Genomic DNA, 72,089 nt, shown 5'->3' on the forward strand with positions numbered 1-72,089 from the left:
AGAAAGGCCTGGCTGTTCATTTGGGTCACATGGCTCAAGAATCTTCATGTTCCTTGACCTGGATTCTTTGTCTTATGCCAAGCTGCCTCCACTAAATCACATCCTCCTAAAAAAACACAAAACAAACAAACAAAAAACTCTTAAAACACATGCAACAGGAGAACTGAGCACCCAAAAATGTCCTCAGTGTTTCCGGTGAAAATGTTAGCTGACTTCTTTAAACATTCCCTCATTGTGAAACATCTTTTTTCCCAAAAGCTCTCTACTTATAATGTGTGTGTGGTCCAGATTAACATTCAGACTTTAAAAGCAAACCCTGCAAATGACATCTCAAGATGTTCTCTGAACCAGTTTTATGGCTCTTTGGAGTCAGCCATCAGTCTCTTAAATCCTTATCTGGTTTCTCATCACCTATCACTTGGTTTATCTGGTGAGTAAAGAATGTAGCAAGGTAGGTGTTCAGAGCAGGTTTTTGGGGGGGGGGTTTTGTTCTTTTTTTTTTTTTTTATCATCAGGAACTAAAAACAATTACTAATCTGCTTTTACTAATGCAGTCCATCTGTGCATGAGAAATTTATGTGGTTTTTCCTAATAAGGACATCATATTCTCCATATATTTAAATGCTTAATATTCGCAATCAAAGAGACAGAAATATCCAACCAGACCCAATTCTTAAAAAACAGAGTTGAAAGCAGATGATTCAGCTGACTTTAGATGACTCAGCCCGCCTTGATAGCCAAAGTTGGTGAGTCATCTGTCTACTGTCTGAGGGAATTCATTTTAGGAAGCCAAATTCCAGCAAACTCCAAAAGCTCATTAAGCTCATTAGTAACTCATTGGTTCTGTTTGAACTATCCTAGCCTTTTCCTTCACCCTGTTTTTATCCCTCCTCCGAGAAATCCAAGCTGAACTTAGCAATATCAAACAGTAGGTCCTACAAGGAACAATCTCACATCAAGGGTGAACATGTACTTTCTTCTGGTTTAATTTCCCTGGTGACCTGGGCTTTCAGGGGAAGCCCAAAGTGTGGAGTGGTTTTGCTGGGGACAGATCCTTAGATTTGCTAAACCTCATGATGAATGAAAAGTAAGTAGAAATAAATGCCTAGTTTAGGGGTACTGCGAGAGGGCTCGATGTAAACTTTAGAACTAATAATAAAATCTTCTGGGAACTGATTTTTTTTAATACTATTTGAGATAAAGAAGTTATGTCTTCTATTTAGATTCTCTTCACTCTTACTGATATATTGGAAAGTCTTTCAGGCCTTGAACCTTATCTTGATTCACTATTGCAAAGTTGCTCAGCTTCTGTCACTATAATAGTAATAGTTACTATTGTTTCTTGAGCATTCACTTTTTACCTAGCATTGCACTAAGTTGAAAATATGGAAGTACTAATTTACTCACAGTGGTCTAAAAAGACAGTGGTCTTTAAGGAATTTTAAAATATTAATTATTTGTTTAAGTGAGGGATTTAGAAAGAGAATCCAGAAAATGTCAATGGTCAGTCTTTCTATGCTAATACTATGCTAACACCAAGGCACCCATTCAGTGAAATACTTTCTGAATATCAGACTCCAAGGTGAAAAAGACCAAAGTTGTTCAAAATATAGGAGCAACACTGACATTCTATCATCCCTAAGATTGTTTCTTACTATGGAAGATTCTGAGGGCTAAGTCAAGTAGAGTATTGGCTCAAATTCCTCCCGGAGCTGATGAACATATGTCTTGGGCCAAATCACAAAGGCAATGTGGAAAACATGAAAAATGTTCTCCTAAAATATCTTCTATTTGCCTCTCAGCATCCAGCAGTGCTAATCTGGGCAAAGGCTTACCTCCTCGTCAACAGAGCCCATGTTCAAAGGGCCATGACTTCCAGACTTGACCAGCACCTGCTCGTGAGCAATACTACTAGAAGCCTAAGTGGCAGTAAATCACATATAACCGTTCTAAAAGATAGTTTAAAGATCTTCCAACACTTTACAGACAGGAAAGCTGAGATCTCAAAAGGTGATTTGTCCAAGATCACAATGTCATTTGTGACCAACTGTAACATGACCTTGGGTCTCCTGTTCTTTCCTCTACATCAAATCTTCTTTTTTTTAAGTGTCATTTTTGGATCTCAATATCATTATTGGAGTCTCTGTTTGCACAGGGTACTAAGATAAAAAAGAAGCAACAACAAAAAAATAACAAATGCACTTAAGCCTCTCCAGTTAAAATGGCAGAATGGAAAATTTATCAGATGGTTCTTTTTGTGAAACCCTCTTTAAAATATTACCCATTCTTTATTCTTATATCCAGAAGCTCTTTCTCTGTTATGCTTTGTCCTTATCATTGAAAGATTATTTTGTGACACATACCCTTAGACCTATAAATTCATCATAAACATACACTCCAAAAAGTATCCTGGGATCTACAGTGTGGCAATGATTGAAACCATCAAAAACAGGATATATCCATCAGTAGGGGACCAATTTTTAAAATCACATTAGAGATATACATAGACTATGTTGCTGTTAAAAAAAAAAAGGAAAGGAAAGAAAAGAGAGGTTCAGGACATATTGTAAAGTGAACTAAGAACAGTATGCATGTATGTAGTCTGGATCCATGTGGGTTTGTTTTTAAGTGTTCATATACATACATATATTTTTGTTTCTGCGTAGAATATTCAGGAAGGATACCTAAGAGCAGTAGTGTTTTCCATTAGTAATACTATTAGCATCATTACTTGATAATAATTTCACAAGTAATAAGAAAGAGCAGGCAGGGGGAAGGCCATTGTGTTTTTCAAAATCTGGGGATGTTGGTCAAAATCAATAGATTTGTTGACCTATTTGTAAAAAGTTAGTCCTCCCAGGCAGGGCTGCTGAAACTGCAACCAGGGAACATAATAGAGACAGTGAAACACTTGACTTTTACCAACAGCTTTGGTTTTCCCCCTTGGCCAAACACATTAAGAGCCATTTAAAAAGGAAACACTATAATTACACCCTACAAGATAAATAAAAACAGCAGCAAAATGATAGGATTAGACTCTTAATCCTTATTACCACCTACTTAGAAGACGGGTGTGACAGCCTCTCATTCGGGAATACACCTAAGGCCACACCTTATTTGTCATATTACATCTTGTTTGTCAGATACCTTATGCTTGGTGTTCCAGCACAAAGGAACATAACCAGAGAAACTCCACCCAGCAAGCTCTCCAGCTTAGCTGAGTATCTGCATAGCCCCAGAAACTTTGCCGGCGCCTCTTCTTCCTTCCTATTTGGCAGCTTGCACTCTGGTGGTGAGTGATGCAGGATTGTGACGCAGGAACATTTCCTGTTCTCTCCAGAGCATTAGCTTTATGGCACATAAAGCTTAAAAGATACGAACTTCACAAGGGTCCATTCCATTCTATTTATATTATATTAGTTATACTATATTATATATCGTAAAATAAGAAGGGCTTTCACCCTTGTTTTCTTGGGAGAATCTCATGGAAATACAATCTTTGAAAACCTTTTTCAAAAGCAATTTCAGGTCTGTAAAACAAGAACCTTAAAACTGTCTTTACTTTTTTATCTAACAATTTTACGTCTATAATTCCGTCTCGATCAAATCATCCAAGAGATAGACAAGATTTAGGTATAAGGATGTTCTTTAACTTTTTATTATCACAGTGAAATCATTCTTATGTTGAATAGTAAGAGTTAAATCAGCTACAGTAATTCATATGACAGAATAATATAGTGTCATTAAGAATATTAATGACAAGATTCATATAAACTATGCACAAACAATATCAGTCTAATTTTTTTATTTATAATGTTAACTGTTGCTCTTTCTGAGATTTGGCATGATTTTATGTTTTCCTGTACTTTGTAAGTTTCCTTCAATGACTCTTTCTTTCATTACCAGAAAAACAAATGTAAAAATGTCACTGATCTTCATAAGAGTTTGCTCAGTTATTACCACCTGCCCTTTGAGAACTGGTGATTGGCTCCAGTCAGCCCTCACCTAGGAGTTGGCCCACACTCACCATAACCTTAGCGTCACCTCATTCTAAGCATGCCGGCAGAACTGAGCTGGAACCTGAGTAAGCCTCTATGGTAAGCAGTGCTAGTGCAAAAACACCGGCACTTTAACTTTTCCCCAGTTCCAGTTATGACTCTTAGTAGTAGGCAAAACATCCAGCTTCAAACTCTCTTAGTTTCTGATAGGCAAAAGAGAGACAACAGCCCCAAACCCATCGATAGGGAAGAAGTTCATTTCTCCCCCGACATTATAAGCCAGCTAGTGAAACTTTCAGAAAGGTTAGAAGAATGGCACATTTGATGTTACCATGTCCCCAATAAATTGAACTGTGGAAAACTAAGATATGGATAACCAGGGAGTCACACACACATAAACACACACACACACACACACACACACACACACACACACACACACACAGTTGAAGAGTAATAAATTGACTCCCAACTTGTCATTTATCTAACCAACAGTTAGATAAATTTGTTCATCTTCTAGTTTATTAAAAAGGTCAAAAGCTAGTTCTACTTGTTGTTTAGAGTAGATCCTCATTTAAGCATTTTGTAAAAGGACATCAGAAGGACTCAGAAATCCCTAAGGAAGTTTATCTTAAACAATTTATTTAAATGGCAAATATGCTTATAAGGTGTTACGGAGAGACCCGAACAAATTTTTTGCCCAACCCAATAATTCGGTTTTCAACACAAGCCACTTTGAGATCCTCAAGGCTAGGTGCTTGAGGATCAGTATTTAATAGCAATCAGTATTTATTTAGTCAACACTAGCAATGTGTGAAACAGTATTTCTCAAGTGGGCCAAGGCTGAGATTGGGGCATACACTATTGGACATGCACAATAGGCAACATGATGACAAGCACTCCCACTTCTCACTCTGTGCATCCACAGGTTTACATGGAGGCTGGGGAGATTCCTGGGAGAACTCAGTGTCCATAACTAGAGCTGACACACAGAGGCATTTCTGATTGGAGACAGAACCAATTTCACAGAGAGACAGAGAATGCAGAAACGTGCTAGAGCCAGTTCCTACCAGTTAAAGAGAGCCCAGTGTGGGCCTCTCTTCCCAGCTCCCCATTCAGTGACTGTGCATTGGTAGTCATGAAATTGGCCATGGTGTGAGCATTTACACCAAGGAAAATGGCAAGTGCTATAAATTGGGGCCTTCCTCACCCCTACCCCCCAAGCCAGTTATAAAACATTTACTAGCACACCACTGGGAGAGCCTCTGAAAGAGAACACATCTAGGGAATGAGATTCTGGAGTGACAAGCCACATTCAGCATTACTCGAATGAGTTTCAGCCCCACCAATCCTGGAGACCACTGTGTGCTCTGGGAGGGCCCCTCTATGGGCCCCTCTAATGTTGGGCTGGAAGGAAAGGGCATGAGACCCAACATCTTTGAGTACATGTCTACATCCCATGGGTCTTTTAAAAATCTAATATTTCCAGTCTGTCAATAGTACTATCAGTGTTCTTACTAAAGAGCTGGGGTAGAAGAGGCCACATAAGGTGAATATCATAGTATCCATGTCTCAACATGTTTCCTGCTAGGTCCTGTCTCTGGAAAGACCAAGGGAATTAATCACATAGGATCAATCACAGAGCAAGCCTGGTGAGGGATAGTGTAAAAACTGGTTCTCTGCCTTAACCTGTGGTGGAAGCTACAGAGTTCCTGTACCACCCTTGATTTACCATCACACTGACCTCTGTGATGTTCAAATAAAGTGAATGCAGAAATTTTTCATAAGTTTAAAATCATGGCTGATTTTTCAGCAACTCTGAAGACTGTTCTGCAAGAGGGAGGCTCTGATCTATAGCACTGGTACCTACCACAGCAACAGAGCCAAGGAGCTGCCTCCTAGCATCTGTAGAGTGTTAGCAGAGAGGGACGGGAGCCATTTCCCTCCTCATTTCATAGACTGAACAGGAGCAAATGCAGGGTGATTAGTGGGGGTCAGCATTCCTCTGGGGTAACACTGTGAAGTGAAATAACGCAGTACACAAATTACCAAGGCAGGATGTAAAAGGAAAATTACAAAGTGTTATGGGAGCACAGCGGGGAAATAGTGTTTCCTGCTGGGAGAAATCAGAAAACTTCCCAGGGGGAACTAATATTTGAACTGGGACTTAAAGGCTAAATACAGTTTCAATAATAGATATGGAAAAAAGGGAATGTTTGGCAAAATGTATTGTAGGTTGTGAAGACAGCATAGACAGAGTACTACTATATTGTTTATATTGTTCATTTTCTATATACTATGATTTTGGACATCTTACAAACCTTTCTGGCTGAGTAGAGACTGCCTCTCCTGGGGCTAACCAGTAGAGATAGCAAAAGACCCAGCTGCGAGCAGGCCTTTGACATGCAAATTTACCAGTCCAGAGCCCTACCTCCTTCTGGCCCCTACACCCGCAGAGGCAAAATTCTTCTGCTTTAATCATCTCAGGGCCAAGTGCCAGGCAACCAGGGACCACCACGAAGGCATAGAGCCTGCCAAAGTTATTCAAACTAGCCAATCCTAAACTATCTCCCCTGGCCGGCCCGGCCTTTCCCAGGGAAACCCCTTAAAGGCTCTAGTTCTGGCTTTCCTCTGGCTCCTGTCATCTGCCGGCTGACCAAAACCTGGTGTTCCTCCCATGGCCCTGCCTGGTGTGGCGTGCCTCTGTCTCTAGGATCAGTCATTATAACACACTTGCTTTTCCTGAGCTTCTCCTGTGCCCCTCTTGTGGCCATACCTGACTGACCACCTCATAAAAGAACAACGAACTACTATAAAGGAAGAAAGTTCTGGGTATGTTCAGGAGACTGGAACTTGGCCTGTGCATGTTTCGGAGGGGAGACTGAAGGGCAGTTGACTAGATCATGGAGGACCTGGACTGCTATGGCGAGGAACAGACCACAGAGGCATCTGAACATGGAAGAGGCAGGTGCAGAGCTATATTTCTGGTTAGTGGGGCACTGGACAAGGCTGGAGATGGGAAACCAAAAACAGCTGGAGTCATCCAGATAAGCATGCATGGAGACACTGAGAGAGAGAAGGTGGGGTCAAGAACTAGACATCAGTGACATCATTAATAAAGAAAGTGAACTACATAATCAGGATTAGAGACAAAGATGAAGACTCTGGTTCTTGAATTACAAGAATAAAACCCCAGTATAGGCTTTAGCATCAAGGGAGGGATTCATATATTTTGATTTTGGCAGGTTACCATTACAAAGTCAAAATGAAAACCTGGTTGTTTTGACTTGCACTTCTTTTATTGTAACAGACTTGAGCATATCTTTATTCATTCATTAATTCAACAAATAATTAATTCCTACTTTGTTCCAGGTACCAGTCTGGTGTGAGGGATATAGCAGTAAGCACCAGAGACAAAGTTCCCTGAGCTTATGAACGTTGCCTTCTAATGGGGAGAAATGAACAATAACCAAATAAATAAGAAAAAAAATAGTATAGCCAATAGTTGTAAGTACCAGAAGAAAAGTAAAGTGGGGAAGGGGAATAGGAAATGCTGGCAGTCAGGGGTGCAATTTTGAATAGGGGATGCCTCATAAGAAAGTGACATATAAGCAGAAGCTTCATAGGTGAAGGTGTGAATGTAAAGGATAGATATCTGGGGAAAGAGTGATTTAGGCAGATGAAACAGTAAGCATAAAGACCTTTGGCGGGACCATATTTAGCTCCCTCTTTTAAAATATAAATTGAGAATTTGTAGTTAGTACTCTGAACTGTCTGTTCATATGTATAGTTTCTCTTAGGTTGCCTGTCATTTTCTTACTGAATTCTAAGAGTTTTTTGCCTGTTAAAGAAATTATCCCTTGCCTCGCATATATATTACAAATATTTTCCTCTTTTATATGGTGAGTATATAGCCATATGTACATGTATGAGCATGTGTCATATTTAGACACAATTGCTGCACAGAAGTATTAAATTTTATGTAATAAATTTATCAACCCTTTCTTTATTGCTTATAGGTTTTTTGTCTTATGTAGGAAGGCCATCTCCACTCCAAAAATTTTTTAAATTATTCTTTTTTTTCTTCATTTAATTTTAAGGATTAAAAAATAAACATTTAGAACTTTGATCCATCTGAAATTTATTTTGTAATAAGTGAGGTAGGGTAAGTTTAAAAAACAAAGGACTCTTGAAATTGAGAAACTTCCAAGACCCAAAAGGATGGATTTCTAAATGTAATATAGCAAGAAGGTTGGGTTGAAATTAGTTGGAAAAGATTCTACTAAAGTCAACCTTCACAGACGCCACCAGCTATTCTCTAGCATCTCACTTCCCAAAGTGCTTCTGTGGCACTCTAGTACCACAAGATGACTACAGGTATCCAGCAAAAAAGTTTTCCATGTTAAAATAAGTTTTACAAACTTGGGATAATTATTTTTTAACTATGAACAGGAGCACTTTGGGCCACAGAACCCTTGTTTCATAAGGCATCTTGGTAACCAATGTTTATATCTGCAGCAGTGGTTCCTAGACTTGGTTACATCAGAAATACCTACAGGAATATTTATAACCTGCTCTTGAATCTATTCCTGATCAACTGAATCAGAATATGTAGGAATTTTTTAAGCTTTCATTGACTGGTATTTTAGAATCGGTAGTCCAGAGCAGCCCCTATCAAACTAGGTTCCACTAGAGAATTAGCCCTAAAGAGTATTATTTGAATGACAATTTCCTCAGTGATTCCAAGGATGGGACATAGCTAGCTGTGTTCTTGATGCTCTTGAGGCATAGGAGGGAAGTTAATTCATTGTGCACAGTGGATTCCTGAGGGCATTACAGTTTAATTCTCTCCCAAAATCCAGGTTGAGAGGAGCTGGTCTACAATATTATGTAATAGGTGCAATAGAGCTAGATATGGTGCTTGCAAAACAAACAAACAAACCCTACCCCCTTATACTTTACTACCTCTTCATCTCGTTTCCCTTACAAACAGAACATTAAATGTTGAATTTGATAGTAAGGATGGGATCAAAATTAAACTTGGATATAGGCAGACTCACTCCTGGGCTTCTCAAATTAATAGAGTTCTCAGAAATTTGGCTTGATCGATCATTTTTTTTGTTGTTCTTTCTACACATAATAATGTTGATATGGTCTATTATGAAAGCTCATTAATAACAAAAAGTCATTTGTAAATAGATCTCATTTTTTTCTTTATCCTAACATGTCCTTATCTTGTTTACAATGCCTTCCACCAGTGTCTCAAAAGAAAGTGTAATATACTGCCGACTCCCTGAACTTCAATGCAAAATTAGGTACATTCAGTTTTGACAGTAAGAATGATTTTAATAATCTGAATAGCCTAATGTGTAATCATAGTGCAAATATCATGCTTATTATCATATTTTTTCTCTTTCTAAATCAGTTGGTTTGGAAGCTCAAAGACTGCATTTCATTATATCCTAATTGGATTCACAGAGCTGTGATCTCCTTATAACCCTAATCCCTATTACAAAATGGAAAAATCATCACTAAACTTGATTTACCTCCTTTTAGGTAATGTCACCTACATTACCCTCATGGCAAGGGTTTTCTATTAAAATTTCTTTCTGAACTACGAAGTCTAGTCCTTTAGAATAACCAGGAAGAGCATATCTTACATTCTAGTCAGTTAGTATAAAAATTTAACACTTTCATTCCTGGCTAGCAAAACTAACATTCTGTCAAAGTCTAAATTATTAAAAATCACAATCTCCACGGTAGATTTTGTAAAGCACTATTCCTGTGAAATGCTCTGCAAAGAAGGGTTCTTAAGGTCAAATAAGTTTAGGAAATGCTGAAATTCAAAATGTATCTTGGTATCTTATCTCCTTGAGAATTCCTGCAGTTTTTTTTTTTTAAGTTTCTATTCAAAAATCTTCAAAATTATTAGACCAGAAATTCTTTTTGAGTATCTTATTTAGTGACATCCTACAGAATATAGTTTGGAAATTGCTGAGCTAGACTAACATTTATGGAACATCTACTATATATGTTAGTTCTCACAAGTTCATTTAACATTGTAATAAGTCTCTTCCGAGCTAACATGTTGTGTGAGACCATCCATGAGCAAGGCCCAGATAACTAGTCATAGGGAACTCCTTCTTCAGTTAGTCATAGGGAACTCTTTAAAAGACCAGAGGTATGAGTTGAGCCAGAGATGACGATGACAGGAACAGGTGCCCTGGGAGCTTGAGCCTGCTGCTCACACAACTTAGTTTAGTCTTCAACATCTGCTGACCATCAGTCTCAGATGGTCTTTCTCTTCCCTGTGATCATGGAGTGCTCTACGAACATCCGGTTTTATGGTTCGATGGATGAGGTAGTACCTAAGTCATGCTGGACTACTTAAGTTGCATGTTCATATGGTGATTTGTTTCAGCATTCAGCCTCTTCTAGGTCCCAGTAGAAAGCTAAGAATTATTTCATAAATGCAGAATGATTATATTCAGAAGAGGGCATGGCTTGGCTCTCAAATCCTAAGGATAGGCACTCTGATTGTCCTAGAGCATATCTCAAAGCTCCCTACAGCATCTCCAGCTGCTGGCTCTGCTGGGTCATAACACTCGAAGCGCACAACAGCTTGCACAGCAGTCTAGACCAGCTGCAGAGCTTCTTTTATTCTAAGCGCATTCAAAGCAGGCAAACTTACAGGTCATCACCTGTACTGGGTCAGAACAGCACATTCAAATGTGGTGTATGCTGCCTTTAAAATCCAAAGAAACCCATCAAGGCTTCCTAGTGATAAGAGTATAAGGTATAGCAATTTGTCTTCCTTTTTTTAGGAGATAACCACGTTTCCCAAGCCACTCAACTAGAAGTTTCACCAAGATGGCATACCTTGAATTTTCATGGGGTGTTTCTCCCACCTCCAGCTTGCAAGTATTTTACCAAGGCACCTAAAGTACCTGTTACTTCCTACTTACCTGGTCCAATCAGCATAAGTCATCCATGTAATGGACTAACACACTGTACTATAGAATGGTGAGGCACCTTTGGTTTCTGTGGACTAGTTTATTGCAAAAACCCAGAATGTTGACATAGCTCCAAATGAAGATGATGGAAGTATAGTGCTACCCCTGACAGATGAAAGCAAACTGCTTCTGGTGTTCTTTTGCTATTCAGAATAGAGGGGGGAAATCATTATCCAGATCAATAGCTAATAGCTAATACCAGCTATTGTTCCCGCAAGGAGTCCACACCTGTAACATCTGCAGTAGTAATTGCAATAATCCACTGTCATTATTCCACATTCATCTGTATTCTGCATGGACCAAACAGATGAGTTAATGTTGATGTGAAATGAATCAATGGCCCTGCAGCTTTCGAGATTTGATAGTGGCAGTGATCTTTGCAATTACCTCAGGGATGTAGTGTTAATTATTGTATACTATTTGGGGGAAGCAAATCTATGGACTTCTACTGGGCCTCTCCTATCACAAAAGCTTTACTGCAAAGGAGAGGATGCCAACGTGGGGATGTTTCCAGTAGCTGATTAAATCTATTTCAATCATACTTTCAAAGATTAGCACAGTATGGCTTTGCAGACCTCCTAGGCCAACTGCCATGTGGATTTAGGTTAAAATTCCATTTTTCACCTCAACTCCAAAGTCCCTACTTTTACTGATAAAAGTCAAGGGCCTTTTGGGTCCTTGGGGTTGTGTATCAGCTCAGAGCTCTGAGAAGTAAAAGAGACTTATTCAGAGAAGTCAGTCCTGAAGAATCTGGGTATTTTACTTTGCCTACTGTGGATTAACTCCGGTAAACAGCCACAGATTCCTGTGGGAAAGGCTAATAACAGATTTACAGTACATAATTGTGCCAGTGTTGCAGGATCCTCGATCAGGTTGACTAGATTCCCTTCCATTCACAGGGCCCTGTGAGCTGGCTCAGGTTGGAAATTGGGATGAGAACATGGTTGTCAATGACTTAGATCTCTGGTACCAAACAAAACGGCTGCCCATCTATTTCAGTCCAAGGGACATCAATAAGGTGCTACCAAAGGTGTCTGTGGGTAAAACCATTCTGATTACAGTAACCACATATACTTTGTCTCTGGAAGTTAAGTCATCACACTCATTACTAAATTGTATTATTTTTGTCATTTGACACTAGTAATAGCAAAAAACTGAAATCAGTCCAAATGCTCATCAATAGTAGAGTGGATTTTTAAAATAGTTGTGGTGCATTCATGTAATAGAGCATCTTACAACCATGAAACTGAGTAAATGCAGCAAGTATGAATCCTAAATAAAGAAATGTTGAGAAAAGATTAATCACAAAAGATACAGTAAAACCTCATTTTTTAAAAATTTCTAAAACAAAACTAAAGAAAGTATTATTTGCAAGGACTTGAAAATTCCTTATAAATGTTCTGTATCTTGAGCTGGGTAGGAGTACCTGAGTGTTCATTTTATTATTTAAAAAAAATTATTCCCATATATTATATATACTCTTTTGTATGTAGTTAACATTTTTAATATAAAATCTATTTATTTTTTAGTTATTTTTACTTGTTGAAGCAGTGTTTCTTTAAATAATTGCTAAAATTTATTGAGCTCTCACTATATACCTGAGACTGTGCTAAATTCTTTACGTGGATTATCTACATTAATCTTCACAGCAAGTCCTTAAGGTAGGAACCATCACTATTTGCACTTTATATATATGCAAATGAAAGCATAGAGAAATTAACTAATTTGCCCAAGGTGACATGAGTAGTAGATAGTGGATCTGAATTTAATCTGCCTATACAGCCCAAATCAGAACTAGTACATACTATCTTTAAGAATGACACAGTCTGAGATTGGCCATGAAACATATATTACACAATTTTTGAGGATAAATAGACTGCATCAAAGCAGAATACATACATTTGCTGCTGGCTTTCCTTTCATTAGAAATATTCATCAGCGTTGAGTCTTTCATCGTTATGTTTGAATATCACCACTGGAAAGTAGACCACTAAAAATCATTCCTAACTGTAATTATGTTGGTTTCTACTTTTCATTCCTTTAGTTGTTTGTGAATTTTTGTCATTACTTTCAGTTTTACATGTTTAAATTGGTTTTTTATTATGCAAAACATTTACATGATTCCAAAATCAAAATCATAAAACAAAGTAATTCAGAGAAGTCTTCATTGTATCCCTCTCTCCTCCTTCCTGTTCTCTCCTTCCCCTAAGAAAGGGAACTAATTTTTTAGTTTTTAGTTTATCTTTCCATTGTTTCCTTTTACAAATATATATTTCCTATTATTTCCTTTTTCTGTTTGCACAAAGGTAGCATACAACACACAATATAAATCGTGAATCTGATTTAGGTATTTTTTTATAGAGAGATGCAGTGTAAGAGAAAAGTAAGTTTCTGAAGAAAAGTAAATTTTTTACTTGCTCTCAAGGAGCTTCAAGTTTAAGAAAATTAAGAGACTCAGATTGTCCTTCTTTCTCTGCTACTCTCTAGGTGATTCTCAGAAAGTCATGATATCAATCCATATCTCAGTTTCCCCAAGTATAAAATAGGAAGGAGACTAAAGATCTCTAAAGTCCTGTCCATCTTTAAGGTAAAAATGCCACAACAATGTCTGAATTGTGGATGATGAAGCACATCTAGCTTAAGTTAGGTAAATAGTGTAGGGGTTCAGAATATGTCACCCCAATCTATATGCCACTTTGATATATTGATTATTTTGAGTAAAAGTACTTGAGAAACAGCTGGTGCAAAAAGGATTCTCCTACCCTTTTGCCCCCCTTAAAGATAAATCTTCCACATCAAAGTTACACTCCCTGGGCTTCCCTGGTGGCGCAGTGGTTGAGAGTCCACCTGCCGATGCAGGGGACGCGGGTTCGTGCCCCAGTCCGGGAAGATCCCACATGCCGCGGAGCGGCTGGGCCCATGAGCCATGGCCGCTGAGCCTGCGGGTCCGGAGCCTGTGCTCCACAGTGGGAGAGGCCACAACAGTGAGAGGCCTGCGTACCGCAAAAAAAAAAAAAAAAAAAAGGAAAAAAAATTCACTCCCTGTACCAGGAGGGTAAGGGGCATCATTGTCACCAGAGTCAGGGAATTTACGGCCAACAAGGCTGTATTAAACAAACCTTGTTACTTCTTCATCATTTTACTACCTCTAGCCCAAAACCCATTGTCTTGTCAGTTCTCCACAAATTTATTGTTTCTTTGTGTGCTTTGGTCACTTCTTTGAGTCGCATATCTTTGTGAGGCTCTCATATCTATACGTAGCTGTATATGTATTTAAAATTGTTTTTCTCTCGTTAATCTGTCTTTTATTACAGGGGAGTCTCAGCCAAGAACCTAGAAGGGTAGAGGGAAAATTATTTTCCTCCCCTGCAGTAGCTCTGAAGAATATTAGCAAACGTCCCAAGGTTTTGATTGACATGAGATGATTTTAATTTTCTCTCACTTTCTATGCCAACCCTTTAAGGTAAAGGCTGCAGGAAATATCTTTACTTGAATGAAACATGGCATTAGCAAAGAAATGAGATGGACATTTTGTTCATGTTTAGAGCAGTTTCTGTTTATGAAAGACTAATGAATGTTTTATCCACTGGAATCATTACTAGTAATTTTTAAATGACTGCTATGGCACAAAGTACTAAAACAATCTACTCCAAGCTCTTCAGACAGGATGCACAGTAATAATCAGCATTAGGCTGATGTATGAATAAACGTTATAATGACGCAAAATGAGGAGAAAGAATAGTATGTTTACCTCAAGTAGATTCAAGGAGTTGATGACCAACGTTGGAAATTTTTTTTTTTTTTTTGCGGTACGCGGGCCTCTCACCGCCGCGGCCTCTCCCGCTGCGGAGCACAGGCTCCGGATGCGCAGGCTCAGCGGCCATGGCTCACGGCAGCAGCCGCTCCACGGCATGTGGGATCTTCCCGGACCGGGGCACGAACCCGCGCCCCCTGCATCGGCAGGCGGACTCTCAACCACTGCGCCACCAGGGAAGCCCCCCAATGTTGGAAATTTTGAGGAACAATTTAAGTGGTCATTTGGTAAACAAAGTAAGTACATTTATTGAGGTTGATTCTCTTGAGTAGAAATACATATTTTAGGGCTTCCCTGGTGGCACAGTGGTTAAGAATCTGCCTGCCAATGCAGGGGACACGGGTTCAAGCCCTGGTCCAGGAAGATCCCTCATGCCATGGAGCAACTAAGCCTGTGCGCCACAACTACTGAGCCTGTGCTCTAGAGCCTGTGAGCCACAACTACTGAGGCTGCACTCTAGAGCCCACTGAGCCACAACTACTGAAGCCCGCGCCTAGAGCCCGTGCTCCGCAACAAGAGAAGCTACCACAATGAGAAGCCTGCGCACCACAACGAAGAGTAGCCCCCTCTGGCCGCAACTAGAGAAAGCCTGCGTGCAGCAATGAAGACCCAACTCAGCCAGAAAAAAAAATAAAAAAGAAATACACATTTTAGTATTATTTCTAATAACTATTCTGCTAATAAAATAGGTCTATTAGATCTCAGATCATCTGAAATTCTCTGGATTACTGAGCTACAGAGGGACCTTGCCTTCAAGGGTTCATATAACTGGTTTGAAGAAGCACATCAGACCAGTAATAACCTCATACTGTGTGATTACTGCACATGTCTGTTCAACTTCCTTTTCTCTCTCTCCCCTTCTCTCTCTTATAAGATTTCAATGTGAATAGGAAAAGTTTATTTTGAGCTGTAAGTTGCCATCTAATATTTCAGGATCCGAGGCCTCTCAAAAATCTTTAATCCATTATTTTTCCTATTTTCTGTCATCAAGGGATTGGAAGTAATAGGCTCTATTTTCAAGATATCAGACGTTTGCTTTTTGGATTCAGTATTAGGAAAACATGGTAATATTTCAGATGAAAAGCATTCTTTAAATAATGAATATCTAGAGGAAATACTTCCTTTTCTTTTGTTAGGTGAACATTACTTATGGATATAAAAATCATTCTTCCACCAAAAGTGATTTCTTACATTTGGCTCACTCTGTGTTCAGCTTATACTGTTTTAATTTCATAATAATGTTTTCCTGGTAATCTTCCATCTGATCAGGTGGTAGCCTAAAACACTTGATCTGTGTTGGGAACCTCCGCTGGGGGAGGGATTGCGAGATAAGCATGGCTCAGAGCTGAGGGTGATCCAAGAAATAGCATCCAGAGTGAAACCAAAATGAAAAGCCAGAGAAATTATGTGATCAAAGTGTCAATCCAAAAGGCAAGATAAGAATATTCAGTTCTGAGGGACTTTCCTGGTGGCACAGCAGTTAAGAATCCACCTGACAATGTAGGGGACATGGGTTCAATCCCTGGTCCGGGAAGATCCCACATGCCACGGAGCATCTAAGCCCATGTACCACAACTACTGAGCCTGCGCTCTAGAGCCCAGAAGCCACAACTACTGAGCCTGCGCTCTAGAGCCCGTGCTCCACAACAAGAGAAGCCACCGCAATGAGAAGCCCGCACACCGCAACGAAGAGTAGCCCTCGCTTGCTGCAACTAGAGAAAGCCCTTGCACAGCAACGAAGACCCAACATAGCCCAAAATTAATTAATTAATTAATTAATTAATGTGTAAGAAAAAAGAATATTCAGTTCTGGGTAGAATGGTATAATTTGAGGTTGACAAATGCTTCCTTCAAGAACAACTAGAAACACTGGATAAGATAAGGTCACCTGTTTAAAGACATCAGACAACTGCTGAATCAAAGACGACAAGAATGGCTAAATTTCTCGGGCTTCCCTGGTGGCACAGTGGTTAAGAATCTGCCTGCCAATGCAGGGGACACGGGTTTGAGCCCTGGTCTGGGAAGATGCCACAGGGCAACTAAGCCCGTGCACCACAGCTACTGAGCCTGCTCTCTAGAGCCTGTGAGCCACAACTACTGAGTCCGTGCCACAACTACTGAAGCCTGCGTGCCTAGAGCCCGTGCTCCACAACAAGAGAAGCCACCGCAATGAGAAGCCCGCACGCCGCAACGAAGCATAGCCCCCGCTCGCCACAACTAGAGAAAGCCAGCGCGCGGCAGTGAAGACCCAACACAGCCAAAAATAAAATAAATAAATTTAATTTTTTTTTAAATGGCTCAATTTCTCAAGAGGAGAGAACTTCAGCTCTCTGGCATCTGCAGTCACTTTTTCCCTTGGGGCATATGCAAATTATAAGAGATTGTCAATCTGAGATTTTTCCAGACTGCTGTGAGGAAGAAAAACCAGCAGAGATTTGAATGGTCTTGTGGGGCTATAGAGGTATAATTAAAGGCTTAAGGGACCTCAAACACAAAACCCTCAATACACCTGACATTTGCAAATTTCTGAAGTTGTGAGGGCAGGTGATTAAAAAGCTAAGCAGAAAACTTCTGAAACACTAACATGTTTTTCATAGACTTATGGTACTGGGGAAACAAAGAGTAGACTTCAGGACTTGCAGGCTATGTCAAGAACTTCTGAAAATCAGAAAGAAATTTTCTGCTGTTTCATAATGCTAAAGAGACACAAACTAGACCTGCCAGGAGAAGGGAGACCAGTGAACACACCAGACATTTACTGATAGTTGAGAAAATCCTGAAGGACAACATCTTAGTAACACAAACAAGTCAGAGGCAGACTGAACCTTACCAAAACTAAAAGTCAGCCTCAACCGCAGTTCATTCCCTGATTGGTTTAAGATGATCAATTTCAATTTCATCTGCCTAGCAGAGGAAAGGATAAACCTACCATGAAGAAATAAAAAGTCATTTGGAACGATATAATTTTTACACACAATGACCAGCATTCAATAAAAAAAATTCTAGACATACTGTGATTCAGGACCATATTACTAAAAACCACAAGAAAAAACATTCAATAGGAATAGAACCACAGGTGACATACACATTGGAGTTAGCAGATAAGGACTTTAACTATGATTAATATGTTCAAGAAAACAGAACTTTAAAATGTCTATGTCTAATATGTTCAAGAAAATTGAGAAAATCAATTTTAAAATGGAGAATTTTTCAGAGAATTATAATCTCTAAATAGAATCAAATGGAGATTTTAGAATTTAAAAATATAATATATGATATTATGGGTTTAATAGAGCTTAGGAACAGAAGACAGGGGACTTCCCTGGTGGTCCAGTGGCGAAGACTCTGCACTCCCAATGCAGGGGCCCAGGTTCGACCCCTGGTCAGGGAACTAGATCCCCCATGCCGTAACTAAGAGTTCATATGCCAAAACTAAAAGATCCCGTGTGCCTCAACTAAGATCCGACACAGTCAAATAAATAAATATGGGAAAAAAAAAAGAAACAGAAGACAGGATTAATGAACAGCAAAAATGATCAATAGAAAATGCCTAAATTGAAGCACAAAGAAAATAGGAATGGAAAACATAGGATAAAGCACAAAAGATATGTAGGACACACTGAAAATGTGTAATACACATGAGCCCCAGAAGGACAGGAGAGGATGATGCAAAAGGAATATTTGAAGATATAATGGCCAAGAATTTTCCAAATGAAGAATGATAGCAACACACAAATTTATGAAACTCTGCTACAGATTCAAGAAGCAACCATCAGCAAAATAGATACAAAGAAAACCACACTGAGGCACATCATGATAATACTGGCTGAAAATCAAAAGGCAAGGCAAAGGAGAGAATCTAGGTTTACAGCAAAAGGCCAGAAATTGGAGAAAGGCCATAGAAACAGAAAAAAAGAAGCTGGATTACTTGGATGATCCACAGAGTGGTACAGTTGACAAAGTATTTCAGAGATAGAGGTGAAAGCTCTCAAGAATAAAGAGACAGACTAACTTTGAGTTTTACTTTTAGTTCACTTGTGCTAAGAAGCCTAAGAACAATAATGAAATCCCACGCAGTTTTTACACTAATTAATTTGAGTCACAACCAAGTTTTTTCTCTCTCTATTATATACAAATAAGTTCATTTATATAGTTTATTGTTTTCTAAACACTTTAAATTTCAGGAAGGGTTTGCTTCTTGCTGGGTTTCCTGAATCTGTGAGGACTGCTGTCCCCGACTCTCTCAGTCAGGAGCCCAGGCTTGGAAAAACGGAGCCAACGAAAGGAAGATCCAAGACAGTATATCAGTACCAAGGGGGACTTTTCCCCCTTCTCTCCTTTTCCAAGAGTGAATCAGAAATTCTGATAGGGGATGATGAGGAAAGGGCCAGTAATTGCATATTGAATGGCTCCCCATGTATTTGTCTGCCTCCTCCCCACCCTTGCCCTCATTAAGAACCACTTCTCTATATTGGTTCAAATGAATCCCCCAGAGATCCTATTAAAATGCAGATTCCAACTCAGTAGCTCTGGTGTGGGGGGAGGGGATCTGGGATTCTGCATTTCCAACAAACTCCCAAGTGATGCAGGAGATTGCTTCACAGACTACTTTGAAAAGCAAGGTTTTAGGTGACCCCCAAATCATCTAAAATTGGCTACTCTGGCTGTTAAATGTGCACTGCCTTAAGATAGATCTGAAGTTCTCCCAAGAAGGTGGCTGGGGGTGGCAGCGGGGAGGCCAGCAGTCAGTGATTGCAATTTTGAAATGTTTACCAAAGTATATTCTGAACACTAACTACAGTAGTTGCAGAAGATGTTAATACATGTTCCTGAGAGGAAATAGTTCCATGGCCAAATAAGTTTAGGAAGCATAGTACACTTTTCCCCCTCTGAGAGATTCACGATGCACGTTTGCATTTTAATGATTCTGAGCCATCTGCAGTAGGGAAACATTTAATCTGATAATTTATTTAATTAACCATTAACACTCTGAGAACTAGTGTTCCATGGAATAAATTTTGGGATATGCAGCCATACAGAGCAGTAGCTATCAAACTTTGGTGTGTATTGGAATTAGCTAGAGAGCTAATAGAGGACACAGATGCTGTTACTGAACCAAACTTTGGTCCACTCACCCACCATGCAGCAAAGCCAATTTACTGACACTGGGTTGTGGTAAAGTATTTATTGCAGGCACCAAGCAAGGAGAACAGGCAGCTCATGTTCAAAAGACCCAAACTCCCTGATGGCCTTCAGGGAATGGTTTTTAAAGGCAACATTTGGGGTGAGGGCTGCAGGGTACATGACTGTCTTCTGATTGGTTGGTAGTGAGGTAACAGGGTGGTGTTTTAAGAGTCTTAATCATCAACCTTCTGGTTCCAACCAGTCTGGGGTCTGTGTGCTTGCAGTCACCCTCCTCTACCAGGGCAGGGGTCTTAGTTTCTGCCGAACAACTCACAAAGATATATATTAGATTGTTATGTATATTCCTTGAGGAGGAACTAGGATTCTGTCTTATCATTGAACTATTATCATTACTTATCTTGCTTAATTGCTTTTCCTTTGTTTCTGCATTCCCTCACTTCCCTAATTAGTAACTGCTTGTGTCTGGCTCTTTGGAACTCAGGGAAGGCCTAGGAAACGAAAGCCTTTTTTCTACAAACAAGAAATGGGGGACACGGGCCCCACAGGGTCCTGCTCAATTTCATTGCTTGGTGAAGTTGGATACATCCTAGACCTTTGTATTTTCACCAAATTCCCCAAGTGATTATTAGTCCCACCAAAGTTTTAGAATGACTTCTATAGTCATCTCAGAGGAGTTTCTGTTACCAGCTGGAGAGGTAGGGTTGCCTGTTAGCCCAGCTTCCCTTTTGCAGAAGCCTATGTTATCCCTGGGAGGACCAGCATTGGCTGCAAACTGCCTTCATCTAAGGAAGAAGAACATTTAGACCAGGTGGGGCACCCCAAAGATTCCTCTCTATGTTCTGTTGAACATACTGCAGGGATTCCTCCAAGTCTTTTCACTGTAACCTCCCAGTCATCAGTGGCTATCCATTAGCCTTGCTCCAAATCAGAGCTCAGGAGAAGGACTTTCTCTCTAGAACCAATTCACTGATTCACTGAACAAATTTTCATCAGTCAGAATTTTGGCAGTATTCAATGAATAAGATGGACAGGCACTCCCACGAGGCAGCGGTAGGGAACAGACAATAAACAAGTAAATGAATAATTTCAGATAGTAATCAATGCTGTGAAGAAAATAATGTCACATGTTGGGAAGCGGAGATATTGAATAATATCATCTGAACTAAGATGGAACTCTGTGACTGAAAAACGAAGCAGGCAACTCCATGAAGTGCAATTATGAAGTTTATTGTGGGTAACTTACATTCAGGCAGGCAGGATCAGGCAGAGAGATGATTCAGAGGCACTCGCAGCTGCACTCCGCACTGCCAAGGGGTACAGGGGGATATAAAGGGGCTAAGGATAAAAATAGAATCTGACTACCAAGTGAGAAGCACGTCCACACCAACTGGAACTGGGGGCTTTTCCTTCCCCCCGGGCAGGGGCAGGTGTCTCATGACCATTAACCATCTGCGTCAGCAAAAAGCACTCTTCAAGTTTTCATATCAGTTGAAGGTAAGGGTAAAAGTTGATAGGGAACTCCTCTGGTTTGGTGCATTCCTTGTGAGCTAGGCTAAAGCTCAGTCACTCAGAAAAAGAGATGGGGTAGGACTGTGGGCCTAAGATGGAGCTGACAAGATGGTGCCAGTGTGGTTCAGCCACATATCATGGGACGGAGAATGACTGAGTCAGGGATTCCATTTAGATACTGTAGTCCTGTAAGACTGCAAAAGTCCTAGGGCCAGTCCGGGTAATGTAGATCCCATTCCAGAAAGGCCAACAGTGACTGGGATTGGCCTTAATGGTTCAGAAAACTTCACCAGCTACCCCAAATATATCTGGTTAGGAGGCAGCCTATATCCCTTGTACCTACTACAGTGACTGACTCATAAAGGGCCCCCAGTGAATACTGGTGAATGGTTGGCTGGCTGGCTGGATGGATGGATGGATAAGTGGATTGTTGGATGTGTAGTTAGTTCCAGTGATTTTGACAAGATCTCTTTGGTGAGAACTTAAAGTGGGACTTGCTGAAGCTATTGGGCCAAACTGGGCATTCACTTTGATGAACAGCTCCCTTCTAAATGATAAGGCAGTGGTGAGATATGCTATACCTGACCCTGAACATATGTGGTGTTCTAAGAGTTATGAGGCTGCCTTGGGGAAGTGACGACTTGAAATCTGAAGGCTGAGTAGAAATTAACCAGGAGGAGAAGAAAGAAGAAGGCATTTCAGGCAGAAGGCATAACCCAGCATAACTGTGGTGCAGCGGGAGAGCAGGATACTGGTGAGGCTCTGGAAGGAAGCTGGTCTGGAGAGGGGTGAGGAGAGGTGTGGGGCTAGAGGAGGTGGGAGAGGTAGGCCAGAGCCAGAGCCTGCAGGCAAGCTCAGGACTTTGTTCTGAGTCTCAGTAACTAACTGTGTGTCCACTCATTTGCCTTTACCCCCCTGTAAGCTCCTTTGTGTTTACGCTAGGGTGTCCCTCACCTAATAAGAAACCCAGTTCCTTCTACCAGCCCTGTGTTTAGGATTATATTAGTATAAGAAACTTCAGCTGTGGTGTCAAGTTACAGGCAGACTTACGTAGGGACAAAAATAAAGCGGTACATTCTTGAGAATAAGGGAAATGGATGCTCCCCCTTGAACAAAGAGGAGGGATTGAGACATATAATCAGCTCTTTCTCTATGATATATCTGACCAAGGTAAATGCAGTGCCCCTCTCATCAGTCAGCAAACTACCAATTTGAAGTATCCAAAAATGTGTGCACTAAACTCTAACACCCTTTAGATCTGAAACTCTGGAATTCTTTGGCAATTTGGGGTGGCTCTGTTATAAAGCAGGGGCTGTGTAGAAATTACGGAGTGGTGATATTTATATCCTCCACAGTGGCTTGCATTAAGTAGGTGCAATAATTGATAATAAATACTAAGCTGAATTTTAGGACATTGAGAGCCATTGTATAATCAACAAATGCATGCATGTAGGACCATTATCTGGGACTCTTGTCAAGGAAGAGGCACAACGTTTTGAAAGAGCCCTGGCCAAGATTCATGGAGACAATATTCTGATTCTTGCTCTGGCTGTGTCATGAAGGAGCTTGTGGCCTCTGGACAACTCTTTCAAACCACCATAAGCCCCACCTTCATTGTAAAATACGGTGAAGTCATAAGTATTGTTACAAGAATGGCAAAAGTTAAGTATCATCAAAATTATCTGAAAAATGTGTGAGGAAGAAAGTGCCTGAGGAAGGCGCAGTCCTGCAACCTGACACACCACACCACCTCTTAGTAAGTCCAGCATTACCAATTTCTCCCCCAGTGTTGGAAACAATTGCTGTTGACGCAACTGAACGCCAGATGAAGTGGTTGGCTTGCATTGAGGAGCCACGTTGTAACAAAAAATGTACCTTCTCTTTAAACACTAAAGCTACATTTCAGTGAGGTGTGATGCTTCCTGGGAAGCACCTGGTTCTGACTGAGGTAACACTGCCCACATGGATCTCTCTCATCTCCCCGGCTGCTGTTTCTGCATCTGTTAAGAGAAGAAAGTGATACCTCCTTGTCCCTACCTACCTCAAATGCATTTTATGAGGATAACTGTGGATACGTGTATAAAGTCCAAGTCAATGGGAAAAATCTCCAAAATCAATTTGTCACATCAACGCTGTTTTATGCAGCCAACATTTACAATAATGCAGTATCACACAGGACAGAATCCCAGGGCTACAAGTGTTCTTCGAAGGATCCTCAGTTTTCAACAAGGTGACCTACTCTGTGTTGCACTTAGACATTTTTCCTTTAATAACTTACCATCTGCTTCTTTAGAAATTTCACTCACTGTCTTAGTAATGTCTTTTGCAGCCATAAAAAATAAGTATTCTTGCCTGTGACAGCACGTCAGATTTTCAAGGAAAGCAGCTGTGTCTCCTCTTCTCACAGGACATGAGTACCAAAGCTTTCATTCACCATCCCAGATATATACAAAAGTTATTTACCAACGTCCCTATTACAGGGCAGACAGGAGAGCCGGGCCTGCCTATGTGTGAGGTTCCTTGAGTGGAAAACACTCATTTCTGGTTTGGAATAATGGCTGCAAACCCAGAGTAAATGTATCATAGGGCAGGTTGAAGGTCTCTTTCTTAAATGAAAATTTCAGATTTGTGCATTTTACTGATACCAAACATGGACAAAAAAAGAAAAAGAAGAAAAAAAGAAAAAAATTCACCACCTTAATTCACCAAAAGGAATCCAATTTCTGAAGTCCGCCATCTTTTAAATATTTGAAATGTTTCCAGGGATTGTGTTTAGGTCATGCATGCATGCCATCTCTGGAATTCATTTTTCAAGGATCCAGGTTGAACAGAATTGAGATATGGGGATTTATTTATGTTTTCTAATGCCCAGAGATAATCAAGAATGCCACAGTTATTTCTCAAGAACAATATGACCTGGTGAACCCATTAACCTTTTTTTTTTTTTTAAATATGGAACGCTTCACAAATTTGCATGTCATCCTTGCACAGGGGCCATGCTAATCTTCTCTGTATCGTTCCAATTTTAGTATATGTGCTGCCGAAGCGAGCACCCCATTAACTTTAACAGGAGTAGGCATAAGAACAGACTGAGGTCATCTCCCTAACAACTCCAACAGCTTCTGAACAAATGGAATCCCATAAATTTTCCTAATTCCGTGGTTCTTAAAAGACCAATGGCTGAGTAATTCTACCAATGATATAATTCTGTTAAGTATCCTGATCACTTTCTGAGCCTTGTAATGACTAGAATGTATAGCACATATAGTCTGGGATATACACTGTGAAATCTGTTCATGGTTTTTGCTAAAAGTTGATAAGTTTAAAAATACAGTGTAGGAAAATTACTTATGGTTGTGGAGGAAGATGGGAGAAAAGTGCCAAATGAGCTTTTAATGAGGACTTCTGAGTGTGAACATATGTAAAAAGAACCTTTAGATAGAAGTATTATGATAAACAAAAAAGATCAAGCTAAGTTCTCAAGAAAATTTATAGGTACAAGATCATAGTGTTTATATGTACAATGAACAACTTATTCATGAAGAACTATTTTGTTCACTGTTAATAGACAAGCACACTTGGTTCCCTGGAAACACTTCAACTAGACAAAACATACCAACATGTTAGTCATAAATATAGCTTTATTTCATAATCTAAAAACTTTTTTTTTTAATCTGGGAACAGAACATTCCTACTTCCATACAACAGAATGACCCTGAAGAATACCGGAAAACAGTGTCTAAGTTATCTGAACTTTGCATTTAAGAATCTGTAACCTAGTTTGGGAAAAGAGAATGAAAGAAGGTTTGAAATAAAGATTTCTTCCTTACAAAGCAAATGATAAAATTAGATCCATTCTTCAGTTTAAACTTGAACGTGTTTTCCCAGAAACTTTGGTGATTTCTTCAAAAAAGCAATTCTAAGGTTGACTGCCTATTAAGAAACAGAAAATATTTAAAAATAAGACCCAAGTTGGACATGGCACAAGACTCAGGCCAAGGCATGTAAGTGGGATATCCCTTAGAATGAGGTGGCTCCCATGTCTCAAAAGCAAATTTATGGTCTCTAAGGAAGCACAATATACATAATGCATCTCCTTATGTAAGAGTCAGAATTTAGTTAGAACTTAAAAAAATTTTTTTAATATAATAAACCTTAAAATCATTTCTCTTGTGTAATGTACATAGAGTAGATATGACATTATGGTGCTTTCTTAAGGTCACTGGGTACCACTGTCAAAGAGAGCCGTCATGCCCTCTAGGCATATTAAATGAAAATTGAAAATGTAAGTTACATTAAATTAAATGGGGAAAAAATCTGGCTTCTATCACCTTTAAAAGCAAACTGTTGTCATTGCACACACACATTATGGGACAAAGAGCATGCAATACAACAAACAAGTCAAGTTTTTAGTATGTAAAAGGCTAAAGTGCAATCATGGTATAAACATCAATAATAAATAACCTTGAAGGAGATTAATTCTCCAAATAAATAATTATTATAACGTTACAGTTTTTAGTGTTAGCCTAAACAGTGATATTCACAGCAATGTATTTTCCCACTTAATAGTTGCCTATACGCCACGTGAAAAGCCCACCCCCATGAGCCAAGAGTCAAGGTGAAGATTCAAAAATTAACATTTTCACTACGATAGGTTCAAAGCATTTGTATAAGTTACACTTTTCAATTTACTGGCATTTTAAGTAATTGCTTTGTTACCTATTTTTAATGCATTGCTAATCTGATGCTTATTGCAATAACAATCATAATTCTACTAATGTTAATTAGGTTACAGCTTTAATTTTTAAAATAAGAGAATTCAATTTACATGAAAATACATAGTTTAAAAACCACCCACCACAAACACACACCTTTTTCATGAGTATTGAAAAATAAATTATTAATATACTTGACATATATATTTTGTATGTGTTATGTGCTGTACATTTATACAAATAAATGTATATATTTGTGGACATAATTGTTCTTATTTCCAAAAGAATGTCAGCACTTGTAAACTCTGCAGGAGACCTGATGATATTGCTAATTTAAAAAAAAAAAAAGTAACACGGAAATTCATTCTTGAAGAAAATTGTAAAGCAGGAGGTTCGTAACAGATGGTTCTTTATGGAAACCAAGGCCATTTTAGGGAGGCAGGGTGGGGAGGACAATCTCAGATTCTGGATCCCACATGCAGTGTTTATTTCAGAAATACTTTAGAAGGCCGTATACAACAAATACATCAGATACTTGGTTGAAAGGTAAGAACATGTATTTTAGTCATAAAAGGGCACAGAAGCAGCAGGAGGTGGAAAAAGTTAGGCCAGCAAGGAGAAAGTCATGCCTACAGCTAACAGAGAGGATGCTGACACCCCCCGGGAAGCAGGTCTTAGGAAAGGGCTGAGTAACATCTGTGGTGTCTCCGGGATGGCTCACAATGCACTAAATGTGCAATCCACTGGCATCCAACCATTCAGACCCTGAACTGGTGATGGGTGCCGATCAAAAGTGTTTTACTATCCTCCCCAACCATAGCAGTAGAAGCAGCTATTAAGATAGAGGCTGGCAGCTTGGTCTTAGGGTACAGAATACTCAGCCAAAGAAGAGAACAGAGGTGCATCAAAATAAGAATAAACACGCATCCAGGGAAACAAGAACCTGCGTGAAACAAACTAGAAAACAGTCTGTCGGAACGACAACTGAAGTCTGACAGAATGAGTCCTTGAAGCAGCCCAAACACTGAAATCTTGATTAATCAGAATACTCAGGGAAACAGCCTTATTTTGGAAGCTCCCAAATTAACTGAGGGTAAGGTTAAAAATGAACAAAAATATGTTTATTTCACTACTATTAACAGGACTTTACATTCCCATTCCTTGCCTCACAATTCAGAGCAGGGGGCACAGGTTGAGTTTTTTTCCAGTGCCTGACATCTTCTTTGGCCTTGGGCCTGAGAATTAACCACTGCACAGAACTCCAGATGTGGAAACGGCTGGAGACGGGCTAACCATCTTAGAAGGTGGAGCTTCATTTTGCTAAAAGTTTGGAATAAGACTGCTTGCATTTTTAAAAAATTCTTTCTGTAATTTGCCTCTTGCTTCCAAAAGGGACTTGTAAAAAATTCTGGTTCACTGAGATTTCCGTTTGTTAAATTCTGGTTAATCCAGGTGCCTGTATGGACATGAAATGTGTTTTATGATGGCTTGTGTCTAAAAGAACATTACTGACCCCTAGAACAACATTCCCAAAGCCCAGTGGTGGTTGTCCAGAGCCATCCACCCTTTTAGATGATGTTCACAATCGCTGTTGGCTTTTTTTTGGCTATTTTCGGCCTTATGTTTCCTTTCCGGGTAAATCCTAGAGGCTCCCCTTTCTTTGCTGGTCTGCAGAGTTCTCTTGCGGACTCGGCCTGTTCGTGCATGGACTTATTAGCAGGCTGCATGCTGGCTCTGTCATCCTTGGCTTTTTTCAGGTAGCTTCTTCCCTTTGGATGGAAATGGGTCTTGAGATCAGGGTGGTTACACACAGAATGTGGGTGCCCTCGGCTTCTACAAATGGTTGGGGGGGAGGAAGGAGATGAGCAGAAAGAAAGATTTCTTTAAATCCTTAAAAGAATAAAAACTACTCATGGAACAATCACTCCTGCATGCTAAGGTGGCAATAATGCTGCCAGTAAAACAAATAATATATATTGATATTTTTCTTCCAAAAATTTCTATGGCCTTCATGAAGTGATCTCATGATACTAAATTCCCAGGGAGATATTACTAGTCTTATTTACCAGTGATAAAAACTGAGGTAGAGAAAACTTAAATGACTATCCAGGGTAATACATACAGTGGTCTATGGAGAAGATGGGACCAGAACCCTCATCTCTTGACTCTTTAAGTGACTTCTAGGGGATTCAAACAAATCTGTAGTACAGCTATCATAAAGTATATGATTCACAGTATAAATTTATATATATAAATTATTGTGCATACTACATTAATAGTGCTATAGAGATACTACGACTACACTACAGCACAATAAGAGAAAGTTATATTATTCAATATTTTAAAAAGACTCCTGCATTACTATCATACTGCCGTATACTCACAGACTATTAGCAGAGTTAAAAGTCACATCCACATTTTAGAAAGTTAGGTACACAAGCAGGTAAATTTTCTCCTGAAACTCTCAAATCCACTTATATTATAGATATCATATAAAGTGCAACAGGAACACATATTATGCAAACAATATCAAATAGCCTAAGTATAAAAAGATATACATACAGGCATTTGGATTTCCTATTTGAGGAGATATCTGTAAGCTGAAGGAAAACAAATAAGACAAAACATTACTTCACTTAAAGGCTGGATTCGGTTTTTTAAATCCTCGTTGCTTATATTTTTAAGAAACTGTATTCCCATTAAAGAAGCCGGTAACTGGTATCGGGATCACTGCCCATGGCACCATCCATCACCGCGGAGAACAAGAACGTTTCATGCTCAGCTCTGCTTACTCAGGAAGCCTCTGTGGCTCCCTGTTCTGAGATTTCCAAGAAGCAAGTATCAGCAGATCTCAAAAATTTCAAAAAGTTAAACAGCCCCTCAAGAGAACAACACTTGAAGAAACATGTTTTTAAAAACTGGAATGATGTGCCATTATTTCTTGATTGATTCAGGCTGTATTTGCAGCTAATTTACTACAGCTATGTCTGGTCACAGTGTATCAACTACGGGGAAAATTGGCATAAAATGTTTATTGCCTAAAATACATCATTTCTAAAATGAGAGCATACGAAGACCAACTCCACAAATGTCCTGAGGCCATCTATCTTTGAGGTTATTTTCCACTCTCAATAAAATATCTGCATGCACTTTTGTGGCTGGGCTCAGAATATCATTTGCAGAATAAATGATAATTATCATTTTGTGTTCCACATGTCACCAGACACTTTATAGGCAAGTGTATTTATAGCATATTCCCAACCTCCCTCATGCAGCCTTTACTGAAAGAAGTGGCGTCACATCTGCAAGCAGACTGACGGAAGAAGAGGACGACAAAGAGAATGTGGAGAAAGGGCCATCCTGGCGCAGCGTGGCCAAGACATGCATCCCTCTATACTCAAATCACCGGAGAAACCAAGCTCAGCATAACAGGATCTTCCTCCAGGTCTTCTGTGTGAAGCTTGAGCTTTAGTCAGGAGCAAATCAGAAAGCAGCTTTCTTCAGCAGACTTCTGAGGGTCACGTGCCTAGGAAGGTAAGATGGGACTCCTGCCTTCTGCCTTGGGACACAACTGAAAGTCAGCATTATTGCTGACCCTGTCCACGCTGGCTGGGTTTGGCATGAGAGTAGTAAACGTGAACAGAAAAAGGCACATTCCTTGCGTGAGGGTCATGAGGTCTTGCAATATACAAAGAAGGGGGAACAGATGGCTCCGGCAAACACCAGACTGGTAGTTTCCAGGAACCCCAAAGGCATCAGCATTTCTACCCTCTTTCTCCCAGTCCGCCTGCCCCCGCTCCCCATCAGCTGGGCTCCTTGAATGGGTTTTAGTGTGTATATAAACTCTGAAAACTTACAGGGTTTTCCTTCCTTTAAATACTTTCCCACTTAAAAAAAAATTATTGAGGCATGACAAAATATGTTCAACTTTATGTATGTATGCAAGCATATAGTGTAATGATGTATTGCATATGGGTACATAATTCCCTTTGGAACTTTATGCAAAAGTTGTGTGTGTGTGTGCTTCTCTCACAGGGAAAAGGCCAACAGTGATCTGCTAGATTATGAGGCTTGGGGTGGAGGTGGGGCCGATATCACAGGCACCAAAGAATTTCATGTGCTCTCCTCCCTGTGAACACAAGAGGCCTCCACAGCCTCAGGCAGATGGAAATGCTCTTCCCACTTAGCCCAACTACCTACCTCCATTTTCTCCTGGTCCAGCTACTTTTGTCTTCTTTTTATTTAGGGAGAGGAGGGTATGAAGATGGGGATCAAGAGAGTCCTTGGTCAAGGTTTCAGGTTGAAAAAATATAAATAACCTTGCACTGAGAGCCAATTTAAGTACTTAAAAGACAAATATGGTGTCTCAGGTTATTATAGGTTTTGGGAAACTGGACACCTAGCCCTCCTCCAACTTCCCCTCTGTATATACTCAATTTTTGAGGCCAAAACCTTGGACTCATTTTTGACTCCTCACTTTCCCTCGCCAGCTAAATCTAATCCTTCAGCAAGGCCAGCTGGTCTTGTCAATTTTCCTCCAAGAACATATCCGATACCCTTCACCTCTCTCTACTCGGTTCTACCCAAGCTGCCATCCCCCCTCATCTGCCACAACAGAAGAGCTTTCTAACTTGTCGCTCATTTTTGCACCCCTCCAGTCAATTCCCCACAGAGCAGCAGAGTGATTTTGCTAAAACACAGATCACCTCCTACTTAAAACCTTCCAATGGCTTCCCCGTGTGCAGTGGAACATATGCAAACTCCTTATATGACCAAGAAGCCCCCGCCTGATATGGATCCTTCCTACCTCTCTGACTTATCACCACCACTCAAACATGCCAAGCTTGTTCCCTCCTGAGGCAGCTGCATTTCCTATTCCTTTGCCTAGAATATTCCACTTCCAAATTCTCACAGAGCTGCGTCCTTGTTATTCAGGTCACAGTGCAAATGTTGCCTCTTCAGCAAGGCTTTTTTTGAAAGCTTTTTGCTAAAGCTAAAGTGGCCATCTCAAACATATCATCTTACTTTTTTCTTTATAGTAGGATCTTCACTATACGAAATTATCTTCATTATCTGTTTGCTTATTGTGTGCCCCTCCTCCCTGAGACCAGGGACCTCATCGATCTCGTTCACAGCAGTTTCCTCAGCACCCAGTAAGCACTGCATCCCCAGTAAATATGTTAAATGAATTACTGCTAGTCCTAATTTAGCAACCTCCAGGAAATAAATGCAATGCTTAAAATAAGATTATCCAAGCTATTTCATGACCTTCCATTTGAGCAGTTCTGTGAGTGATTTTGGCAGATGAGATATTAGGTCACTTTGTGTCTAATTCGACAGCATGTTTCTGAGCATACAGACAAATTACCTGAGTAAGCATATTACATTTTTAGAAATCAGCCAGGTGAAAAAGAACATAAATGCTCAAGAGGATTAAGGGAAAGATACATATGCCGAAACATTATTTCAGAAAAGGCACTAAATATGAGGGGGAAGGAAATTCTTCTAGAGCACAAAAGAATCTTAAAGCTAGAAGACATCTTAGAAAGAAGCAATTTAACACGTCAATCTAGAAATGTCACTACTCTCTGGAGGTGGTAATGAGAAAAAGAGGGAAGAGGAGAGAGGGAGGGAACTGGGGGCTGGAAAAGAAGGGAGATGACAAGGCCACACTGTTTCTGTACAGCAGCCTTGTTGGAGATGGCAAGAGCCAGCCAGGCTCCTGACAGCATTCCCCACTGTTCTGGAGGAGGGAGCGGAGGTGGGGGGAGTCAGTCAGAAAGTTCTGCTCCATCCTGGGGTGCACTGCGGCAAGGAGCTCTCCTGCGCGGGGCTGAGGCTCCAGAAGCCCAGGCTTCTTGGTGCCCTGCACTTTCATTCAGCTGGGCCAAACAGGTTACTAAAGATACGATTCAAAGGTTTTCCTGCTAAAAGAATCCAAGTTCTTCCATAGCCACAGATACCAGAGAGGCCAGACCGAGTAGTCTGATTACATCAAAGACGTGGTGAATGTATTTTATTATGATGAAACAGACTAAGTAAAAAGGTAAAATGGTCTTAGGGTTTGTAGACTGTCTCATAACGTGGTACACTATGGTCCAAAGTAGAGTTTAGAGAACTATACATGAAAACAGGGGAAACGACATCTGCCCATACTTTCAGAAATCAAACATCTCATTCTTGGTGTTCTCAGGGCAGTGTGTTCTCCGTCCAAAAGTCAGCTCACCTCACTACAGCCTGGTCATGCCCTGCTCACAGACAGCTCTCACTTCTAAATTCACTGCTACAATCTTAACTGCACTTTATTTGATCCGAATTAGTCAACTCTTCCTTATGTCGATCAAATCTGAAGAAGGCAGATGATGTCAGGTTTTGGGACACAGAGAACAAAAACAAATATTTATTAATTAAATGTCCTACCGTATTTGTATGTACATGTATATATATGTGTGTGTGTGTGTGTGTGTATGTATATACACATACTTATGTGTGCGTGTGTGTATATATATGTTATGTGTACACATACACACACATAATTTTATATCTATACATCTGACTAAAAGAGCTGAGATGCTGTTCAACTTTTGATTACATGATACAGCAGGATGAGAAGTAAGGACTGGCCATGTCTTTTAAAAGGTGTTCCGTTTCCAAGCTGGAAAAGTAAAGTCAGCAGAAGAAGTGAGCACAGAAATATAAATAAAGGCGAGAACTAATGGGCTTCCTTTCTTTCTCATTGCCTTCCATTATTTTCTCTGAGACCTTCTTAGCTCTGGGTTACTAATAATTTATACATTTCTTAGCTCTGGGTTACTAATAATTTAGACTAAATACTGAAAATATCATGGCTACATTTTAATTTTAGAATTCCTAACCACCAAAGTCAGGTGATGGTCGCAGAACTTAGGAGGCCAAAAGCCCTTATACAGCATCTAGTCCAACTGCTTCATTTTATAGAAGAATGATAGGCCCAGGAAGACAAACTGTCTCATCCAGTCAGAAGCAGGGTGGGAATGATCTAGAAGCCAGGCCCTCTCACCTCACATCTGGGCTCGGTGACCTCATGCCACAACCCTCCCCTGAGAGATGGCAAGGTGGAAGAAGGAGGCAGGAAAGGGCTCAGAGTGTCCCTCCAGCCGAGACTGCACTCTTGCATTTCCCAAAGAGGTGACAGGGGAATCGAGGAGGGGAATAAACGTTCCTTCTCAGGGGACCACAGACACCCACCTGGAAAATAATAAATACGTCAGGTAGCTGAAACTGCTTTGATGACAGTTACTGAAACCTCACAAACATGACACATTTACTTCCTTCCAGTCTACTTTGTTCCTGACTGGGAAGTTCTGGCGCTTGCCCAACTGTGCGGCTCGAAGGCTGAGGGAACGTTACTACAGTAGGCACCGTGTAAGATTCTTCATTTCTTTCCTTCCTCCATGTCTCTGTTCTTTCCTGCTGTCTCTCTCCCTCCGGTCTTCCTTCTTTATCCACATGCCTTTCATTTCATTCCTTCTTCGATTATTTAATCATGTATCCTGTTAATCTTGGCTTCCAGACTGCTCAACCTAAACTTTTCAATCCACCAATAGCAACCTTACTAACCTTTTGGTTAGCATAAATGTTCCCTATTTTTCTTTTCCTCATATATATAGTCCATTTGGGGGTTAGTAAAAGAATCATCTTTAAATCTTCTGGGAAGGTGGTAATAAGCATAAATAAAATTCAATGGATAATGAAAATGTTATAAATAAACCACTTTAGGTTTTCAAAAATCCATTCTTTGGCTTTGTTGTTTATACCACCAAGGAAATTGTATAGAGGGCAAATATGGCCATCCACCTCCGACACCTACAGCATGGTTATTTGTAAACACCCCACCCTCTGAAGAGACCAGGTAATCTGGATCAAGCCACTTATGAGGGCCTTCCCTGGTGGCGCAATGGTTAAGAATCCGCCTGCCAATGCAGGGGCCATGGGTTCAATCCACATCCAGGAAGATCCCACGTGCTGTGGAGCAACTAAGCCTGTGTGTGCCACAACTGCTGAGCCCACGTGCTACAACTACTGAAGCCCGCGCACCTAGAGCCCATGCTCCGCAACAAGAGAAGCCACTGCAATGAGAAGCCCGTGCACTACAACAAAGAGTAGCCCCCGCTCGCCACAACTAGAGAAAGCCCTCACGCAGCACCGAAGACCCAATGCAGCCAAAAAAAAAAGCCACTTATGAGAGTCTGGACCTTCATCCATATTCAGGGTTCTCACTTGGGCTCTAGGCGTTTTTTAAGTCCCTGAAACCATATCTAAAATTGTATGCAAAAATGTATTATTAGCATATCACCTGTGAATTTTTCTTAGTCTTTTTGAAAATCTACTTAAAGAATGTTTCACCTATAGAGACTACCAAATAGTGTTTTCCTTCCTATTAAAGAAAAAATGTGGTTAAATTTTGCTAACTAAGAAGCATGAAAGTTTTCAGAAGATTCCTTGAAGAGCTCCAAAACAGGATAATAACTTCCAATATACTTGACACCAAGGTAGGGACAGATGATTTCTTTGTATACTTCAAACTGTCATTCTACAATATAAAAATATTTCTACCAACTCAGCTTGGTGTGGAGCTGGAGAGTGAAGAAATGGAGACCGTGCATCCAGGAATGTAGCTTACTTCCAAGTGTCTTGAACTCACCTGTATCACTTCCCCGACACAGGCATGGCCAGGGCAGTGCTTTCAAATGATGTCTAGAAAATTCCTGCAAATCATTCCCCAGTTCCCTTTTCTGCTGTCCTTGACCCCACCTGATATACCACAGCCCTCACACCTGGTGCGGGGCCTGCATGACTCACCACGTGCTCACTGGCGTCCCGGCAGAGGCCAGCGGCCTGCTGGCTGTGATAGTACTCCAACTGCTTTTCCGCCAGTTCTACCCGGTGCAGCAGGTTCTCAATAAAGTCCTGGAGCCGAGCTTTCCCCTGAACCTCCTTCTCAGCGGCTGCTTCCAGGAAATGGTTGAATGTAACCACTTCTCTGCAAGGCAAAAACATCAGAACACAAAATGGAGAAGCGAGACAGGAATTCATTCGTTCAATACATATTTACTGAGTGCCTACTATGTGTCAGGTACTGCCCTAGGCAGTATGGCCACAGCATGATAAAAGAGATAAAATTACATTTTAAGTGATACATTTAGAGGCTACATTTTAGTAGAAGAAGATAGTCACTATAAAATATACAAATAAACATATATGTCATATGGTGATAAGTGCTAAGGAGAAACAGGGCAGGGGGACAGCGAATGATGGAGGAAGGGAAGGAGTAAGTGAAACTATAGAAAGCAAAGTCAGGACAACATTTTGGATGGGGCAGCATTTGAACAGACACCAGGAAGCAAGGAACAGCCATGCAGATAGCTGGGAAGAGCAAGCCAGGTGCTCGGTGGGAATGTGCAGAATGGCCTGAGGTACAGCAAGGAGGCCTGCAAGGACAGAGCAGAGTGGGGAGGGGAGGACAGCCAGAGCAGGGAGCCAGGCGGGGCCTCACAGGTCAGTGTGCCAGATGTTATTATGAGATGGGAAACCACTGGCCACTTTTGAGAAAAGTTCTGACTTACATTTGAAAAATCTGGCTATTGGGGAAGAAAATACAGGGAAGGAAGTATGGAAGCAAGAGACCACACTGAGCACCAAAGCATATAAAAGGAGTCACCATGTCCAACAGTGTGTATATATATATGTTTTTTTTTTTTTGCGTTACGCGGGCCTCTCGCTGTTGTGGCCTCTCCCATTGCGGAGCACAGGCTCCAGACGCGCAGGCTCAGCAGCCATGGCTCACGGGCCCAGCCACTCCGCGGCATGTGGGATCTTCCCGGACCGGGGCACGAACCTGCGTCCCCTGCATCGGCAGGTGGACTCTCGACCACTGCGCCACCAGGGAAGCCCCAATAGTATATTTTTGAGCTAAGAATGAAACAGTCCAAGAACTGCCATCTTGAGGTCTGTTGGGGAAGCTACGTTAGCTGACATAGGAGAAGCAATGTTCAGGTTGCCCTTCCCTAAAAAGTTGAGCAAAATACCTTTACCTACATAATTCATTATGATTCAGAAATCCAGAAAAATTTTAATAACTATATTACTATTTTATATCTTTTTATTTCTAATGCAAGTATGAAAATAATACTTTACTGAATTATAACTAAATAAGTTCTTTATAAAAAATTCAAACACATTAAAATATAATGAAGAAAATATCACCTGAAACCCCATTATCCTAAGACCACCACTGTTTACATTTTGGTAACCATCCTCACAAACATCTCTACATATACACATACAAATCAGTACTATCAATAGGTATACAGTATCAAAATTTTCTCACTTGATTTGCCTCACTTAATAAGAAATCAAGATCTTTTTGGCCATCCCCTTTGTATGTTTTGTCACACTCACTGGAGCTACTGATTTCCATAATTTCACTACCTGCTGGATATAGTATTTCCTTTATGTGTCTTTGAACTCGCAACCTTCAGAGAGCGGTCCCTCATGTTTCTGGCCATGTTCTACTCACGCAGAACCAAGATTCTAAGGACTCTGATCATTGTTCCCCTAAACTTCATTCATTTTAGATTAAAAAATCTAAATGTTTTCTTAAATCTAACCTCATGCAGTTGTTCTAGAGAGTTCATTAAATTCATTGCCTTCTCTGAATCTTCTCAACCTCCACTTGATTTTTATTTTCTGCTAAGCTCCATAATTTCTTGAGAGTAGAACTTCAGGGCTGTTCAGCTCAGGAAGTCATAGTTTCAAAGAAGGTCTTTGCAAAACAGTTGGTGGTGGCTTCCAGATCCTTTATTCTGTACAACTGGTCAGGGAGCCACTTTTACAATTAGTCATGACTTTTCTCTCATAAATATATTACATCACACTTGGCCATACTGAAACTTTTCTGACACTTCCTACAGAGTCAAACGTCTCTGTAAAATGTTATTTTATAAAATTATATATTTATAAAAACAGAAAAGAGACTGGTTCTAACAATGATTCACTCCAAAAATTGCTCATCATACCAGTCCCCTTTTTTCTAGTTTCCTATCCAGATCAAACATAAACCCAGAGCCCATAATAATTCCATTATCTTTCAGGAGCTAAGAAGTAGTCACATATAGGAAATAAGAGTCCTTTTGGAAAGTTCTCTTTCATCATTAAGTTTCAAGTTTATTTCCAGATGTTTCCGTATGAGCCCTGCATAGAAGATGTGCACTTTCCAAGCTGTTCAAGCCACGGACACAAGCCAGTTTTCAAGCTCTGCCGTCATTTGGCTCTGACCTGCCTCCTAGGTAAGTCACAAACCCCAACCAGCAGCAAAACAGTGGAGGGTCCATCCAGGTGCCACATCCAGCCCTGTCATGGTTCTTAGTTACAACTGAGAACGCTTGGATGGGATATCTTCACACAGCTCAAAAGCACCACCGAAAACAAAGCCCAGGAAATGGCTGCTCCTTCCTCTTTCCAATATCAAGGCTTCAATTCATTTGGAGTCAAGTGATGTTTAGTGGTGATGTTTGGTGACGTTTAGGATAACTGACTCATAAACCAGTCTCCAAATTGGTACTTACAGGGGAAACAACCAAAAACCCACAACCCTCTCGCCCACCAAAACCAAAAACATAGCAAAAAGAGCCAGTGTATTTTTTCAATTCATTTTGGTTTATAATATTTACTATATTTATCTCATTACAGAAATATTTCATGTTTATTATGGGAAATACAAAAAGTGACCTATGGAAGATCTAACTGAGCAGGGACTGAATCAGCTTTTTGTTCTTTGCTGTAAGCCCATCACTCAGTACAATACCTGACACATAATATCCAATAAATATTTGTTGTAGTCAATGTTTAAAAAGGACAGGGAAGAAACAAAAAATGACCCATAATCCTACCACCCAGAGGTAACTACTGTGAACATTCTGGTGTATTTTTTCCAGTCTTTTTTTTTTCTCTGTGCATATTTACTATTCTTGAGCTCTCAGGCTGTTACAGTTTAGAATATAAGAGCAATATTTGACAGCTTAATCCCACAGAATTAACATCTCAAAAGCAAGAAAACAAATCTGAATGCAATACAGCTTATGATTGTGGCTACATTTTTAAATCATGTGATGTTTTATTACCGGTTCCATATAAAAAATTTTAAAACATTAATGCCACTAGTTGATTGTGGAGTGTTATGTTGTAAAAATGAAGCATCTTTTTCTAACCTCCCTCATTCAATTATCTTGTCCCCTAAAGCTAAGAAGTTAATACCCTTTCTTCCAAACAACCTGGCACCAATGCTAACCTAATTTCAGCTTATGGATGTTTCACATCAACTAAGAAAAAAAAAAAAAAGACATTTAAAACAGTGATGATTTAATTTTAAAAGAGAAGTTAGGGCTTCCCTGGTGGCGCAGTGGTTGGGAGTCCGCCTGCCGATGCAGGGGACGCGGGTTCGTGCCCCGGTCCGGGAAGATCCCACATGCCGCGGAGCGGCTAGGCCCGTGAGCCATGGCCGCTGAGCCTGCGCGTCCGGAGCCTGTGCTCCGCAACGGGAGGGGCCACAACAGTGAGAGGCCCGCGTACCGCAAAAAAAAAAAAAAAAAAGAAAAGAGAAGTTACACGAGACAAGGGCTGGAGATGTTCATACTGAGATTCTGTTTGGGTATCTGTATTAGGTAAAAACAGGAACAGAAACTAGTGATTAATTGTGGAATAGCACATGTACACAACTTCAAATCCCCCTCTCACATCCTGTTCAGTCTGGATTAACAATATCCAGAAACACGTCTTATTTTCCCAAGGAATCTTGTGAATTTCCTGAATGAAAAAGACAGAGATTTAACTACTTTGCATTTGTACTTTCTTTAATCATTATACTCCAAACAGTAAAATATCCATTCAAAGTGCAAGACAGACCAATGGATTTCAATGGAAGGGAGAAGGAAATGTTCGTTCACTGATGTGGTTTCAGATTCCACATTGCAGTTAACCTTTGAGAAGCTACCAACTGTCAAGCTCTGGCATAATATCAAAGCAGAATATCCACTATTCTCTCAAAAGGCTGTTCACATACCTCTCCATTTTCCTACCACATATCTGTGTGAGACTGGATTTCCTTCATCTACTTCAACCAAAACAACAAATTTGCAACACATTAAAGGCAGAACTAAGTTTCAGCTGCCTCCTATTAAATAAGCCAGGCATTAAAAGTATTCGCAAAACTTTGAAAACAATACCACTCTTTTCACTAAATTGTTTTTGGGAAAATTGTTCTTTTTCACAAAAATATGTTAACAGGTAATGGATTTAATATCATTATTTTTATATGCATTAGTGTTTTTACTGTCTAAATTTTAATTTTTAATACAGTAAATATTGATAGATAAAACCCACACAGAGAAAACTTCTTGGGGTCCTCAGATTTTTTTAAGAGTGTAAGGGGAAGCGAGGCCAAAAAGTTTGAGAACTGCTGCCATGCCATGTACAGGGTGATCCTAAACCTCAGAACTCTGGTAAGGGTGGACGACGTGGGCTAGAACTCTAGTACGATGCAGCCACAATCCATACATTTATTTACTCCATTATTCAGGAACTCAACAAACATCTACTGAATGCTACAAGGTACTGGGCTTAGTGCGAGGGCATTCATGAACCGGTGGCTGTCCTCATGAAGCTTACTGTCTAACCAGGGGTCAGCCAACTTTTTCTGTAAAGGGCCAGAGAATAAATATTTTAGGCTCTGCAGTCCATATGGTCTCTGTTGCAACTACTCAAGTCTGCCTAGCACAAAAGAGCCACAGAGGCTGTGTAACAATAAAACTTAATTTATGGACACTGAAATTTGAATTTCATATAATTTTCATATATCATGAATTATTATTTCTCTTTTGAATTTTTTCAAGCATTTAGAAATATAAAAACTATTCTTAGCACGGGGCTCCACAAAAACAGGTGGCAGGCTGGATCTGGCTGTCTTGCACAGACCCCTCACATAGTGGGGGAAGCAGACATTAAAAGAAACAAATACTGAAATAAGTTCAAAATTACAAAGCTGGGCTGAATGTGACTAAGAAAAAGAATAACACATGCTATCAGACAGCAGAGTAAAAGACCTGTGTGGTTTTATTTTAAGTTCTCAACCCTAACTCAGAATACAGTGTAAAGCTGGAAGGCCAGATGAGAAGATAAGGGCAAACGTGAAATTCAGTCCAGGTGTGGGTGCAGACCAGCTCTGGGGAAATTAACTGATTCTAGGCTGCTTCCAGCCCTATCTTTGACTTCTTTTTTTTTTTTTTTAAAGGTTAAAAATGACTGAAATCCAGGTTTTAAGCTTCAGTGGAAAATATGCTTATTTAAAGCAATATCTGATACTAAAGGAAAAGATACCAGAATACCACTATAGTATAAGAAACTGGCCTGAAGTTCGTTATCATGCTGAATGATTTGCAGACCTAGAAATCTTTCAGTATCCTGAGATTCACAGGCATTCAGAAACAAACACAGTAGAAGAAAGCACTGAGTGAAAAAGCCCCTTCAGTACAATCAAAGTTTTATTGAGAAAAAAATATTTGTTCACTCATGCACTCATTTATTTACAGGATGGTTATAAAGGTCTAAAACATAGATAATATTTTATTTTTCACAGATTGAACCCCTTCAATTCCTTCTTCTGAGGTGGGTTAAAGATGGGTTAATTTCAAAAAATAAATCGAAGATATACTATCATGTGAACAACACACTCTAGAAGCAGGTGTAGAGATAGAGGGAAATGCACGTTAATGCACTGTGGTGTTCATTGCGATTTTACATTGGCATTGAACTATGCTTTGCTTTTGTTTGTTTGTTTGTTTTAAATATTTACTTATTTATTTTGGCTGCAAAGGGCTTTATTTGCGGCATGCTGGATCTTCGTTGCAGCATGTGGGATCTTTAGTTGCGTCATGTGGACTTCTTAGTTGTGGCATGCAGACTCCTAGTTGCGGCATGTAGGATCTAGTTCCCCGACCAAGGACGGAACCCGGGCCCCCTGCATTGGGAGCACGGAGTCCTACCCACTGGACCACTACACCAGGGAAGTTCCAAACTATGCATTGTTAATGAGGGAGGACACACTGATCATATCACTCACTGTAATCTACTATCCACAAACCATTTATCATGTCTATCTCCCTACGTTTCCACCTTTCATGGACATCCTTTAGCCTTACAATCCCCTTGGGTCTCATCACTGCACATCACCTCCTTTCTGCTCCAGCATCAGTGAACTCCACTCAGCCTACAAGCCAGATGCTTTCTTCTGCAGATGCTGTTCCCTTCCCCAGGGTCCCTTCCCAAGCCCCGACTCTAATGATCCCTCTAACCTGAGGGCTCCACTCGCCTAAATGTGGGCTGGGTGACCTGCTGTATTCTCCCGCAGACCATGCAGCCTATCACAGCACACACTGCAGGGACTCGTCGTGCCACTGACGCCGTCAATCACAAAATCAGTGAGTTCAGGGCCCTGGCCTGCTCCTACACTGTGATTCCCACAGCACCTAATGTTGAGCCCAGCACACAACAGAGACTCCACAAATTTCTGCTGAATGCATGAGATGTCTAACTACATCTCTAGACAAAAATCTTTAGCTGACTAAAAGATACTTAGGTTTCCTTGTCTCTTTTTCCAGACAAGTATTGGGGCATAAAACCAGTAAGTAACCTACAACACAGGTACCTGCTGCAGAAATGAAGGTGGGATCTAAAATTGATGCCTCTCTCCTGTTCTTTTTTGTTTTTAAACATCCAACGCTTTTTTTTTTTTTTTAAGATGTTGGGGGTAGGAGTCTTAGTAATTTATTTATTTATTTTTGCTGTGTTGGGTCTTCGTTTCAGTGCGAGGGCTTTCTCTAGTTGTGGCAAGCGGGGTCCACTCTTCATCGCGGTGCACGGGCCTCTCACTATCGTGGCCTCTCTTGTTGCAGAGCACAAGCTCCAGACGCGCAGGCTCAGTAGTTGTGGCTCACGGGCCTAGTTGCTCCGTGGCATATGGGATCTTCCCAGACCAGGGCTCAAACCCATGTCCCCTGCATTGGCAGGCAGATTCTCAACCACTGCGCCACCAGGGAAGCCCTCTCTCTCCTGTTCTTAAACAACACCTTTAACAGCTTCTTATCCCAAGGGCAAAGTTCTACCAAGTTATTTAAATTTCATTTTGCATTACTGATTTATGAACCTCTTCAGAAGTATATGAAACAGTAAAAATACCCCTGGCTAAAAATAGCCTAGCTACTGATCACAGAACACCTCAGACCGACTGTAATGTCAGCCACGAGGCAAATCATAAAGCTGGAGCCAACCACCTCCGAGCACTGGAAGCCAGGCTGCACACTCAGAGCTCGGGGTCAGCTCCTGTATCCCTGGCGGGGCCCACAGGGTGGAATCGACACCTGCCCCACATCAGGAGCCATGTCACATTTCTACTCTTGTCAGCCCTTTGCCTCATCTCTCTTTTTTCACTTCCTGGAACACACCAAAAAGTATAATATATGGTTCTAATTAAGAACTTAAAAAATAACTCTAAGGAGAAAGTCAAATTATTCTTATAAATAGATCAAAACCACATTCTAAGCCCCTCAGTCCAGACAGAAAGGGTAGTTTGGGGAGGGAAGGACAGACATGAGAGAGACAAATAGAAATTTTTTTTGGGGGGGGTCTCCAAATTTTACCAGATGCCATCTCTAAGAGGGAATATTTGACATCCAGTTTTTCGTACATTGGTTCGTAAGTCTGCATGGAACACAGCCTGGATAGAGAGGCCCCATTTACATAAATGCAGTAAAATGTGGAGCAAACAGACACCTCCCTGTCCCACTGAACTCTACATCTGACATGATTTTTCTCGGCCTGCTTCCTAGCTACGGATCAGTCTGGAGACCACGCACTGCTTTAGCTGATCAAAACCGGGAAAGACGTAATTAAGTGGCAAGAGGGTTTAGTTGTGCAAAGCAAGTTACCAAGTCAAACTTGTCCTTCAAAGGACAGCATTCTACAGCCAGCTTTGGACAGAAACCTAAATGGACATTCCTGGTTCAAGCCACCCCTCGATGTCTCTTTTAACATACCCCTAATGATGTTTAATGTCTAATTTATCCGCTTGTCTACTCCTGTCGTGAAAGCAGGAACTGGACTCATTTGGTTATCACTGTATGACCAGAACCTAGAATAGTACCTGGCGCTCAGCAAGCACTCAGTAAAGATTTGTCTTCTGGCTGACACCAGGCTGGGAACAAGTCAAATGATGAAGGAAGAAGGGAGAGATTCTATCTGTCATAGCTCGCAAGGGAGCAGGATGGAAATTAGAGATGGAATTACAAAGAGGTCCCTCACTGCCATCAAAGGCTGGTAGTGGCACGTACTCTACCCTGACGGGGAACAGACATCCAGAGGATCAAGTTAAAAGCCGTTGTTGGAAGTTACAAGTCCCAGGTTGGTGTTCCAGAAGCTTAATATCAACTATACTGATGATGCCACCATTTCCCCATTTCCCAACACCTTTGATGCCACCTGACATTTTCTTTAATCTCATCAGAAAAATAAATGATGTCACCATGGCAGCCCTCTCAACACAGCAGAGAAGCAAGCCATTCCAAAATGGGCCAGATATGGTATTACCTAAGTCTTGATACTCTGGGCAAATAGTGTATTTTCAAAAGTCTGGCTGAAGCACAGTGAATTAATGGAAAAAGCACTCAGCAGAGAGATAGGGAACTTGGGTTCCTGTTTCAGCTTTGCTACTAAATTTCTGTCCTTGTCATTCTACTGTTCTGGGCTTTATTTTCCAAATCTGTAAAATGAAGGTGGGTACCTTCCAGAACTAAAATTACACAGTCTCCTCAGGGTTCGTTTACAACAGTCACCTCTCTGATGTCCTTCAATGTCACTGTCCTCCAGCTACCAATGCAAATCCCGCTTTTCCTCCTCACTCCTTCAGTTTGGCCTCACCACATGGGAAAATGTGTTCTCTAATGTTCATCAACTTGAAACTGTGGCTTGTATGTAAGCACTTTTTCAAACTACCCTGAGTTTGAACATGGGTATGTTTTATTCTTCCTGTGTAGCGTGTAAGTTCCTTAGGGAAAAAGACCAAGAATTTCATGTCCCCCAAACACACCTAGCACAGTGCTGGGCACATCACAGGTGCTCAGTCGGGGCCTTCCAACCTTACCAACAGATGAGTGTGCAAGTAAATTTAGGATCACTGCTATTACACTGATGTTCTCCAAAGCCCAGGTCACCAACTCAGCCAGGAATCAGCTACAATCTGTCCTTTCTTGTTAAGGGACACCTTACTGCAAGGTTGGCTGGGACTGATTTACCTGATCATGGGCAGTGCTACCCTACAAGCTCTGAATACTCCTGAACAAGTAAATACAAGTACCTGTTTCCATAGGACTTTTAAAGTTGCACAAACTTTGTGAAGACAATGAGCAGTTTCTTTCTTGGATTTGCACTCCAGAAACATACAGACACCTCTCTGTGGAGGTACAATGAGACTCAGGACAAAAGTACAAAACACTGCCAGTTCAAACAGTCTCCTCTGTTACAGAGCATATATATGACTTCTGTAATCCGAGTTGATTCAACCTATAGATGGCCTCAAGGCAGAATCAGCCCTCAAGTCTTTTTTTTTTTTTCAGTATGAAAGAATTTTAAAGTTATGGGGAAAATCCATAAGCAAGAGAGCCTCATGTGAATGTCAAATACTAGGTGTTTGCTTTTTTTTAAACCAAAGTTACTATCTGTGTCTTAAAGGGTCCCCAGAGTTTAAGTCAATTTCAAATGGGACTGTAACAACATACTTCTTCTCACAAATGGGCCTTGAGAGCTCGTTTGGAGGGGTTTAACAGGAGAGCACAACTCCTGGTATGTTCGTTGGCCAAGCAGGTCTTCCGTATATGAAAGGTCATCTCTTTGGTGGAAGGCTTAGCACTGTGAGGGAGTGGTGGAAGGAAGGATCGTGGCCCAGCCAGGCAGATGTAGTCAAATCACCCTGGTTTCAGTAGTGTGACAGATGGGCAGCTGGCTTGCTCTGCTCCCCATTTTGGGGTGGGGGATTTAGACACTGTAGCCACTGAGGCTGTTGGCCACAGTTGCTCTCTCAGACCAAGAGCTCCACTGTCCTTCCTGGAAAGAAGACTCTTTCAGTTCTATTTTATGTACAGAAAGAGTGATTATTTGAGGCTTGAATACAGAAATTAATGGCACAGGCCAAATGAAGGCTTAACAAAATGAAGACTTTGTTTATTTTATGTTTAAAAGTTTAAGGCAGTTTCACTGAATTTTCATTTAAGGTGTTTTTTTCAATGTCATTGCTTTTTTTCCCCTGGTAGTTCAAAAATGTCATACTAAAAATCAACTCATAATGTACCCTCAGGTATACACCTAAAAACACGAATGAAGATATATGTACAAGGACATTAACTGAGACATTATTTTTAACACCAGGAAAAATGGAACAAAACCATGTATTCATCAATAACAAACTGATTAGAATAGTATGTGTCATGATTCCACTTGGGAAAACACAGTAACTCTGTATGTGCATAAAAAGTATGTATGATTGTATGGACACAGGAAAGGTCTAGAAGGACAGTCACTGAACTAAACAGTGGCTGTCTCCAGAGGATGGGGTGGGGGATGTTTGGTGAGGAGGGAGGACTTTTAACACATACAATTTTACCCCATTAAATTTTTTTTTTTACAAGTATATTTAATTTTTTAACTGGTCCTCAGGTAACAGCACTGGATTAACCATATATAACATATTATCACTATGGATTCATGCATGGCCCACTTTTACTAAAGTTAGTTAACCAGTTATTTTTAATAATAAAGCACCCTTTGGGCTTCCCTCGTGGTGCAGTGGTTGAGACTACGCCTGCCGATGCAGGGGACACGGGTTCGCGCACGCCGCGGAGCGGCTGGGCCCGTGAGCCATGGCCGCTGGGCCTGCGCATCCGGAGCTTGTGCTCCGCAACGGGAGAGGCCACAACAGTGAGGGGCCCGCGTACCGCAAAAAAAAAAAAAAAAATAATAATAAAGCACCCTTGAACACACCACCCAAAATAAAAGGTAGATCCTTGACAATAACCTACATCGAACCATATGCTCCTCCCTACCGTCACATTGTTCTCCCATACTCCAGGCAGCCACCACCCCAAATCCCATGTCTGTTATTACCTGTGTACTTAATAAATAAAACATGACAAACAAGTAAATGCACACAATTAATTTGGTTGCCTTTTAAATTCAGTGCTCGTCAATCACACAGAAATATCACTAATTTAATTCCAGGCTTTTCTCTGCACATAGAGCAACCCCATGTGCCATTTTTTCAGTGGTGCAGTGTTAGTCACCCTGGGTGCTACAGCAGGTCAAGGCACTAGCTTCCCACCAGGGAACATCAAGAACCAAGAGAGAAACATTTTTCGATGGAGATCATCTCCCTAGGAGCAGAGTATCAATAAATCAATGGCTGATTCAAATCCGTCCTCACTACATGATTTTAAAATCATCTAGTTGAGCAGAGCAGGCTTTCCCTCTAGGTAGGCAGTAAGTATTTAGTAATAGCAAGTGATGATCTCTTTAATATATAGAGTTTCTCAGCCTCTTACCAAGTAGAGAAGCTTTAATTTACTACATTTTAAGAGAGAACACAAAATAGAAGAGTGCCACAGGGCAAAGAAAGCATGAAATTAAGACAATCTGTATAATAGAACTCAACTTATTTGAAAACCTGCCTTTTAGGCTGTTTCAGTCAATCAATTTTTACGTCCTTTGGTTCTGTGAATTCTGAGCCTCCATTTAAAATTAAATCCAACATTAAGCATTTGGGAAATAACACTGCATTGTTACATATACTTTTCTAGTTTGAGTTGAATCCATACTCATTGATAAGGAAATGCTTTTCCAAGTGTGATAATTTTTAAAGTAATAGCTTCTCTGATGACCTATAACTTATAAAAACCCGTGTGAACTCTTTGCAAGCAGGCATGACTTAGTCTAGCATTTTACAAAAAGAAAATTCTCAAACTTAAATCAGAAGAGTATGGAAATCTCAGAAGCTTCCTCTGGGTATCCTAATGTCTGCTTCTTCAAAATAAAAAGTATAATTAACAGATTCTCTGCTACTGACATGTAATTAATATAGACAGGTAATCCAAAATGGCAAAGAAGCCAAAATTATTTATATTTAGAGTATACTTGAACAAGACAGCCTCTCATGTTCTTGATTTTATTGCCTGGAGACCGTCAGTGAGACGGAAAGGGTCCCCTAGTACTCCCTTTCTGCCTTCCCTCTCAGCTCCCTCCCACCCCCCCTCCCCACCCCACCCATGACCACGGCCAGGAAAGGGTCCCATGAACAGACTGCACTACTCCTCTCTCTAAAAAAATTATTTGTAGTGGTTTACAGTTTCCAAAGTGAGAAGGAATTCGATTATTTCGACTTTCATGTTGCTGAGCTGGAGACCACAGTGGAGAGGGTAAATAGTATTAAAAGCCTTATGCCTCCTACATTCAACTATATCAATGGGAGATGTAGCCAAGGTACCTGCAAGTGATTAAAACCAAACCTTCCTTAACATTCGAGTGTAACTTGTGAGGGGGTGGGAAGGGCCTAAAGCAACGGGGTTAGCATCCTGTTTCAACGCCACTTACTCTTCTTTCCTGAGAAGCTCCTCTTCGGATTCCGTCAGGCGTTGCCTCAGCGCTGCGATCATCTCCACGGCCACATCCACCTGTCTGTTCAGGGCCCGCTCTCGTCTCTGCACTTCCTGCTTTTTCTGAGTCAGCTGCACAAAAGCTGCCCGAACTTCCAACAGTTCAGCCGTTTTCTGGGCCAGCTCTTTGGTGAGTTTATCGATTCTCTTCTCAATGGTCCTGTCCACAGCCTCGACCATCCGATTGAATTTTTCTCTGACATGTGCCTCGAAAGCTGCTTTGGTGTCTGAGGTGGGAAGGCCAGGACTGGACCTCAGGCCATCCAGCGAGTCTGCACGTAGGTCTACCGTAGTGTAGGTCTGCACATAGGACACAGGCCTCTCTGCCACCACCTCGAATGGCTTCCTGTCCTTGCCGTGTTCATGAGAAATGCTACACAAGTTAACATAGGTCGGTTTCTGCTTCACTATGTTGCCACAGCTCTGCAATTTTCCCTGTTTCAGGGGTTCTGAGGAACTGACTAGGTCTGTGTCTTTGAGGGACGGAAAGAGGCTGCATTTTGTCAAGAGGGTTCTTTCCTGGTAGCTGTGACTGAATTCCAGATGGGCCCTCAATGAGGACAGGCTTCTAAATCTGGTATGGTCCCCACACCTCGGGCAGCGGAATGGCAGGCACACAGCGACATTCTCAAAGGACTCCTGCCAGGGGTATCTGCTTTCCTCAAAAGCCTTCTGTTGCATTACTCTCAAAGTCCTGGGCAGGGGAGAATAAAACAGGTAATTGGCACATCTGTTTAAAAAATGCTACTGAAACGATTGTTGCTGATCATCTCCATGAGGACAGAGGCTTTTAAATTCCAAATGACTTTTGCATTTAATATCTTATTACTAAAATTAAAAACCTACAATCCATGGGCCAAATCCAGCCACATTCCACTCATTTGCATATTGTCTACTGCTGCTTTCGCCCTAAACGATAGAGGTGAGTAGTTGAGACAGAGGCTCTACAGCAGGCTAAGTCAAAACTACTTACTACTTGGCCTTTATAGACAAAGTTTGCCAAACCCTGCTTAGGATAAAAAAGGTGGGTAACATTCCCTTTCCACAGATGAGAAGACTGGAGCAAGGAGGTAAAGTGATTAATCCAAGGTCAAAGGACAGTGTCAGATTCCGACGTGGAATTCAAGTTTCCTGCCCTCCTGAATTTAGTACAGTAACTGCAAAAAAGTGTCCTATTTTACTGATGACACTGATAAGCATGAATACAAAAAAAAAATGAGAAAAACTCACATGAATTGCCAAAACAGGTCCTAAGACAGCAAGCTCAGCAGTCTTTCCTCAAGTATAGGAAAGGTTATCACTCAAACTAGGTGCAGTGGCATTAAGCACACAATCAGCTGAAAAATTTTCAACCTGAGATTTTTGCCTTTAATTTTTTAAAAATTATTGCCATGATGATTTAAATCAAAGTGTTATCATAATAATGATGCCCCCCCAATACTCCAGATTTACTGAAATCTGGAAACCCAATATATCAAATACTATTGGACGTTAAGTGGGGCCACAGACAAGATTTTATTAAAACAGAGTGTCCTGGTTGGATTTGTCCTGTCTGTTTTAACACGAAAACCTCTAGGATGGCAAAAGTTTGAACCAGGTGGGTATCAGCATAACTCTTTTAATAACGGGAAGTTCTTATTTCCTTGCAGACATTTATTATCTTAGCCCTAGCAACAGATGACTGCTAGCAACCCGATTCCACAAGCAGCGCCTATCTATTCCCTCCAGGAAGGGTTTCTTCTTAAATGTAACAAGCGCCGGGCCCCAAAGAGAGGTCTAGACTGAGAAGTGTTGTTCCTAGGCCCCTCAGCCTCTTCAGAAGTAGAGGCACCAACGATCCCCACACAGCTAGGCAAAGCTTCCAGGTTAATAAGCCTCTGGCCCCCAAAGAGGGGACCCTCTTCCTGTGCTACACCAGGCTGTTGGACCACGGGTTTTCTGGAGACAGGATGCCAACCCTGGCCGGAAACTCAGGCCAGAGGTGAAGAAGGGGAACTCGGGATTCTAGGGAGCAAGGGGAAGGGGTGGAACCCCTGCATGGGGAAATGGGTAATCACGCACTCCGGGAGTACGCAAGGTTTCAATGGCCCAGAGGAAGCTCCAGTTCACAGGGTGGGCGGACAAGCCCTAATTTCCTCTGCCTACGCAGGGCAAGCTGGAAATGACTGTGCCTCGGGGGTCCCGGCTCTCCCCGCCCCTGCCCCGCAGCGTGCCAGCCCGTCGGTGCCAGAGTGGATACATGCGCACACGAGTCCCCGCAGGCGGGGGCCGAGAAGCCCAACTCCCCGCCGTGGTACGGGGACGGGACCTACTGCCTAGCCCGGACGGCCCCCTCTGCCGCGCCCCCTGGGCCGGGCCGCGGGCGCAGATGCCCACTTACCCGACTTGTTGCTGCCCCTGCAGCTGCTGCTGCCGCTGCCGCCGCGACGCTTCTACTGCTGCGGGTGCGAAGCGGTTTTCAGCAGAGCCGTAAATCAGGCTGAGCTGGTCCGCTCCCACCCCCCCTCCCGCGCACCCCCGCTCCGGGACGAGCGGCGTCCAGGGCGGAGCATGGCGCGGGCCAGCGGGGGCGGCGTGCGCGGTCGCCGGGGTCCCGCGCGCTGAGAGAGCTTATGCCCTGGGGGTCCCGGACTGCCGTGGTCTCGCAGGGGACACCCCTGCTCTGCTCAGCTGCCGAGAGCACCGTCCGCCCTCCTCCAGCCGTGGAGCGGGATCCGGCTCAGGATTCCACTGACATCACCGGGAGCGGTGCTGGGATCGCTCCCCTGGAGAGGAAGGAGGAAAGCGTGCCAGCCTCGGAAGCGCTGCGCTTTCCGCAGGCCCTGGCAGGGTTTTTTCGCACTTTACAGTTATTGGGGAGCGGGAGAGTGTGCATCAGGATGAAGCACGGCTGGGCATCTTCTTTGAAAATCTGCCAGCAGGAAGATCCGGGTGTATATGTTAGGACCTCTTCATCCTAACATCCCCAAATAACTAACCTAGAGTCTACCCTAACCTTCCTGGCAAGTGTCCTCCTGCTAAGTTAACTGGCAGAACTAAATCTAGAAAAGTACAGGGTTGTGAATAAAGAAACGAGACCCGCAGCATTCGCACCCCCATCTCTGAGGGGCACCCTCCCCCGCCAGCAAAAGTGAAGATTTATCACCCTAAAGGGAGGTTTCTTTCCTTCTAAAGGACACTGATGACTCAGCTTTTTTTTTTTTAAAACCTCTTGGAATATTCCTAGTCTAACTGTTGAAATACGAAACCAGAATAAAAGTTACCATTGGGTTTTCTTGTCAAAAGGAGAGGTTTTGTTCATCTGCGGACACTTACTCTAATGAATCTTCTTGACTCCATAGGGTGTCTCTCTTCTCAGAACTTACTCATTTCAACCTTGATTTTATTTTAACTGTAAATATCTCAGTAATTGTCTTATTTTGTTTGTTTGTTTTTTGGTTTGTTTTGTTTTGCAAATGAATCATCACATCAATGTAATTAAGAGTCCAAACTCTGGAGTTAGGCTTGATTCAAATCCTAGTTCTAGAATTGAAATGTATTTTACAATATATTAAATATGGTGATTACATTAACCAAAAATTGACCTTAGAAGAACTGAACAGGAACCTTCTCAGATGTGAATACGCTCCTGAGAAGGGAACCCAGATCAGTTCCTATACCTTCTCCATGTCTGCAACACTCATGTGTGTGCAGAGTCCCCTGCGTTGCAGAGCCCATAAGTGGCCTGAAGACCAGAGGCAGTCCTTTGGAATCAGACAAATCATTTCACACACCGAGTGTCAGGTAATTATGAAAATCCAGAGGTTATGAATGAACTTGCTCCAGACTGACTGTAAGGATTAAGTAGCATCTGCTGCTACATCTTCATCTCCCTAATGCAACTAATTGCATTCATGTTTTCTGTTTTTCAACCAGTGTAATTGTGTACCTACCATCTACCAGTACTAATCAGTTGCATCATTTAAGCTTCAGAGTCAGAGCTGTAATCTGGCTTTCGAGCCTCCACCAGAATAATCTACTAGGAAACTCTATTTCTGTTCAATTTCGTTGGCATGGCAACCACCACGCAACACCATGCCTTAAATCCCACAGCAGTCTGTTAGCCAGAGTGAGTCTGCAGAGAGCAGGCCGTATACAGAGGCTAAAAATAGACAATTTTACAGCGCGGTTTCCCCTCCCCCACTAGGAGGAGTGTGACTTACTTGCTCCCTTTGGTGGGGTCAAACATGAGCCAGTTGAGAGAATGGGCTAATCTTCCAGTTTACAGATTTCTCCACCCCAGTGCCTGGACTAGGAATGTGGAGACCCAAGGTCTAATACCAACTTCACTCCCTAATTAGCTGTGTGAGATTCAATGCAAGAGGGGCAACATCTCTGGGCTTCAGTGCCATCATTTGTAAAAGGCAGGAGCTGGAATGGACTAAGGATTTTCCAGTGCCACAGTCCTAGCTGCTAGTTCAGTTAATGTGTTTGTCATTTCCCTGCTAGTGTGGATGGGGTGGCTCGCAGAGAGGACATGGCAGGCAGGCGCGGTGCTGGTGAAGTTTGTGGTTTGTCAACAAGTGATTTGGCAAAAATCATTAGGTGTGATCTCTGGTAATTATAGCTGACGTACAGAGTGCTTACTTATCACATGCCAAGGACGGTGCTAAGTGATTTTCACATAATATGCCATTTAACTTTCCTAACAAGGCCAAGAGAGAGAGGTTACTAGTATCCCTATTTCATAAATGAGTAAACTGAGTCATAAAAATAGTAGAATTAATAGATCATTTTTACATAGGTAGTAAATTATATAGCTGAAATTTGAACCCAGGCTACCTAAATTCAGAACCTGCATGCTTGACCATTATTCCATTGTATCTCCAGTGCTCAGATCATTTCCTGCTCCCCTAAGGGCCCTCAAAAACTAATTGTTGAATGAGCAGTGAATGACCACTATGCTAGAAGGTTCTCAGTGCATATTATTCACAAAGCTTCAAAGCCCTTTCCTTTCTTAGTAGTTTATAATGTGAAGAGAAACCTTTGCGACATCCGCCCTAAGCTAAATGGTTGTAGGGGAGGTAGAAAACTCGTTACTCTGGAATAAAATATACAGAAAAAGATACAGTTAAAATATGAGTATTGGTAGGTAATGAGTCTGAATTATGTAATTATGTGAAAAATGAATTGTGGAACTGATGCTCTGTCAAAATAGGGCCTGTTTTCTAGGACCTAGAATACATAGGCAATTTTCTCCTACTATTTTAGGCAAAAGTTATATTTGTTTTTAGAAGCAGAGAGGAAAAAGAGGGCACTTAGGACTATGGGCAAGCGAGAACTGAACTTGCGAATAGCATATAGGCTATAGAAATAAATCTGATTCGGAAGAAGGATTCCCACCACCTCCCCTGTCTCAGCCTCCCACAGCAGGTCCTAGGTTCTGCTAAGACCATAAGATGAGTTGAAAAGATAACTTCTTTGGAACAGTAGTATTATAAGGTGAAAACTAGTAGTGTTCTTCAGTCTCTACCTTCTAGTCTAACGTCTCGCTAAAAATGAGTTGTTAGCGTACTTTAAACTTTTTTATTGGAGACGAATATACCTATACTAGTTTTTCATATCGTAAGGGAAAGCCCTAATGAATTTTCACAGCTGGAAGCATTCGTGTGAGCAGCATCCAGATCAAGAGACAGCAGGTCCCTGCCTCAGAATACTCCTTGGTGTTCCTAGCAAGCACCTGTACCCTCCTCCACGAGGGCAACCATCATCCCGACCTCTAACAGCACGGCACATGCCTGCCTCTGTATGCTTCATGTCAATAAAATCCTGTTAGGGCTTCCCTGGTGGCGCAGTGGTTAAGAGTCCGCCTGCCGGTGCAGGGGACACGGGTTCGCGCCCCGGTCTGGGAGGATCCCACATGCCGCGGAGCGGCTGGGCCCGTGAGCCACGGCTGCTGAGCCTACGCGTCCGGAGCCTGTGCTCCGCAATGGGAGAGGCTACACCAGTGAGAGGCCCGCGTACCACAAAAACAAAAACAAAAAATAGTGTCTGGGTCCATTTTAGGTCATGGTTTCTTCATATAAAGTTTTAAATGGAGAACATCCTATCAATATCTTTGACATCTCCACATTATTGGATCTTCCAATCTTTTAATATAGTGTAAATCTCTAATTTGTCTTTACACCTTTTATTTAGTTTTAGTTTTTTCTCCTTAAAGGAGTTGCTTTTGGGGGGGTTAGTTTTATGCCTAGGAACCTTATATTTTAGAATAACTTTTTTGGTAAATTTTCATACATGTACAGAAAGGGTATGTCATAAATTTGTGGCTTGATGAATTTACACAAAGTGAATATACTCATGTAAATACTAACCAAATCAAGAATAGAACATTACCAGGCCCATCCCTTAAGAAGTTTCCTTTGTATTCCTTCTAAGTCACTACCTCTACCCTCTTCCCAAAAGAAACTACTCATTTAATTTGTCATTTTAATGTAGTTCAGTTTTACAATGTTTCCCTTATAATTAGTGCTTTTTGTTTCCAGTTTAAGAAATCTCCTTCCCAAGTTTATTAAAGTATTCTCCCTTGTTATACTCCAGATGCTTCCACTGTGACATCTTTGGCTCAGAAGTTATGTAACTGTATGTGATTGATCTCCAGCAGTTGGGGTTATTTTCTAATTTTCTTTTTATTATTGATTTCTAGTTTAATACCAACATGATCAAAGAGCATATTCTGTATGTTTTGAGTCTTGTCAAATTTGTAGAGGCTTGCTTTATTGCCCAGCATGGGATTAATTAAGGTTTGTTCCATGTACACCTGGAAGAATGTGAATTCTTTCACAGTTGGGTAGAGTGTTCCGCATATGTCATTTATGTCAAGTCTGTTAATCCTCTTATTCAAATCTTCTTTACCTTTAATGATATTTTCACCTTAAAAAAAAATTTTTTTTTTTTGGTGAGAATGCTGAAGATCTACACTCTTAGCAAATTTCAAGTATATAATACAGTGTTGTTAACTATAGTCACTATGCTGTGTATTAGATCCTCAGAATTTATCTTATAACTGAACATTTGTACCCTTTGATTAACATCTCCTCCCCCACCCCCAGCTCCTGGCGACCACCATTCTACTCTCTGTTTCTGTAAGTTTGATTTTTTTAGATTCCACATATAAAGTGATACCATGTATTATTTGTCTTCCTCTGTCTGGCTTATTTCACTTAGCAAAATGCTGTCCAGACTCATCCAGGTTATCACAAATAGTAGGATTTCCTCCTTTCTCATGGATGAATAATATTCTGTTGTATATATATACATCTTCCTTATCCATTCATTCATTGATGGACACTTAGGTTGTTTTCATATCTTGGCTATTGTGAGTAATGCTGCAATGAACATGGAAGTGCAGGTATCTCTTGTGATTTCATTTCTTTTGAATATATACTCAAGAGTGGAATTGCTGGATCATTTGGGAGTTCTATTATTAATTCTTTGAGGAACTATTTTCCATCATGGCTGTAGCAATTTATATTCCCACCAACATTATCAAGGATGAATTTTTGACTGCTTGTTTTATCACCTAGTGAAAAAGTATGTAAATTCTCCCACTATTCTTGTAGACTTGGATATTCCTATTTTTAGGTCTTAAGTTTTGCTTTATATATTTAAGAGACTTATAGCCAAATATAATATGCAGAACTTGTTTGTAATGTGATTGAAAAATGTATTTTAAGACACCAGGGACATTTGAACATAGGCTGTACATTGGATGATATTTAGGAATCATTGCTAAATTTGTTAGATGTGGTGATATCTACTACAGATAGAGACTAAAAAGTTTATGGGTTAAATTTTACAACATTTTATAGAATTTGCTCACAGAGTAAATTGAACAGATTAAGAAATATATTTCCTTAATATTTTTATACTAAATGCCTCTTCCTACACACAAAGATATTATAGAGAAATGATTGATAAAGATATGATTTATCACATGCTAAATAAATAAAGCTGCCTCGTTTCCCATGGAAATCTGGCTTGGAATTTTGTGAGAGGCCTTGGTCAAACATAGACAAATACTCCATTTTTTTAAACCACTAATAGATGATTCTTCTTTCTTTTTCTAAATGTGAGCAAAAAATATTTTGGGAAAAAAATAATATAGTATATGCAGTTGTGGATGGCTGGGAATATTTTCAGAGTGAAATCAGAAAACTCATGTGATTGTTAATTTTATGTGTCAGCCTGACTGGGCTGAGATGCCCATGTAGCTGGTAAAACATTATCCCTGAGTGTGTCTGTGAAGGTGTTTCTGGAAGAGATTAGCATTCGATTCAGTAGACTGAATACAGAAGATCTACCCTCACCAATTGTGGATGACCATCATCCAATCCATTGAGGGCATGACTAGAACAAAATGGAGGAGGATAAGTGAATTCCCTCTTTCTCTTCTTGAGCTTGGACATCCATCTATCCGGCTCTTGGACATCAGAGCTCCTGGTTCTCTGGCCTTTGGAGTCTGGGACTTACACCAGTGGCCCTCTGGTTTTCAGGCCTCCAGCTTTGGACTGGGAGTTACACCATGGGCTCCCTTGGTTCTCAGGTTTTCTGACCTGGACTGAATTATACCTGCAACTTTTCTGGTTCTCCAGCTTGCAGGTGGCAGATTGTGGGATGTCTTGGCTTCCATAACTGCATAAGCCAATTCCTATTACAAATTTCCTCATATATGTGCATATGTATCCTATTGGCTCTGTTTCTCTAGAGGCTCCTGACTAATAAAACCCATAAGAAAAAATTGTATTTAAAAAAATATTTCTTAAACATGGTCTAAGGGGAGATTTTGAACTAAGATAAGTTCGCTAAGATGTACACTGTCATTAGTACCCAGATATGTGAGCCAGTAGTCTTCAACACAGGAATCGACTCACAAGGCTGTGAGCAACAAAATAAGGGAATACCATTGGGAAGGTATTCAACTAGAATGGTCTTTTGTAGGCTGATTATGAAGTGGATTTAATGGAAACGAATATTTTTTTCCTTTATGAGTTGGAAATCACCTGTAAGTAGCTCTTAGGAAATTTGTGCAGATATTAAAAATGCAATTTGCTCATTGCCTGAGCTCATCTCTCTGTAGCCCATATAATGGGTACTAATTTTTCTTGTTTTCAGATGTAGAAACTGAAGTTGAGACTTAGATCCAGACAGCTTGCATATAGTGTAACAACAGCAGCAACCCTTACTGAGCAAATACTATGGCACAGGCAGTATGCCATGTATTTTATCAACATAATTTTCCTTGTCAGGAAGGTATGATTATATTCATTTGATGAATGTGAAAACTGAGTTTCTAAAAGTGAAAGTGACCTTCCCAAAGCTCTACTCTAAGTGCTGGGTAGCTGGAATTTAATCCTGGATTTGTCTGGCTCCAAACCCTGTATTCTTTCTTGTGTATCGTAAAACTATTGACCGCCATGTGCTTCAGATTAAAATGATCATTTAACTACATTATATGGGATTGTTTTAGAACACGTTACTTAAAATTTTTCTTTTTCCTTTTCCTTGCCAGTTATTTTATTTCTTCACCATTTAATTCGTTTTTAAAAGTTATGAAAGTATGCTCGCTTGTGTTTTTTTTAAAGATCAAATAATAAGAAGGTATAGTTAATTCCCCTGTTTACATCCCATGCCCTTCCTATAGATGACCACTGTTAAATTTCTTACATAGTCCTTTTCAGAAATGTTCTGTCTATTCAAACACATACACACACATTTTTTTACTTAGATGAATGTATATTTTATTTTGCATATTGTTCTGTACCTTTTTTCACTTAACATATCTTGCACATCTTTCCACAGAAATATATAGAGAGAGCTCTACATTTTCATTTTAATGGCTATGTATATTGGCATTCCATTGTATGGATGTACATCATCCAGGTAAGCAGTTCCTATTAGGATTGCTTCCCTTTTTTTAATTGCAAACCATACTGCAATGATCAGTCCTATATGGATATCTTTGCATACTTATGTGAGTATCTGTCAGATTGAATTAGGTGCTTGAAAACCAAGGATTACCTTCTAAGCAAGTTCTAATTTTGGTTCTAATAAGTAATGGGGCATAAATTTCAAGGGACCCAAGAGACCCAGAAGCCAGCTAAAAAGAGTTATTATATAGCACCTTTATTCTCTACTCAAAGCAACTTTATTCAATATTCAGATATTACCACATTGGCTTCCTTCTGCTGCTGGTGAGCAGAATTCTTTCAAATATCTGAGCTGTCTGCACTCTCTGTGTTTTACCAGGATGATCATGGAAGGTTCTGCCTACAGGTGAACGACATCTTCAAAGGGCAAATAAGTTTTGATTCTTTCAATTACCTTCCTTGAGGTAGAAATCCACTGGGACGTGCCAAGTCTCTCATCCTAATTGTTAAAGTAATATTACACAGCATTCTGGATCAGTTTATTGAACAGACATTTTCCATAAACTCTGCAGTCTTTACACATCCAATTTGTGGCAATAATGTGAAGCTGTTTTTACTAAGAAAAGAGCATTCGCATCCTGATACATCTTACTTGTGAACAATTGTTATCTCTCAATTTGATATTTCTTTTTCTTCAAAAGACAAAAAAGTCATTAAATATATGGAGTGTGTTAAGAGAGGGACTTGACTAAGGATTTATTGGAATGAGGATAAATTCCTATAAGTAGAAATGCTGACTTAAATGGCATGGTTTTTAAATTTTCATAAATATCGTTAAAATGCCATTCAAAATTGTTTAAATGTATATTCTTACAAGCTTACAGTACTCTGAACCCCTACCCATCTCCACACACACATTTTCATCTTGGAAATTGCTAATGTTCTAATTATGGAAAATATTATTTGTAAAACATGTTATCTTGTTTTTCAATTGCATCTTTAAATTATGAATGCATTTTAGCATCACATATTTCTTTTACTTATGACTGAACTGCTCAGCTAGAATTTATTTTAAGCATCTCAAAGAAAAGTGGGGAAATCATCTCATGATGGGTAAATATGAAGGGAGACACGTCCAAATTCCCTTGGGAAAACTGCTTGTCTTCCGCAGCCTTGCTGAGATTCTTTAGTACAGTCATGGCCACTGTGATTCTCTAAGAGAAAGGGTGGAAGAGGGGTTTGAAGGAGAATCATTGCACACTCCTCCCCACCCCCAGCCTTTCTTACCACAGCAGTTCTGATGACGCCACCTCTGGCTCCTAAATGCTGTGGAAATTTTATGTACGAGTATATATTTCTGCATGTAAAAACTGTAAAGTAAAAGTTTATTTGTTGTTATTCATTATTCAGTTCTGTTATATACTTATTTTCAAGAATGTCTTATGTAACGATCAAAAAGGGGGTTAGATAGTATAATAGATCATCTGCAAAGATAACTGTGCCTCCCATCAAGCAGTGAAAACTGTTTCCCCTCCCCTTGACTCCAGTTGGTCTTGTGTCTTGCTATGACCTATAGAATGTGATAGAAGCATTTTTGGGCAAGTTCTAGGCCCTGCCCTTCAGAGGTCTGGCAGCTTCTGCTTTCACCTGTTTATAGAGTAAAACAAGAGTTGAACCATAATTCTAAGAGAGAGAATGAGAGACCAGCCAGCTCCCAGCCATTCCAGTCACCCTTGCAGAGATGCCTGGCATGAAGATGAAATCATCTTTGACATTCCAGGTTCATGTGAAGTGTCCAGCTGACTGCAGTCACGCAAGAGATTCTAGTGAAGAGGAATAACCATGTGAAGAGGAAGAACCACCAACTGAGCCTGGCTAACTCTCAGAATCATGAAAATAAAATAAATAACTGAAACACTAAGGTAGGTACTAAAATAGTACCTAGGGAGAAAATCTTGTGAAATATAAAATAAAAACCAGTTGTCAAGACAAAGGAGATCAGTGTAGATGGATAGAGAAGGCCCCAGACAAACAGGAGAGTACAAAATTCTTATCTTGAGTTAGGGTTCAATGACTGGGACAAGTATTCTAGACCTGTGTTTCCAGTATAACTTTTTTCGATGATGGAAATATTCACCTGTGACTATTGAGAACTTGAAATGTGACTAGTGCATGTGTGGAGCTGAGTTTTAATTTTTATTGAATTTTAATTAATTACATTTAAATTTAAATAGCTCCACGAGGCTAGTGACCACCATATTGGACAGTGTAGCCACTATATCACATGTCACACTTCATCCTGATGAAGGGATAAAAATCAACAACCCAACCCCAAATTGTGTCTTTTCACCTGTACTCCTCCTTAGAATTCTGAGAGGAACTTCATTATACTCAGACCTTCATTTGCTTTAGAGTCTCAGCTGAGAATAACCATATCATCTGTCAACTTCTGCATTTGGAAAACCAAGAGTTAGAAGAGGGCTCCCCCTTGTTATGGTCTCTGAGTAAATAGAGAATAAATAGGGGCTGAGAATAACTTTTTTTAAAAAAACCTGTCTTTGCCTTTTATTCTATGTCTATAAATAGTCTTGAAGTAAAAACACTTGTTATAAAGGAAATTGTTAAGAGCTTTAATTAGGGTATTGAATGCAAACCCAAACATATATAGGTATGTGGTATTTCCCAAATTTCCTTCAATATAGAAATATTTTGTGTGTGACCTCTATTAATCTCTTACAGCAGCAATAGGACACATTTGGGGAATGCTCTCCTACAAAACTGCAGAATTTTTATTAAACTGGGTTAAATGTCATAATGAAATATTGAACACTTCAACCATGAATACCACATGGTAACTTTCCAAAATCAATTCCATTTCCTTAATTAGAAAATTAATCATTTGAGATTATTAAACAAATATGAGGCAAGATTAAAATGATGATTTTCATTTCCTTATGGGTTAATTTTTAAATATTTAACAAAAACAGAATAATACTTTTCTCAAAGAGGGCAAGATTATAGCTGAGATTTCATTATATGGTAACTAGACTCCAAAATTTTCAAACACTATTTTTAACATTCCTACCTCCTAAAGGCAATATTGACATTCACATGAATAAAATCATTCCTCTTCTATACCATCTGGCAGTAAACCATGATTTTCCAAAGAGCCAAGGACAAATAATTATTCCAAGGACTCTTTTTTGCTGGAAAGACATTCTTACTTTCTTAGGAGAATGTAATTCGTTCTGCTTCATTGTTGGATTTAACCCCAGCGAAATTGAAAATATATTATTCCTACTGCCTATGAGTCCTCAAAAGACTCTCCTACCCTCCAGAGTTTGTTCCAACCGGTTTGTCAAATTAAGGTAAACAAGCAAATTATTCCAGTCACTTAAAGATCCGGTTAAAATGTGAGAAAATATCTCTTCTCCCCAAAGTCCTATTCATGGAATTTTATGGTTGATAGCAATCCTCAAAGGTCATCTTCCTCCACCTTCTCGTGTTGGCTGCATATTAGGATGAGGTGGGGGTGCTTTTAACAATGCAGATCCCTGGGCCCCACTCCAGACTATCTCAGCAGGGGAACGGGAAGCAGGCACAGACATCCTTAAAGCCACTTTGGAGACTCTAATGCCAGTTACGCCTTTGAGCCAGTCCATCCTGCTCACTTTACGGACGTGTAGACTGAGGATCAGCCGGCTAGGTGCATCACCATTTTGTTTCTTATTTATGAGGCCATCAAAACTAGAACAGTCTGAACAAGTGGTGGTTTTCCAGCTCGTACACAGTCACTAGGATTACAAGTGTGTGTGTGTGTGTGTGGAGGAGGGTGTCTCTAGGACCACCTCAGGGTGAAAGGGGACAGTGAGGAAGGGAGAGACTCTAATCTCCCATCAGAACACCCCACCTAGCTGTTTGTATATCGAGGTACTTCATATTTCATTTGAAGAGAGGGTTCCACTGCTGAAAGTATGCCAAGTCTGAAGAATAACAAGGTGAACATCACGAGTCGATTTCTGAGATGTTTATCAAAGTATCTCAGGAGCCAGACACTGGTTCAACTATTCATGAAATGTAAAAACATTTAAAAGAACAGAGGAGTGTTTATTCTTAAATCACATGTTTTTTTTCCAGGTGTTTGATGAGCTCCAAGGGACTATCTAAGCTCAAATATTTGCACCTATGAAAAGTATGTGTAGCAGGTAAGAATCTCAGGCCACAAGTGTGAGCTTTTAAAATGTATTTCATTTTTCTTCAACTGACTTAATTTCTATTTTTATGTTCTATTACCCTGATATCTGATATACTTTGACTCAGGGTATGTAGGTTATTGCAAGGCATCAGGGTGGGTCTCTGGTCCCTGATCCTGTCTGCCCTCAATGGTATCTTCTGAAATATCCTCTTTCCCACCTGGCCTCAGGTCATGGGTACATATGGATCCTGTTTACTCCTGACCACAAAGTCTCTTAAGTCCTCTCTATTGGAGGCTTGTGCCCATCGCTTGGTCTCTCAGGAAAGCATTCAGCTGCTTCCAGCCCACCTGGGTTTGGGGGACCATGTGAGGGTGTCTCAGGCTCCCCTGGGCAGACAGTCCTCCACCATATCTATTGCTTCCCCACCATGCTGCTGAGGGGAGGCCCATAAAGCTTGCTGTCTCTCCAAGTTCCACTCAGGAAGTGAGGCACAGCTCTTCTTTGTCACTGGAGCACCAAAACTTTTCAAGGGCATGCCCCAGCAGTGGCACCAAGGCAGAGGACCCTCTCCAGAAAACAGTATCTGAGTGTGCTCTGATTCTTCTCTCTTATGGATATCATAGTTGAGAGGATAGGGAAACTGTCTTGAACTGAGAATATTTTCTTCAAAAACCATTATTCTGTTCTAAAGCCTTCAGAATCCAGGCTCTTGCAACTCAGAACACCTTTTATCTCAAGGCAGTTGTTTCTGCTATCATTCCAAAGGCCTATTTTAATACTCAGAGAATTGCCTACTTATCTTCCCAGAAGCCACCCCAGTGGAGGTAAGGAAATTGATAAGAGACAAAGGTGGACGGGGGAAAAATGCATCAGTTAATACATCAGTATCATCTCTTTCTACACAAGCATAAGGGGAAATACCGATCAGGTTCTGATCAATTTCTTGACATCTCTTCAATGCTCATCACTGTTTCATCCCTTTCTCCTTGTTATATATATTCTCTAACCAGGACCATCTACATAATTTGAGGAGCCCAGCACAAAATAAAAATGCAAGGCCCCTTGTTCAGAAATTACTGCTAATTTCAAGACAGCTATAGCAGAACAGTAAACCAAGCACAGGGCCCTTTTGAACACAATGGCCTGGGTCACACCCATGAAGCCAGCCCTGTTTCTAACCCTCAAAGCACCTCTTTCTTTGATTTTTAGTGGAGTGTTGTTTGTATTGTTGAAAGAAAAGTCAGAGAACTTTACTTGATATGAATAATTTATTGAATGAGAAACAAGAACGGGGAGATTTCAAACCCAAAACTTGTGTAAAGTTCAGAGGCATGGCATTACAGGATAGCTTCTAAAGTGAAAAGGAGGATGTTGTGTAGCCTTTACAATGATTAGTTATTACATTGGGGGTTTCCAGACTGCAGGAGGTTGGTGAAAAGTGATTATCTTATACCATTTGGGGAAGATGACTTAAGTTTTATGATTATCAAAGACATTGACAAGAAATAACCTAAATTACATTTCACTTACCTTCATGAAATGAACCACTTAGTTTTGCATAAGTGGCTTAAATGGTTTTTGTCAGCTTGAGGGATTTTTAAACCTGGCTTCATTTCATTTTATTTTAAAAGAATTATCAAAATAGCTTAAGACAATCTAAATGTCCAGTAATAGGAATTCATAATATAAATTACAGAATTTCCATATGATAGATGACTATGAAGTTATTTATAATCACGTGGGGATATTAAACAACATGGAAAAATGTTACCATGATTCTATATATTGGAAATGTTAACATACCTGCCCTGACCACACCCCATTGTGAGGGAAACAGCCCCACCCATTCCTCTTGCAGCCAGGCAGGGGGGCCTTGCTTTACCATGTTTCCTCCTTCCACTATTGTTGATTGGCTCAGGAGAGTAACAGATCCAAGGGTAGCCAATTAGTAGACTTGCCAGCAACCTATTGTCTGTATGCGCTGGATGAAACACAGCAGGGCAAAGTTTGAAATTTGTACTAAAAACCCAGAAATCATGAGGCAATAAGAGTGAGAGCTCAGTTAAAAGGCAATAAGGTAGATTAAAGATTGAGAAACTGCTGTAAGAAGTAGTAAACTGAAACTATGAGGGAACAAAAATTAAGAATAGTAGACAGAGCAATTGAAGGCGGGGCAAACAGGCAGATGGAGGGCAGCCAACGATGCTGTCAACGCAGCTCTGCAGCAGGGACTCCAGCTCCTGCTGTAGGGTTCTTGGCAGATGCCTGGGCTCCAGATCCAGACTCCAGCCCTTTGCACAGGAACCTGCCCTAACCTGGCCCCTGTTCTTAGATTTCCAAGACAATTTCCTTGTCATTCTTTGTAAATCCTTTCAGGACTGGCCTCAGTGGATCTCTGTCTTGCAGCTGTTACAAGGATGTGTAGACAGCCCAATTTTATTTTTAATGTTTGCTTACATGTATCTATGGATATGAGGTAGAGTCGCCAACTTACTAACAAAATTCTTAAATGTACCGAGATTACGTTGCTTCTTTATTTCTCCATTAACTGATCTGATCCCCTAAAAGATACTTCTCACTGGGTGCCTGGGACAATCAGACTTGGCAATGTTCCAATCTTCTGTGGCATAAATGTTTCCATCCACTTAACACATTTATTTAAATTTCAACTCGCTCGGTTTTTGTTAAAGATATATCTGCATGTAGACAAAATAACATATTTTTAAGGCTATTCATTGCAGCATTGCTTATAATAGCAAAATTTTATCTGTGTTCATCAATAAGGAAAGAGTTGAATAAATTATGAAGTATCCTTACACTACTCTCCAAAAAGCAAACAAAAGAATGGGTACACTATATACTGTCCTGATACAGAAATCCCAGTGATACATTTTAAATGGGAAAAAGGGCCAAGAATAGTTATGCTCCCTTTGCTTTAAGAAAATGAAAAAATAAGATTAAAAATATGTATTAACATTTCTAGTAATAGCATAAAGAAACTCTGGAAAGATACACAAGAAGCCAATTAAAATTGTGTTCTTTGAGAGGAATGCTATTGGGGGATTAGGAATGGGGTGGATGGGAAAGCAAGAGTTTTTTCTGTACATTGTATAAATCTATGGACCATGTCAATATTTACTATAAAAATGAAGCATATTTTTTAAAGCAATAACATTCAATCCATAGTTTCAAATAGTATCTTTTGTGTGACTGAGTAAAGTGATCCATCCCTCAGACTTACCCTAATGCTCTACGAATAGCATCTGATTAGGGTAGATTAAGCCATCTAATGGTGGTAGAATGCGGTGGGAGGGACTTGGACCCTTGCTGGCCATCTCTCTTTTTTGCCTGGTCATGCCTTCCCTCTGGCACTGCAGCTGAAGTTGGCAACTGGTGTCCTTTACTGTCTGATCTTAATGTGGTCTGGCCCAGCGGCGCTACCAGGCTGACTTGGTCTTATCTTAGCACTTGATGGTGCTCAGGACCTCCCGGGTCTCTCCCATAGCCCCCAGCTGGCTCTGCTTTGCATCTGATCCCACAGCCTCTACTATAAGATCATCCTTCCCAGGCCTGCTGACTTCCACAGGGTAATCTTCTGATTTGACCCCCAGCCCCCCACCCCATTCCCCACCTCCTCTATCAGGAAACCCTGGACCCAATCAGTGGCATACACAAATTAGAAGAGCACTGGAAAGCTAAACCTTCTTCCTACATATATCTCCCAGAGAGAGAACTTCCCACTTCACACTGATATGGCCAACTTCCATGTTGGTATGTGGGAAACTTACAAGGCTATCTTCCCAAGAGACCCAGGAAGAGATCCTGGGCAAAGGCCTCTGCCCTTAGCATCCTGTCCACTTTTCTTACACACTTGGCTTTGGTCTAGAGGGGGATTTTGTTTTATAAGTTTTACTTTTAAAAGGAGCAAGTCTTTTTTAAATGTTAATTTTCTGTTGTAACTGTTGAGGACATGAGAGTTTGATGTATTGTCCTTTGTACTTTTCTGATTTTTTTTCTCAATTATTATTTTTTTTAATTTAAAGACAAAAATTCAATCAAGCCATTTTTGATTGGGCCATTTTTAGAACTATTTTGGGGGAACTATTTTGGGGGGCCTATTTTGATAGGGCCATTTTTTAGGACTATTTTGGGGGAACAAGCTGGGATTTGATTCAGTATCATGACTGGTTTGTGAGCTGCACAAAAAGTGAGGTGGGGAGGGGTTTAGAAAATTAAAAATGGAAGATACCCCCCCACACACATATACAAACACACAATACCCCAGTTAATGTTTATTTCTCTTCCACTATCCAGATAGTTGTTGCAGATGACTAGTTTATTTGGCTAGTTCAGACTCAGACTAAGAAACAGATAAAGGGAGATAACTTATGTGGTTCTCCCATAACTCTCTTTTCTCAAGTGAGAAAATTTGGTCTTTGATGTCCATCCTATTTGATCAAGAGAATGCTGACCTTCTTCCTTAGTTATAGCAGATTTTATTCAAGGTAAAAATGTACTTAGAAAAATACTACCTCTTTGGAAATCTCTTATGTAAAAAATAATTCTTGTGTTTTTAAGCTACTGTAGTTGGGTTTCTTTTAATATCAACCTGACTTAATTCCTAACTGATGTAATCATGGGTGGTGAATTTATTCATTCATTCAACAGATTATTATTGAAAATCCAGGTCCCAGGCACTGTGCTAAGTGTTGAGGATTCTGGTACTAGATATTGGAATAATGGGGAAAAAATAGTTATAATTATGGTTATGCTGAGTCCCTTTTCCATTTGCCCCTCCAAGGCCACTCTCCATGCACCCTGCTTTGTACCCTTGGGAGGCTGACCCATATGGATGTCATCAGTGAGCTCTCTTACTCTTTGGCTCCAGTTGGATTATTTATTCCCCCGGCTCCCTCCTGTGGGATTGCTACACACTGGCTTCATCCGTCTACTGAAAGTCCCAGCTCCTCTTGGGCATCCCTTTCCAACTATTCTCTGTCTCCAGGTTCTGGTAAATACCCCCTTTTCTTATTTATTCAGGCCTCAGGTGAATAGTACAGTTGTACTAAGCTTGGGGTTTCACCACATCCTTCCCAGGCCTTTATAAAGAGTTCCTTTACAAAATGCTCCTCAAGTTAGTCAGCTGGATGGGCTATCTGTTTCTAACGACACAACTATCATTTTATCAAGAACTCCTTTTGTGTTAAGACGTTGCCAGGTGTGTCATTTCATTGAATCTTTACAATCTTGTTAACACTTTACCCGGTAAGGCTGAAGAATAGAGATTAAGTTAACCATAACCAAGTTGTTAACTAGGTTATTTTATATTCCTAACCAGGAAACTTACAGAGATAGGCACACCCTTATACAAAACAGCACGATCAGCATTTTTCATGGGCGTACCCCTCCACCTTGCTTCTCACCCCAGCTTTCCTTTCTGTGCGTCTGGCTCACAGCATCCCAGTGCTGCCTCCTGAGGTGCGGGGTTCCCTTCCTGATGCCTCTCTCTGGTCAGCCATCCCAGCAGTTCTCCTGGCTCTAGTCACAGTTACTTTCTCTGTGCCTCAAGCTTTCAGAACACTGCCCTCCCTTCCCTTCAGTAATGGCAAGTTATCTAAATAATAATACTGCAGCACCTGCCAATGATTATTATTACCTTTCTGAGGGATAGCAAGAACTCTAGTTGACCCATTACCTTCATTTAAACAAAGGGCTTGACCTGTACTGTTAATTTTAGAGACAACTGTGATGATTAGGAGAGACATTTTGGTATTTATGTCCTTATCGACTGCAGATCCACTTGGTATAAAGCGGTCTTGTGCAAGACACTAAGAAAATCTCTCATATTTCTCGGTTCTTAAAACTAACTCTCACATTAGTTTTGTGAAACAATTCTATGGCAATTTTCCACCAATGTAATTTGATTCCTGAAGTTATTTTCCATTATGTGTCTTTAAACATTTTGAGTTATATATTCCACGTTAGGAGAAGAATTCTCCAGGCAACGTGTAGAGTTAACAGAGGTTAAAAAAAAAGATCATTTTTGATAGTGAAACAGTACTCCCTGTTACCTTTCATTTGTGTAGAAAAAGTCCAGCCAAGTCCTTTTAACAGTACAAAGGAAAATAAGAAATTTAGCCTCCTAAACACTTTCACATTCTCTTTCCACTCTATAAGACATTTTAAAGAAAAGAGTTGTGTCCAAAAGTGCATTCAGTATGTTTCCCCAGACAACATACATTCTATGGCTTCAACTTATTTGTTTCTAATATTACTGGGAGGCAGGAAAAAAATATCCAAATGGTTCTAGCTGCATAACAAAACCTACATGCCAGGAACTCTTAGAATCCCAATTCTAGAAGCAGCCCTCCAAATGTGCATGTGCTGTTTCCATTATCCAAACAATGGTTGAGTGGTTTAGTATGTCCTAACTAGAGAAGCCTTGTTTATAGTGAATGATACCAATGGCAAAGAATTCTGCCAAAACATTCTGTTGCACAGGTCTGAGGCTTGCCTGAAGCATGGAACGCAAGAAACCCAGTAGTCATTTGGCTTGGCGTGGTACATTTAATTCCAACATGGAATTTTCGAAAAAGTGTGGAATCCCTTGTAATATTCTTCTCCTAAGACTGTGGAGAGAAATATATTACTCACACCTACCAATTTTCCTTTACTTCTGCAGCAATAAGACAGAGACTGAAGAGTAGAATAACTCTGGTAGGTTTAAAACATGGCTGCAAACTCTTTGACACTCCTCCCACTGAGAGGTGGGGTCTTAGCCCCTCCCCTAGAATCTGACAAGCTTGTGACAGCTTTCAGACGTACAGTACTGGCACAGGGATGCTATGTGATTTCCAAAGCTGGGTCATAAAAGGCCACATAGCTTATGCCTTGTTTGCTGGCACATTCTTCTTAGAGCCTTGAGCATGTAAAAGTCTGCCTGCCTTGAATCTGCCATGCTGGAAAGGCCTGGAGTAGGCACTCTACTTGACAGTCCCAGCTGAGTCCAGGCTCCCAGCAATCCATTCCTGTCAAGAAAATAGAAATGTGAATGAAACTGACTTGGACCCTCCAGACCAGCCCAAATTTTCCAGCTGAATACCATCAAGCACACTTAATTTGGGGAAGTTTGGTTTGTAGCAATAGGTAACCAGAACAATTACCTCCTAGGTTAACTGGTCATTGATGAGCACACCACTCTTGAGCAGCATAGTCTGCTTGATAGATAAGAAAATGAACCACAAAGTTACACAGTAATGCAGGGCTAGAGCTTGATTTCCGCTATTATTGAGAACTGTGTGTTCTTTGTTCACTATGACATCTTTTCATGCTGGTCATAAAATTTTCAAACTAGAACATTAAAAATAACTAAGTCATTGGTTATTGGTTATTGAAATTCATTGATCAGACTGTATTCTCTGGAGCCTTAGGGTTCCAAAAAAGATGACCCAAGGCTCATCCTGGGAGAGGAAGCAATAGGGGTAGAATGGCCAAGCCGGGGAGGTTCTGGCCCTGTTTCAAACCGAATTTGTTCTGCCTTTAGTAGCTGTATAAAGTGTGTTGATATTCCACTTACGATATGTTTTTTAAAATATGTTTCATTACTAAAACAAAACTAACAAAAAAGTTTTCAGAGTAGTGATGTCGTCCAAAATTCTCATTTTAAAATTAAAAATCCATGTCCTGACAAACAAAGCATTGTTTCTTGCCCAGAGTTATATCTAGTTATTGGCCAATCAAGTTCCATGATTCCTATTACAGTGATTTTATCATGATTATACAATTAGCCTGTGTCATACATATTAGCAACACCCAGGACAGAGCTGAGTTTATTTATCCAATTAGTTTATTTATCCAATTAGTATCTACTGAACATCTATCAGGTACCAGCTCCCATACCAGGTCCTGGAGATGTGGTGTGGAACATGATGGGCAAGGTCATCGCCCTTGTCAGGGTTACCACTCAACAGGAAACCATTATCAACCAGTCATCCATGAGCTTCGTTTCCATAATTGGCTTTGTCTTCTGTCTCCGTCTTATTCATAACAAGAACTATCTATAAAGAAAATGTTAAAAGTCATATCATTTAGTTTCTTGCTGAGGACAAAAGGGGAAAAGGAAGGAAGCAGGGAACTATAATGATCTAAAAACAGGAACAATTAGGTTCCAATTAAGCAGAGTAGGGCCATTATATAAAAAACAAGGCAATCTAGAGTTTTTAAATTCCTATAAAGTTGCCAAAATGAATTTTCAAGAAGTCTTATCCACTTCTTTGTGTTGTTTATTCAGTTTTGTTGAGAACATCTCAATTATTCCAGGAAGGTTTTAAGTGCTCCATGTTTCAGGTAGCATTTATATAGCATATTTTATAAAGATTAAACTAAACACAGGTAGGAATGTGAGATGGTTTTCAAAAAGAAGTAGGCTACTTAAGAGAGAATGTGGACGTGGGCGATTTCTGAGCCTCTTTCTGAGGACGTGGGTATAGAGCTAACAAACAAAGTACCTCATCAGTCCAGTCTTAAAATTCAATCTCTTCAGGTCAACCAGTTGTAGAACCTGCGAACCAAATAACTCTTAATGACTGAGTTAACACCCCGGACTCTTTATTTTTGAAGATTCAAAAGGGATAGTTTACACTTTCTATTTTAATTTAAAATTAAATAGATAAGGCTCTGCTTGAACTGTTGAGAAAGTTTAGCTGTAGGAACAATCTTTCTAACTCATTCTCTTCTGTAAAAGACTGCAGTTTTGGCACAATCATTTTCAATTCATCCACAAATCCTTTACTTTGCACAGTCCGTAATTTCAAGCCAAAAGCCTTTTTCTTTGTTAATAGACAAAGCTCATTTATCTGGCACTGTCATCATGAAGTAGTAGTGTGTTATGGCAAGCTAAAATTCCAGAGAGTGACCATTTTTACTACATATGAATGACTAATTTTCACATCTATAAAAACAAACCAGAATATCACACCCAACTGTGTACTGATGATTTAACTTTTGGTGGTTCAAATGGCACAACAAAGATTGAGCCTCAGCATCACATCTTAAACATTTAGTCCCACTGACTACAATAATAGATATAAATGACGACAAATATTGGGCTGGGTCTCCACTAATATGAGAACAAAACTTTGAAGTCTTTTAAAATGAAACTTTTATATGAGCTTTTACTTCCATTTGTCTAGAAAGCATTCTTAAAAAGAAAAAAATGAACTTCATACACACACACAAATACACACATATAGTTACATATATTTATCTATCTCCCCACATTAGAGATGAAACCTGTGATTACAGCCTGTATCTTGAAGCTTTATATATCAAGCTCCTAGCACAGAAGCACAACCCAAAGATGGCACTCAATGAATGTTTGTTAAGAGAATAGAAAATAAATAATATTTTATCACATTTCACTTACATCGATTAATTTTGTTTTGTTTTGTTTTACAACAATCTTATGACTGAAAATGAGGCTTAGAATATTTATCACTATTACAGCTATAGTATTATTATGTAGTGGGCCCAGAACTGGATTTTTCTGACCAAATCCTGAATGACACACTGGTCTAGAGTCTCATGATTCACCCTTAGGCCCGAAGTAGAAACCTATCTTTCCTAAGACCAGGGATCTCCCCTCTTTAACTGAGCAAGTCTGTCCCCTAGCAAGGTGGAAAAGGCTGCTGAGTAGGTAACAGGGAGTATCTGCCACAATGTTCTTACATAGGAAATTGAAAGCCTTCTGTTGCTTCCACCCAGTTAAAAAAATTTTTAAAAAGTATCTAGAACCCTTCCTGGCCACCAGTATTATTACGTTCCTACCTTTTCATCTTTGTCCCATCCCTTCCACAGGGCTAATGCCTTCAGTCCTCCCCCCTTCTGAGTTGGACAGCCCTTCTGGGTGCACCATCACTTCTTAGCTGTCCATCTTCTCTGCGTTGACCCCTGACAGCTTCCACTTCCCAGGGCCGCCCTATGGGCAGCTTCTTTTTCACACTCCAGG

General features: G+C 40.5%; 1 protein-coding gene and 2 non-coding genes across 3 annotated transcripts; 1 reads left to right on the forward strand and 2 right to left on the reverse strand.

Moving 5' to 3' along the window:
- The first annotated feature begins 18,144 nt into the window (after positions 1-18,144).
- TRNAG-CCC (transfer RNA glycine (anticodon CCC)) lies at positions 18,145-18,216 on the forward strand. Its single transcript has one exon. It is a non-coding gene; the product is annotated as a tRNA-Gly (tRNA).
- Positions 18,217-24,425: 6,209 nt separating this feature from the next.
- Positions 24,426-24,532, reverse strand: LOC112413307 (U6 spliceosomal RNA). Its single transcript, XR_003005948.1, has one exon. It is a non-coding gene; the product is annotated as a U6 spliceosomal RNA (small nuclear RNA).
- Positions 24,533-26,471: 1,939 nt separating this feature from the next.
- On the reverse strand, positions 26,472-50,428 carry ZNF365 (zinc finger protein 365). The gene is made up of 5 exons (XM_024765234.1): positions 50,360-50,428; positions 47,918-48,673; positions 35,036-35,216; positions 28,757-28,794; positions 26,472-28,027 (listed from the first exon to the last, which is right to left on the reverse strand). The coding sequence occupies exons 2-5, from the start codon at positions 48,658-48,660 to the stop codon at positions 27,763-27,765; spliced, it is 1,227 nt and encodes a 408-aa protein (XP_024621002.1). The 5' UTR covers positions 48,661-48,673; positions 50,360-50,428; the 3' UTR covers positions 26,472-27,762.
- Positions 50,429-72,089: the final 21,661 nt, after the last annotated feature.

Source organism: Neophocaena asiaeorientalis, unplaced genomic scaffold (genome assembly GCF_003031525.2).
Source record: "Neophocaena asiaeorientalis asiaeorientalis breed wild unplaced genomic scaffold, Neophocaena_asiaeorientalis_V1.1 scaffold183, whole genome shotgun sequence".
Lineage (NCBI taxonomy): Eukaryota > Metazoa > Chordata > Mammalia > Artiodactyla > Phocoenidae > Neophocaena > Neophocaena asiaeorientalis.

What these genes read in the sequence shown, in the direction of transcription:
- ZNF365 (XM_024765234.1), bottom strand. Translation starts at nt 48,660, where the DNA reads ATGCAACAGAAGGCTTTTGAGGAAAGCAGATACCCCTGGCAGGAGTCC. An exon ending in GAGCTTCTCAGGAAAGAAGA is followed by an intron (nt 35,217 to 47,917) that starts GTAAGTGGCGTT and finishes TTTGCCTTGCAG; the next exon opens with AGAAGTGGTTACATTCAACC. An exon ending in AATAGGAAATCCAAATGCCT is followed by an intron (nt 28,028 to 28,756) that starts GTATGTATATCT and finishes AACCATTTGTAG; the next exon opens with AAGCCGAGGGCACCCACATT.